We start from the raw sequence: 72,089 nt of genomic DNA, 5'->3' as shown, positions 1-72,089 counted from the left end.
CGCTGCAAATTGCAGTCCGCAGCCGCCCCATAAAATGGCGCGTTCATAGAAGCGCCATCTTCTGGCGCTGTACCCAACTCATCCAGGGCCCTGATGCGGTGGCTCACTGGGTAATAAAGGGGTTAAGGTCAGCTTGGCATTATCAGCTGGCCCTAAGCCCGAAATTCATGGGGTCACGCCAATATTAGACATGACCACCATGAATTTCTAGTAAAGTATTTAAAAAAACACAACACCCAGAATAAAGTCCTTTAATTGAAATAAACACACAATTCTTTATTGTTCTAAATTAAACCATACTTACCGTCACGCCCATTCCAGCTGAAGCCAATGTCTTCTGCAATAAAAGTAAAATAATTAAGCAACCTCATCCTTACCTTTCCATGGTTCCCACGACAGCTTCAGCTCTGCTACATCGAGATGACAGGCTGGACCGCAGCAGAAAGCTGCCATCCAGCCTGTCATCCCGCGGACACTCAGAAGCGCAGGCATGCTTGCGCTCCTCAGTGTCTGGCTGTGACGGCATAAAGATGAGACAAGCTCATGTCCAATGAACTCGGCGCACCTCATGCACGTCACTGACAGCGTGGGAGAATTCTCCTGCACTCAGCACTTCAGCGTGAAAATTCTCCCACGCTGTCAGTGACGTACATGAGGTCAGCTGAGTTCATTGGACATGAATGAGCTCACCTCATGCACGTCACTGACAGCGTGGGAAAATTCTCACGCTGAAGCGCTGAGTGCAGGAGAATTGTCCCACGCTGTCAGTGACGTGCATGAGGTGAGCTCATTCATGTCCAATGATCTCAGCTCACCTCATGCACTTCACTGACAGCGTGGGAAAATTCTCCTGCACTCAGCGCTACAGCGTGAGAATTCTCCCACGCTGTCAGTGACGTGCATGAGGTGAGCTCATTCATGTCCAATGAACTCAGCTGACCTCATGTACGTCACTGACAGCGTGGGAGAATTCTCACGCTGAAGTGCTGAGTGCAGGAGAATTCTCCCACGCTGTCAGTGACGTGCATGAGGTGCGCCGAGTTCATTGGACATGAACTCGTCTCATCTTTATGCCGTCATAGCCAGACACTGCAGAGCGCAAGCATGCCTGCGCTTCTCAGTGTCTGCGGGATGACAGGCTGGATGGCAGCGTTCTGCTGCGGTCCAGCCTGTTATCTCGATGTAGCAGAGCTGAAGCTGTCGTGGGAACCATGGAAAGGTAAGGATGAGGTTGCTTTATTATTTTTCTTTTATTGCAGGAGATCGTTGGCTTCAGTTGGAATGGGCGTGACGGTAAGTATGGTTTAATTTAGAACAATAAAGAATTGTGTGTTTATTTCAATTAAAGGACTTTATTCTGGGTGTTTGTGTTTTCTTTTAACTTTGACTATGGGGTTAGTAATGGGGGTGTCTTATAGACGCCTCTCCATTACTAACCTGGGCTTGATGTCAGCTGGCATTATAAGCTGACATCAACCCCAACCCTATTACCCCCTGCCACCGCACCAGGGCAGCGTGGAAGAGCGAGGCTAAGTGCCAGAATTGGCGCATCCTATGGATGCGCCATTTCTGGGGCGGCTGACGGCTGGTGTTTCTAGCCTGGGAGGGGGCCAATATTCATGGCTCCCTTCCTGGGCTATTAATATCAGCCCCCAGCTGTCTGCCTAGCCTTTGCTAGCTATTAAATTAGGGGGGACCCCACGTCATTTTTTTGGGGGGGGGTCCTCCATTTTAATAGCTAGTAAAGGCTAGGTATTCAGCTGGGGGCTGATATTAGTAGCCTGGGAAGCTCCGTGGGTATTACCCCCTTCCCAGGCTTCAAACATCTGCCCCAGCTGTCTGCTTAACCTCCGCTAGAGACTAAAATTACGGGGAACCCCACGCCAATTTTTTTTAATAATAAATCCTTTATTTTAATACTAAATGACAAGTACAGTAACCAACACTGTCACTGTACTTCATATATATGTGACTGACATGTTTCTATCTATCTAATCTATGTGTGAAGCTCTATTCTGTCTGTTATAAATTGTCGGGTACAGATGCTGAATTGCCGGCCGGCTTTTTTAAAGAGACGGTGCATGAAAACACTATTATTTTTTTTAATAAATCCTTTGCAGTAAATGACAAGTACAGTAAGCAACACTGTCACAGTACTTCATATATATGTGACTGACATGTTTCTATCTATCTAATCTATGTGTGAAGCTCTATTCTGTCTGTTATAAATTGTCGGGTACCGCTGCTGAATTGCCGGCCGGCTTTTTTAAAGAGACGGTGCATGAAAACACTATTATTTTTTTTGATAAATCCTTTACACTAAATGACAAGTACAGTAAGCAACACTGTCACTGTACTTCTTATATGTGTGACTGACATGTTTCTATGTATCTAATCTATGTGTGAAGCTCTATTCTTTCGGTTCTAAATTGTCGGGTACCGGTGTATGCCGCTGCTGAATTGCCGGTTTTTCATGTTTCACTGTGAGCACTGTTCCCATCGATTTGGGCAATCACTGTAATGCCACAACCACCATGGCTGTGGCATTACAGTGAGTGGCAGACAATCCCTGCATGATTGGTGCTCTAAATAGCGCCAGACATGCAGGACACGCTTTTGGTGCACGAACAGTTATCGAACATAACCTCGAACAGCCGAATTTTTTGCAAATCGTTCGGGTTCGTCGAACAACTCGAACACCACCCAAAACAGCTCGAATTTGAGATTGGCGAACAGTTCTAGTCGAACACCGCTCATCTCTACTGAACAGTCAAGGAGACACTATTACTATTTTTTTTTACGGAAAAAATGCAAAAAGCAGGATAATACACAGATTTGACCCGTGGAACTGCAAAACCACGTTCTAGTTATCTGGCCTACACCAGACTCTTTTAAACTGATATATTTGTGTCTGAACAGTCAGGGAGACACTATTACTGTTTTTTTTACGGAAAAAATGCCAAAAGCAGGAAAATACAGAGATTTGAACCGTGGTACTGCAAAATCACCTTCTAGTTATCTGGCCTACACCAGACTCTTTTAAACAGATATATTTGTGTCTGAACAGTCAAGGAGACACTATTACTTTTTTTTTACGGAAAAAATGCCAAAAGCAGGATAATACAGAGATTTGAACCGTGGAACTGCAAAACCACAGTTCTAGTTATCTGGCCTACACCAGACTCTTTTAAACAGATATTTTTGTGTCTTAACAGTCAGGGAGACACTATTACTGTTTTTTTTTATGGAAAAAATGCCAAAAGCAGGATAAAACAGAGATTTGACCCATGGTACTGCAAAACCACAGCTCTAGTTATATGGCCTACACCAGACTCTTTTAAACAGATATGTTTGTGTCTGAACAGTCAGGGAGACAATATTACTGTTTTTTTAAGGAAAAAATGCCAAAAGCAGGATAATAGAGAGATTTGAACCGTTGTACTGCAAAATCACGTTCTAGTTATCTGGCCTACACCAGACTCTTTTAAACAGATATATTTGTGTCTGAACAGTCAGGGAGACACTATTACTGTTTTTTTTTACGGAAAAAATGCCAAAAGCAGGATAATACAGAAATTTGAACCGTGGAACTGCAAAACCACAGTTCTAGTTATCTGGCCTACACCAGACTCTTTTAAACAGATATATTTGTGTCTGAACAGTCAGGGAGACACTATTACTGTTTTTTTTATGGAAAACATGCCAAAGCAGAATAATACAGAGATTTGACCCGTTGTACTGCAAAACCACAGTTCTAGTTATCTGGCCTACACCAGACTCTTTTAAACAGATATATTGGTGTTTGTACAGTCAGGGAGACACCTTTACAGGGTTTTTTTTATGGAAAATATGCCAAAAGCAGGATAATACACAGATTTGAACCATGGAACTGCAAAATCACAGTTCTAGCTAACTGGCTTACACCAGACTCTTTTAAACAGATATATTTGTGTCTGAACAGTCAGAGAGACAGTATTACTGTTTTTTTTTACGGAAAAAATGCCAAAAGCAGGATAATATCGAGATTTGACCCGTGGTACTGCAACACCACAGTTCTAGCTAACTGGCCTACACCAGACTCTTTTAAACAGATATATTTGTGTCTGAACAGTCAAGGAGACACCATTACTGATCTTTTTTACGGAAAAAATGCCAAAAGCAGGATAATACAGCGATTTGAACCCGGGAACTGCAAAACCACAGTTCTAGTTATCTGGCCGACACCAGACTCTTTTAAATAGATACATTTATGTCTGAACAGTCAGGGAGACACTATTACCGTTTTTTTTATGGAAAAAATACCAAAAGCAGAATAATACAGAGATTTGACCCGTGGTACTGCAAAACCACAGTTCTAGTTATCTGGCCTACACCAGACTCTTTTAAACAGATATATTGGTGTTTGAACAGTCAGGGAGACAACTTTACATGGTTTTATTTACGGAAAAAATGCCAAAAGCAGGATAATACAGAGATTTGAACCATGCAACTGCAAAACCACAGTTCTAGCTAACTGGCCTATACCAGACTGTTTTAAACAGATATATTTGTGTCTGAACAGTCAGGGAGACACTATTACTGTTTTTTTTTACGGAAAAAATGCCAAAAGCAGAATAATACAGAGATTTGACCCGTGGAACTGCAAAAACACAGTTCTAGCTAACTGGCCTACACCAGACTCTTTTAAACAGATATATTTGTGTCTGAACAGTCAGGGAGACACTATTACTGCTTTTTTTATGGAAAAAATGCCAAAGCAGAATAATACAGAGATTTGACCCGTGGCACTGCAAAACCACAGTTCTAGTTATCTGGCCTACACCAGACTCTTTTAAACAGATATATTTGTGTCTGAACAGTCAGGGAGACAATATTACTGTTTTTTTTACGAAAAAAATGCCAAAAGCAGGATAATACAGAGATTAGACCCGTGGAACTGCAAAACCACAGTTCTAGTTATCTGGCCTACACCAGACTCTTTGAAACAGATATATTTGTGTCTGAACAGTCAGGGAGACACTATTACTGTTTTTTTTATGGAAAAAATGCCAAAAGCAGGATAATACAGAGATTTGACCTGTGGAAATGCAAAACCACAATTCTAGTTATCTGGCCTACACCAGACTCTTTGAAACAGATATATTTGTGTCTGAACAGTCAGGTAGACACCTTTACAGTTTTTTTTTACGGAAAAAATGTCAAAAGCAGGATAATACAGAGCTTTGAACCATGGAACTGCAACACCACAGTTCTAGCAAACTGGCCTACACCAGACTCTTTTAAACAGATATATTTGTGTCTGAACAGTCAAGGAGACACCATTACTGATCTTTTTTACAGAAAAAATGCCAAAAGCAGGATAATACAGTGATTTGAACCCGGGAACTGCAAAACCACAGTTCTAGTTATCTGGCCGACACCAGACTCTTTTAAATAGATACATTTGTGTCTGAACAGTCAGGGAGACACTATTACTGTTTTTTTTATGGAAAAAATGCCAAAAGCAGAATAATACAGAGATTTGACCCGTGGTACTGCAAAACCACAGTTCTAGTTATCTGGCCTACACCAGACTCTTTTAAACAGATATATTGGTGTTTGAACAGTCAGGGAGACACCTTTACATGGTTTTATTTACGGAAAAAATGCCAAAAGCAGGATAATACAGAGATTTGAACCATGCAACTGCAAAACCACAGTTCTAGCTAACTGGCCTACACCAGACTCTTTTAAACAGATATATTTGTGTCTGAACAGTCAGGGAGACACTATTACTGTTTTTTTTTACGGAAAAAATTGCGAAAGCAGGATAATACAGAGATTTTACCCCTGGAACTGCAAAACCACAGTTCTGGTTATCTGGCCTACACCAGACTCTTTTAAACAGATATATTTGTGTCTGAACAGTCAGTGAGACACTATAACTGTTTTTTTTTACGGAAAAAATGCCAAAAGCAGGATAATACAGAGATTTGACCCTTGGAACTGCAAAACCACAGTTCTAGTTATCTGGCCTACACCAGACTCTTTTAAACAGATATATTTGTGTCTGAACAGTCAGGGAGACACTATTACTGTTTTATTTTACGGAAAAAATGCCAAAAGCAGGATAATAGAGAGATTTGAGCCGTGGTACTGCAAAATCACGTTCTAGTTATCTGGCCTACACCAGACTCTTTTAAACAGATATATTTGTGTCTGAACAGTCAGGGAGACCCTATTACTGTTTTTTTTTATGGAAAAAATGCCAAAAGCAGGATAATACAGAAATTTGAACCATGGAATTGCAAAACCACAGTTCTAATTAACTGGCCTACACCAGACTCTTTTAAACAGATATATTTGTGTCTGAACTTTCAGGGAGACACTATTACTGTTTTTTTATGTAAAACATGCCAAAGCAGAATAATACAGAGATTTGACCCGTGGTACTGCAAAACCACAGTTCTAGTTATCTGGCCCACACCAGACTCTTTTAAACAGATATATTGGTGTTTGAACAGTCAGGGAGACACCATTATAGGGTTTTTTTATGGAAAAAATGCCAAAAGCAGGATAATACAGAGATTTGACCCGTGGTACTACAAAACTACAGTTCTAGTTATCTGGCCTACACTAGACTCTTTTAAACAGATATATTTGTGTCTGAACGGTCAGGGAGACACCTTTACAGTTTTTTTTTTATGGAAAAAATGTCAAAAGCAGGATACTACAGAGATTTGAACCATGGAACTGCAACACCACAGTTCTAGCTAAATGGCCTACACCAGACTCTTTTAAACAGATATATTTGTGTCTGAACAGTCAAGGAGACCCTATTACTGTTCTTTTTTACGGAAAAAATGCCAAATGCAGGATAATACAGAGATTTGACCCGTGGAACTGCAAAACCACAGTTCTAGTTATCTGGCCTACACCAGACTCCTTTAAACAGATATATTTGTGTCTGACCAGTCAGGGAGACACTATTACTATTTTTTTTACGGAAAAAATGCCAAAAGCAGGATAATACAGAGATTTGACCCGTGGTACTGCAAAACCACAGTTCTAGTTATCTGGCCTACACCAGACTCTTTTAAACAGATATATTTGTTTCTGAACAGTCAGGGAGACACCTTTACAGTTTTTTTTTATGGAAAAAATGTCAAAAGCAGGATAATACAGAAATTTGAACCATGGAACTGCAACACCACAGTTCTAGCTAACTGGCCTACACCAGACTCTTTTAAACAGATATATTTGTGTCTGAACAGTCAGGGAGACACTATTACTGTTTTTTTTTACGGAAAAAAAGCCAAAAGCAGAATAATACAGAGATTTGACCCGTTTAACTGCAAAAACACAGTTCTAGTTATCTGGCCTACAACAGACTCTTTTAAACAGATATATTTGCGTCTGAAAAGTCAGGGAGACACTATTACTGTATTTTTTATGGAAAAAATGCCAAAGCAGAATAATACAGAGATTTGACCTGTGGTACTGTAAAACCACAGTTCTAGTTATCTGGCCTACACCAGACTCTTTTAAACAGATATATTGGTGTTTGAACAGTCAGGGAGACAATATTACTGTTTTTTTTACGAAAAAAATGCCAAAAGCAGGATAATACAGAGATTAGACCCGTGGAACTGCAAAACCACAGTTCTAGTTACCTGGCCTACACCAGACTCTTTGAAACAGATATATTTGTGTCTGAACAGTCAGGGAGACACTATTACTGTTTTTTTTATGGAAAAAATGCCAAAAGCAGGATAATACAGAGATTTGACCCGTGGAAATGCAAAACCACAATTCTAGTTATCTGGCCTACACCAGACTCTTTGAAACAGATATATTTGTGTCTGAACAGTCAGGTAGACACTTTTACAGTTTTTTTTTATGGAAAAAATGTCAAAAGCAGGATAATACAGAGATTTGAACCATGGAACTGCAACACCACAGTTCTAGCTAACTGGCCTACACCAGACTCTTTTAAACAGATATATTTGTGTCTGAACAGTCAGGGAGACACTATTACTGTTTTTTATTACGGAAAAAATGCCAAAAGCAGGATAATAGAGAGATTTGAGCCGTGGTACTGCAAAATCACGTTCTAGTTATCTGGCCTACACCAGACTCTTTTAAACAGATATATTTGTGTCTGAACAGTCACGGAGACACTATTACTGTTTTTTTATGTAAAACATGCCAAAGCAGAATAATACAGAGATTTGACCCGTGGTACTGCAAAACCACAGTTCTAGTTATCTGGCCCACACCAGACTCTTTTAAACAGATATATTGGTGTTTGAACAGTCAGGGAGACACCATTATAGGGTTTTTTATGTAAAAAATGCCAAAAGCAGGATAATACAGAGATTTGACCCGTGGTACTACAAAACCACAGTTCTAGTTATCTGACCTACACTAGACTCTTTTAAACAGATATATTTGTGTCTGAACGGTCAGGGAGACACCTCTACAGTTTTTTTTTTATGGAAAAAATGTCAAAAGCAGGATACTACAGAGATTTGAACCATGGAACTGCAAAACCACAGTTCTAGCTAACTGGCCTACACCAGACTCTTTTAAACAGATATATTTGTGTCTGAACAGTCAAGTAGACACTATTACTGTTCTTTTTTACGGAAAAAATGCCAAATGCAGGATAATACAGAGATTTGACCCGTGGAACTGCAAAACCACAGTTCTAGTTATCTGGCCTACACCAGACTCCTTTAAACAGATATATTTGTGTCTGAACAGTCAGGGAGACACTATTACTGTTTTTTTTACGGAAAAAATGCCAAAAGCAGGATAATACAGAGATTTGACCCGTGGTACTGCAAAACCACAGTTCTAGTTATCTAGCCTACACCAGACTCTTTTAAACAGATATATTTGTTTCTGAACAGTCAGGTAGACACTTTTACAGTTTTTTTTTATGGAAAAAATGTCAAAAGCAGGATAATACAGAGATTTGAACCATGGAACTGCAACACCACAGTTCTAGCTAACTGGCCTACACCAGACTCTTTTAAACAGATATATTTGTGTCTGAACAGTCAAGGAGACACCATTACTGATATTTTTTACGGAAAAAATGCCAAAAGCAGGATAATACAGTGATTTGAACCCGGGAACTGCAAAACCACAGTTCTAGTTATCTGGCCGACACCAGACTCTTTTAAATAGATACATTTGTGTCTGAACAGTCAGGGAGACACTATTACTGTTTTTTTAATGGAAAAAATGCCAAAAGCAGAATAATACAGAGATTTGACCCGTGGTACTGCAAAACCACAGTTCTAGTAATCTGGCCTACACCAGACTCTTTTAAACAGATATATTGGTGTTTGATCAGTCAGGGAGACACCTTTACATGGTTTTATTTACGGAAAAAATGCCAAAAGCAGGATAATACAGAGATTTGAACCATGCAACTGCAAAACCACAGTTCTAGCTAACTGGCCTATACCAGACTCTTTTAAACAGATATATTTGTGTCTGAACAGTCAGGGAGACACTATTACTGTTTTTTTTTACGGAAAAAATGCCAAAAGCAGAATAATACAGAGATTTGACCCATGGAACTGCAAAAACACAGTTCTAGTTATCTGGCCTACACCAGACTCTTTTAAACAGATATATTTGCGTCTGAAAAGTCAGGGAGACACTATTACTGTTTTTTTTTATGGAAAAAATGCCAAAGCAGAATAATACAGAGATTTGACCCGTGGTACTGCAAAACCACAGTTCTAGTTATCTGGCCTACACCAGACTCTTTTAAACAGATATATTGGTGTTTGAACAGTCAGGGAGACACCTTTACAGTTTTTTTTTATGGAAAAAATGCCAAAAGCAGGATAATACAGAGATTTGAACCATGGAACTGCAAATTCACAGTCCTAGCTAACTGGCCTACACCAGACTCTTTTACACAGATATATTTGTGTCTGAACAGTCAGGGAGACACTATTACTGTTTTTTTTTACGGAAAAAATGCCAAAAGCAGGATAATACAGAGATTTGACCCGTGGTACTGCAAAACCACAGTTCTAGTTATCTGGCCTACACCAGACTCTTTTAAACAGATATATTTGTTTCTGAACAGTCAGGGAGACACCTTTACAGTTTTTTTTTATGGAAAAAATGTCAAAAGCAGGATAATACAGAAATTTGAACCATGGAACTGCAACACCACAGTTCTAGCTAACTGGCCTACACCAGACTCTTTTAAACAGATATATTTGTGTCTGAACAGTCAGGGAGACACTATTACTGTTTTTTTTTACGGAAAAAAAGCCAAAAGCAGAATAATACAGAGATTTGACCCGTTTAACTGCAAAAACACAGTTCTAGTTATCTGGCCTACAACAGACTCTTTTAAACAGATATATTTGCGTCTGAAAAGTCAGGGAGACACTATTACTGTATTTTTTATGGAAAAAATGCCAAAGCAGAATAATACAGAGATTTGACCTGTGGTACTGTAAAACCACAGTTCTAGTTATCTGGCCTACACCAGACTCTTTTAAACAGATATATTGGTGTTTGAACAGTCAGGGAGACAATATTACTGTTTTTTTTACGAAAAAAATGCCAAAAGCAGGATAATACAGAGATTAGACCCGTGGAACTGCAAAACCACAGTTCTAGTTATCTGGCCTACACCAGACTCTTTGAAACAGATATATTTGTGTCTGAACAGTCAGGGAGACACTATTACTGTTTTTTTTATGGAAAAAATGCCAAAAGCAGGATAATACAGAGATTTGACCCGTGGAAATGCAAAACCACAATTCTAGTTATCTGGCCTACACCAGACTCTTTGAAACAGATATATTTGTGTCTGAACAGTCAGGTAGACACTTTTACAGTTTTTTTTTATGGAAAAAATGTCAAAAGCAGGATAATACAGAGATTTGAACCATGGAACTGCAACACCACAGTTCTAGCTAACTGGCCTACACCAGACTCTTTTAAACAGATATATTTGTGTCTGAACAGTCAGGGAGACACTATTACTGTTTTTTATTACGGAAAAAATGCCAAAAGCAGGATAATAGAGAGATTTGAGCCGTGGTACTGCAAAATCACGTTCTAGTTATCTGGCCTACACCAGACTCTTTTAAACAGATATATTTGTGTCTGAACAGTCACGGAGACACTATTACTGTTTTTTTATGTAAAACATGCCAAAGCAGAATAATACAGAGATTTGACCCGTGGTACTGCAAAACCACAGTTCTAGTTATCTGGCCCACACCAGACTCTTTTAAACAGATATATTGGTGTTTGAACAGTCAGGGAGACACCATTATAGGGTTTTTTATGTAAAAAATGCCAAAAGCAGGATAATACAGAGATTTGACCCGTGGTACTACAAAACCACAGTTCTAGTTATCTGACCTACACTAGACTCTTTTAAACAGATATATTTGTGTCTGAACGGTCAGGGAGACACCTCTACAGTTTTTTTTTTATGGAAAAAATGTCAAAAGCAGGATACTACAGAGATTTGAACCATGGAACTGCAAAACCACAGTTCTAGCTAACTGGCCTACACCAGACTCTTTTAAACAGATATATTTGTGTCTGAACAGTCAAGTAGACACTATTACTGTTCTTTTTTACGGAAAAAATGCCAAATGCAGGATAATACAGAGATTTGACCCGTGGAACTGCAAAACCACAGTTCTAGTTATCTGGCCTACACCAGACTCCTTTAAACAGATATATTTGTGTCTGAACAGTCAGGGAGACACTATTACTGTTTTTTTTACGGAAAAAATGCCAAAAGCAGGATAATACAGAGATTTGACCCGTGGTACTGCAAAACCACAGTTCTAGTTATCTAGCCTACACCAGACTCTTTTAAACAGATATATTTGTTTCTGAACAGTCAGGTAGACACTTTTACAGTTTTTTTTTATGGAAAAAATGTCAAAAGCAGGATAATACAGAGATTTGAACCATGGAACTGCAACACCACAGTTCTAGCTAACTGGCCTACACCAGACTCTTTTAAACAGATATATTTGTGTCTGAACAGTCAAGGAGACACCATTACTGATATTTTTTACGGAAAAAATGCCAAAAGCAGGATAATACAGTGATTTGAACCCGGGAACTGCAAAACCACAGTTCTAGTTATCTGGCCGACACCAGACTCTTTTAAATAGATACATTTGTGTCTGAACAGTCAGGGAGACACTATTACTGTTTTTTTAATGGAAAAAATGCCAAAAGCAGAATAATACAGAGATTTGACCCGTGGTACTGCAAAACCACAGTTCTAGTAATCTGGCCTACACCAGACTCTTTTAAACAGATATATTGGTGTTTGATCAGTCAGGGAGACACCTTTACATGGTTTTATTTACGGAAAAAATGCCAAAAGCAGGATAATACAGAGATTTGAACCATGCAACTGCAAAACCACAGTTCTAGCTAACTGGCCTATACCAGACTCTTTTAAACAGATATATTTGTGTCTGAACAGTCAGGGAGACACTATTACTGTTTTTTTTTACGGAAAAAATGCCAAAAGCAGAATAATACAGAGATTTGACCCATGGAACTGCAAAAACACAGTTCTAGTTATCTGGCCTACACCAGACTCTTTTAAACAGATATATTTGCGTCTGAAAAGTCAGGGAGACACTATTACTGTTTTTTTTTATGGAAAAAATGCCAAAGCAGAATAATACAGAGATTTGACCCGTGGTACTGCAAAACCACAGTTCTAGTTATCTGGCCTACACCAGACTCTTTTAAACAGATATATTGGTGTTTGAACAGTCAGGGAGACACCTTTACAGTTTTTTTTTATGGAAAAAATGCCAAAAGCAGGATAATACAGAGATTTGAACCATGGAACTGCAAATTCACAGTCCTAGCTAACTGGCCTACACCAGACTCTTTTACACAGATATATTTGTGTCTGAACAGTCAGGGAGACACTATTACTGTTTTTTTTTACGGAAAAAATGCCAAAAGCAGGATAATACAGAGATTTGACCCCTGGAACTGCAAAACCACAGTTCTGGTTATCTGGCCTACACCAGACTCTTTTAAACAGATATATTGGTGTTTGAACGGTCAGGGAGACACCTTTACAGGTTTTTTTTTACCGAAAAAATGCCAAAAGCAGGATAATACAGAGATTTGATCCATGGAACTGCAAAACCACAGTTCTAGCTAACTGGCCTTCACCAGACTCTTTTAAACAGATATATTTGTGTCTGAACAGTCAGTGAGACACTATTACTGTTTTTTTTTACGGAAAAAATGCCAAAAGCAGGATAATACAGAGATTTGACCCTTGGAACTGCAAAACCACAGTTCTAGTTATCTGGCCTACACCAGACTCTTTTAAACAGATATATTTGTGTCTGAACAGTCAGGGAGACACTATTACTGTTTTTTTTACGGAAAAAATGCCAAAAGCAGGATAATAGAGAGATTTGAGCCGTGGTACTGCAAAATCACGTTCTAGTTATCTGGCCTACACCAGACTCTTTTAAACAGATATATTTGTGTCTGAACAGTCACGGAGACACTATTACTGTTTTTTTTTACGAAAAAAATGCCAGAAGCAGGATAATACAGAAATTTGAACCATGGAATTGCAAAACCACAGTTCTAGTTATCTGGCCTACACCAGACTCTTTTAAACAGATATATTTGTGTCTGAACAGTCAGGGAGACACTATTACTGTTTTTTTATGTAAAACGTGCCAAAGCAGAATAATACAGAGATTTGACCCGTGGTACTACAAAACCACAGTTCTAGTTATCTGGCCTACACTAGACTCTTTTAAACAGATATATTTGTGTCTGAACGGTCAGGGAGACACCTCTACAGTTTTTTTTTTATGGAAAAAATGTCAAAAGCAGGATACTACAGAGATTTGAACCATGGAACTGCAAAACCACAGTTCTAGCTAACTGGCCTACACCAGACTCTTTTAAACAGATATATTTGTGTCTGAACAGTCAAGTAGACACTATTACTGTTCTTTTTTACGGAAAAAATGCCAAATGCAGGATAATACAGAGATTTGACCCGTGGAAGTGCAAAACCACAGTTCTAGTTATCTGGCCTACACCAGACTCCTTTAAACAGATATATTTGTGTCTGAACAGTCAGGGAGACACTATTACTGTTTTTTTTACGGAAAAAATGCCAAAAGCAGGATAATACAGAGATTTGACCCGTGGTACTGCAAAACCACAGTTCTAGTTATCTGGCCTACACCAGACTCTTTTAAACAGATATATTTGTTTCTGAACAGTCAGGGAGACACCTTTACAGTTTTTTTTTATGGAAAAAATGTCAAAAGCAGGATAATACAGAGATTTGAACCATGGAACTGCAACACCACAGTTCTAGCTAACTGGCCTACACCAGACTCTTTTAAACAGATATATTTGTGTCTGAACAGTCAAGGAGACACTATTACTGATCTTTTTTATGGAAAAAATGCCAAAAGCAGGATAATACAGCGATTTGACCTGTGGAACTGCAAAACCACAGTTCTAGTTATCTGGCCTACACCAGACTCTTTTAAACAGATATATTTGTGTCTGAACAGTCAGGGAGACACTATTACTGTTTTTTTTCCGGAAAAAATGCCAAAAGCAGGATAATACAGAGATTTACCCGTGGTACTGCAAAACCACAGTTCTAGTTATCTGGCCTACACCAGACTCTTTTAAACAGATATATTTGTTTCTGAACAGTCAGGGAGACACCTTTACAGTTTTTTTATATGGAAAAAATGTCAAAAGCAGGATAAAACAGAGATTTGAACCATGGAACTGCAACACCACAGTTCTAGCTAACTGGTCTACACCAGACTCTTTTAAACAGATATATTTGTGTCTGAACAGTCAAGGAGACACTATTACTGTTTTTTTTACGTAAAAAATGACAAAAGCAGGATAATAGAGAGATTTGACCCATGGAACTGCTAAAACACAGTTCTAGTTATCTGGCCTACACCAGACTCTTTTAAACAGATATATTGGTGTTTGAACAGTCAGGGAGACACCTTTACATGGTTTTATTTACGGAAAAAATGCCAAAAGCAGGATAATACAGAGATTTGAACCATGCAACTGCAAAACCACAGTTCTAGCTAACTGGCCTATACCAGACTCTTTTAAACAGATATATTTGTGTCTGAACAGTCAGGGAGACACTATTACTGTTTTTTTTTACGGAAAAAATGCCAAAAGCAGAATAATACAAAGATTTGACCCATGGAACTGCAAAGACACAGTTCTAGTTATCTGGCCTACACCAGACACTTTTAAACAGATATATTTGCGTCTGAAAAGTCAGGGAGACACTATTACTGTTTTTTTTATGGAAAAAATGCCAAAGCAGAATAATACAGAGATTTGACCCGTGGTACTCCAAAACCACAGTTCTAGTTATCTGGCCTACACCAGACTCTTTTAAACAGATATATTGGTGTTTGAACAGTCAGGGAGACACCTTTACAGGTTTTTTTTATGGAAAAAATGCCAAAAGCAGGATAATACAGAGATTTGAACCATGGAACTGCAAAACCACAGTTCTAGCTAACTGGCCTACACCAGACTCTTTTAAACAGATATATTTGTGTCTGAACAGTCAGGGAGACACTATTACTGTTTTTTTTATGGAAAAAATGCCAAAAGCAGGATAATACAGAGATTTGAACCCTGGAACTGCAAAACCACAGTTCTGGTTATCTGGCCTACACCAGACTCTTTTAAACAGATATATTGGTGTTTGAACAGTCAGGGAGACACCTTTACAGGTTTTTTTTTACGGAAAAAATGCCAAAAGCAGGATAATACAGAGATTTGAACCATGGAACTGCAAAACCACAGTTCTAGCTAACTGGCCTACACCAGACTCTTTTAAACAGATATATTTGTGTCTGAACAGTCAGTGAGACACTATTACTGTTTTTTTTTACGGAAAAAATGCCAGAAGCAGGATAATACAGAGATTTGACCCTTGGAACTGCAAAATCACGTTCTAGTTATCTGGCCTACACCAGACTCTTTTAAACAGATATATTTGTGTCTGAACAGTCAGGGAGACACTATTACTGTTTTTTTTTACGGAAAAATTGCCAAAAGCAGGATAATACAGAAATTTGTACCATGGAATTGCAAAACCACAGTTCTAGTTATCTGGCCTACACCAGACTCTTTTAAACAGATATATTTGTGTCTGAACAGTCAGGGAGGCACTATTACTGTTTTTTTATGTAAAACATGCCAAAGCAGAATAATACAGAGATTTGACCCGTGGTACTGCAAAACCACAGTTCTAGTTATCTGGCCCACACCAGACTCTTTTAAACAGATATATTGGTGTTTGAACAGTCAGGGAGACACCATTATAGGGTTTTTTTATGGAAAAAATGCCAAAAGCAGGATAATACAGAGATTTGACCCGTGGTACTACAAAACCACAGTTCTAGTTATCTGGCCTACACTAGACTCTTTTAAACAGATATATTTGTGTCTGAACGGTCAGGGAGACACCATTACAGTTTTTTTTTTATGGAAAAAATGTCAAAAGCAGGATACTACAGAGATTTGAACCATGGAACTGCAACACCACAGTTCTAGCTAACTGGCCTACACCAGACTCTTTTAAACTGATATATTTGTGTCTGAACAGTCAAGGAGACACTATTACTGTTCTTTTTTACGGAAAAAATGCCAAATGCAGGATAATACAGAGATTTGACCCGTGGAACTGCAAAACCACAGTTCTAGTTATCTGGCCTACACCAGACTCTTTTAAACAGATATATTTGCGTCTGAAAAGTCAGGGAGACACTATTACTGTTTTTTTTATGGAAAAAATGCCAAAGCAGAATAATACAGAGATTTGACCCGTGGTACTGCAAAACCACAGTTCTAGTTATCTGGCCTACACCAGACTCTTTTAAACAGATATATTGGTTTTTGAACAGTCAGGGAGACACTTTTACAGGTTTTTTTTATGGAAAAAAGTGCCAAAAGCAGGATAATACAGAGATTTGAACCATGGAACTGCAAAACCACAGTTCTAGCTAACTGGCCTACACCAGACTCTTTTAAACAGATATATTTGTGTCTGAACAGTCAGGGAGACACTATTACTGTTTTTTTTTACGGAAAAAATGCCAAAAGCAGGATAATACAGAGATTTGACCCCTGGAACTGCAAAACCACAGTTCTGGTTATCTGGCCTACACCAGACTCTTTTAAACAGATATATTGGTGTTTGAACAGTCAGGGAGACACCTTTACAGGTTTTTTTTTACGGAAAAAATGCCAAAAGCAGGATAATACAGAGATTTGAACCATGGAACTACAAAACCACAGTTCTAGCTAACTGGCCTACACCAGAATCTTTTAAACAGATATATTTGTGTCTGAACAGTCAGTGAGACACTATTACTGTTTTTTTTTACGGAAAAAATGCCAAAAGCAGGATAATACAGAGATTTGACCCTTGGAACTGCAAAACCACAGTTCTAGTTATCTGGCCTACACCAGACTCTTTTAAACAGATATATTTGTGTCTGAACAGTCAGGGAGACACCTTTACAGTTTTTTTTTTATGGAAAAAATGTCAAAAGCAGGATACTACAGAGATTTGAACCATGGAACTGGAACACCACAGTTCTAACTAACTGGCCTACACCAGACTCTTTTAAACAGATATATTTGTGTCTGAACGGTCAGGGAGACACCTTTACAGTTTTTTTTTTATGGAAAAAATGTCAAAAGCAGGATACTACAGAGATTTGAACCATGGAACTGGAACACCACAGTTCTAACTAACTGGCCTACACCAGACTCTTTTAAACAGATATATTTGTGTCTGAACAGTCAAGGAGACACTATTACTGTTCTTTTTTACGGAAAAATTGCCAAATGCAGGATAATACAGAGATTTGACCCGTGGAACTGCAAAACCACAGTTCTAGTTATCTGGCCTACACCAGACTCCTTTAAACAGATATATTTGTGTCTGAACAGTCAGGGAGACACTATTACTGTTTTTTTTACGGAAAAAATGCCAAAAGCTGGATAATACAGAGATTTGACCCGTGGTACTGCAAAACCACAGTTCTAGTTATCTGGCCTACACCAGACTCTTTTAAACAGATATATTTGTTTCTGAACAGTCAGGGAGACACCTTTACAGTTTTTTTTTATGGAAAAAATGTCAAAAGCAGGATAATACAGAGATTTGACCCTTGGAACTGCAAAACCACAGTTCTAGTTATCTGGCCTACACCAGACTCTTTTAAACAGATATATTTGTGTCTGAACAGTCAGGGAGACACTATTACTTTTTTTTTTTACGGAAAAAATGCCAAAAGCAGGATAATAGAGATTTGAGCCGTGGTACTGCAAAATCACGTTCTAGTTATCTGGCCTACACCAGACTCTTTTAAACAGATATATTTGTGTCTGAACTGTCAGGGAGACACTATTACTGTTTTTTTTACGGAAAAAATGCCAAAAGCAGGATAATACAGAAATTTGAACCATGGAATTGCAAAACCACAGTTCTAGTTATCTGGCCTACACCAGACTCTTTTAAACAGATATATTTGCGTCTGAAAAGTCAGGGAGACACTATTACTGTTTTTTTTATGGAAAAAATGCCAAAGCAGAATAATACAGAGATTTGACCCGTGGTACTGCAAAACCACAGTTCTAGTTATCTGGCCTACACCAGACTCTTTTAAACAGATATATTGGTTTTTGAACAGTCAGGGAGACACCTTTACAGGTTTTTTTTATGGAAAAAAGTGCCAAAAGCAGGATAATACAGAGATTTGAACCATGGAACTGCAAAACCACAGTTCTAGCTAACTGGCCTACACCAGACTCTTTTAAACAGATATATTTGTGTCTGAACAGTCAAGGAGACACTATTACTGATCTTTTTCATGGAAAAAATGCCAAAAGCAGGATAATACAGCGATTTGACCTGTGGAACTGCAAAACCACAGTTCTAGTTATCTGGCCTACAATAGACTCTTTTAAACAGATATATTTGTGTCTGAACAGTCAAGGAGACACTATTACTGATCTTTTTTACGGAAAAAATGCCAAAAGCAGGATAATACAGCGATTTGAACCCGGGAACTGCAAAACCACAGTTCTAGTTATCTGGCCTACACCAGACTCTTTTAAATAGATATATTTGTTTCTGAACAGTCAGGGAGACACCTTTACAGTTTTTTTTTATGGAAAAAATGTCAAAAGCAGGATAATACAGAGATTTGAACCATGGAACTGCAACACCACAGTTCTAGCTAACTGGCCTACACCAGACTCTTTTAAACAGATATATTTGTGTCTGAACAGTCAAGGAGACACTATTACTGATCTTTTTTACGGAAAAAATGCCAAAAGCAGGATAATACAGCAATTTGAACCCGGGAACTGCAAAACCACAGTTCTAGTTATCTGGCCTACACCAGACTCTTTTAAATAGATACATTTGTGTCTGAACAGTCAGGGAGACACTATTACTGTTTTTTTTACGTAAAAAATGACAAAAGCAGGATAATAGAGAGATTTGAACCGTGGTACTGCAAAATCACGTTCTAGTTATCTGGCCTACACCAGACTCTTTTAAACAGATATATTTGTGTCTGAACAGTCAGGGAGACACTATTACTGTTTTTTTTTACGGAAAAAAATGCCAAAAGCAGGATAATACAGAAATTTGAACCATGGAATTGCAAAACCACAGTTCTAGTTATCTGGCCTACACCAGACTCTTTTAAACAGATATATTTGTGTCTGAACAGTCAGGGAGACACTATTACTGTTTTTTTTATGGAAAACATGCCAAAGCAGAATAATACAGTGATTTGACACGCGGTACTGCAAAACCACAGTTCTATTTATCTGGCCTACACCAGACTCTTTTAAACAGATATATTGGTGTTTGAACAGTCAGGGAGACACCATTATAGGGTTTTTTATGGAAAAAATGCCAAAAGCAGGATAATACAGAGATTTGAACCATGGAACTGCAAAACCACAGTTCTAGCTAACTGGCCTACAGCAGACTCTTTTAAACAGATATATTTGTGTCTGAACAGTCAGGGAGACAGTATTAGATTTTTTTTACAGAAAAAATGCCAAAAGCAGGATAATACAGAGATTTGACCCATGGTACTGCAAAACCACAGTTCTAGTTATCTGGCCTACACTAGACTCTTTTAAACAGATATATTTGTGTCTGAACGGTCAGGGAGACACCTTTACAGTTTTTCTTATGGCAAAAATGTCAAAAGCAGGATAATACAGAGATTTGAACCATGGAACTGCAACACCACAGTTCTAGCTAACTGGCCTACACCAGACTCTTTTAAACAGATATATTTGTGTCTGAACAGTCAAGGAGACACTATTACTGCTCTTTTTTACGGAAAAAATGCCAAATGCAGGATAATACAGAGATTTGACCCATGGAACTGCAAAAACACAGTTCTAGTTATCTGGCCTACACCAGACTCTTTTAAACAGATATATTTGTGTCTGAACAGTCAAGGAGACACTATTACTGATCTTTTTCATGGAAAAAATGCCAAAAGCAGGATAATACAGCGATTTGACCTGTGGAACTGCAAAACCACAGTTCTAGTTATCTGGCCTACAATAGACTCTTTTAAACAGATATATTTGTGTCTGAACAGTCAAGGAGACACTATTACTGATCTTTTTTACGGAAAAAATGCCAAAAGCAGGATAATACAGCGATTTGAACCCGGGAACTGCAAAACCACAGTTCTAGTTATCTGGCCTACACCAGACTCTTTTAAATAGATATATTTGTTTCTGAACAGTCAGGGAGACACCTTTACAGTTTTTTTTTATGGAAAAAATGTCAAAAGCAGGATAATACAGAGATTTGAACCATGGAACTGCAACACCACAGTTCTAGCTAACTGGCCTACACCAGACTCTTTTAAACAGATATATTTGTGTCTGAACAGTCAAGGAGACACTATTACTGATCTTTTTTACGGAAAAAATGCCAAAAGCAGGATAATACAGCAATTTGAACCCGGGAACTGCAAAACCACAGTTCTAGTTATCTGGCCTACACCAGACTCTTTTAAATAGATACATTTGTGTCTGAACAGTCAGGGAGACACTATTACTGTTTTTTTTACGTAAAAAATGACAAAAGCAGGATAATAGAGAGATTTGAACCGTGGTACTGCAAAATCACGTTCTAGTTATCTGGCCTACACCAGACTCTTTTAAACAGATATATTTGTGTCTGAACAGTCAGGGAGACACTATTACTGTTTTTTTTTACGGAAAAAAATGCCAAAAGCAGGATAATACAGAAATTTGAACCATGGAATTGCAAAACCACAGTTCTAGTTATCTGGCCTACACCAGACTCTTTTAAACAGATATATTTGTGTCTGAACAGTCAGGGAGACACTATTACTGTTTTTTTTATGGAAAACATGCCAAAGCAGAATAATACAGTGATTTGACACGCGGTACTGCAAAACCACAGTTCTATTTATCTGGCCTACACCAGACTCTTTTAAACAGATATATTGGTGTTTGAACAGTCAGGGAGACACCATTATAGGGTTTTTTATGGAAAAAATGCCAAAAGCAGGATAATACAGAGATTTGAACCATGGAACTGCAAAACCACAGTTCTAGCTAACTGGCCTACAGCAGACTCTTTTAAACAGATATATTTGTGTCTGAACAGTCAGGGAGACAGTATTAGATTTTTTTTACAGAAAAAATGCCAAAAGCAGGATAATACAGAGATTTGACCCGTGGTACTGCAAAACCACAGTTCTAGTTATCTGGCCTACACTAGACTCTTTTAAACAGATATATTTGTGTCTGAACGGTCAGGGAGACACCTTTACAGTTTTTCTTATGGCAAAAATGTCAAAAGCAGGATAATACAGAGATTTGAACCATGGAACTGCAACACCACAGTTCTAGCTAACTGGCCTACACCAGACTCTTTTAAACAGATATATTTGTGTCTGAACAGTCAAGGAGACACTATTACTGCTCTTTTTTACGGAAAAAATGCCAAATGCAGGATAATACAGAGATTTGACCCATGGAACTGCAAAAACACAGTTCTAGTTATCTGGCCTACACCAGACTCTTTTAAACAGATATATTTGTGTCTGAACAGTCAAGGAGACACTATTACTGCTCTTTTTTACGGAAAAAATGCCAAATGCAGGATAATACAGAGATTTGACCCATGGAACTGCAAAAACACAGTTCTAGTTATCTGGCCTACACCAGACTCTTTTAAACAGATATATTTACGTCTGAAAAGTCAGGGAGACACTATTACTGTTTTTTTTATGGAAAAAATGCCAAAGCAGAATAATACAGAGATTTGACCCGTGGTACTGCAAAACCACAGTTCTAGTTATCTGGCCTACACCAGACTCTTTTAAACAGATATATTCGTGTTTGAACAGTCAGGGAGACACCTTTCCAGGTTTTTTTTTACGGAAAAAATGCCAAAAGCAGGATAATACAGAGATTTGAACCATGGAACTGCAAAACCACCGTTCTAGCTAACTGGCCTACACCAGACTCTTTTAAACAGATATATTTGTGTCTGAACAGTCAGGGAGACACTATTACTGTTTTTTTTTACGGAAAAAATGACAAAAGCAGGATAATACAGAGATTTGACCCGTGGAACTGCAAAACCACAGTTCTAGTAATCTGGCCTACACCAGACTCTTTTAAACAGATATATTTGTGCCTGAACAGTCAAGGAGACACTATTACTGATCTTTTTTTACGGAAAAAATGCCAAAACCAGGATCATACAGCGATTTGAACCCGGGAACTGCAAAACCACAGTTCTCGTTATCTGGCCTACACCAGACTCTTTTAAATAGATACATTTGTGTCTGAACAGTCAGGGAGACACTATTACTATTTTTTTTTACGGAAAAAATGCCAAAAGCAGGATAATACAGAAATTTTAATCGTGGAACTGGAAAACCACAGTTCTAGTTATCTCGCCTACACCAGACATATTTAAACAGATATATTTGTGTCTGTACAGTCAGGGGGACACTATTACTGTTTTTTTTATGGAAAAAATGCCAAAAGTAGAATAATACAGAGATTTGACCCGTGGTACTGCAAAACCACAGTTCTAGTTATCTGGCCTACACCAGACTCTTTTAAACAGATATATTGGTGTTTGAACAGTCAGGGAGACACCTTTACATGGTTTTATTTACGGAAAAAATGCCAAAAGCAGGATAATACAGAGATTTGAACCATGCAACTGTAAAATCACAGTTCTAGCTAACTGGCCTATACCAGACTCTTTTAAACAGATGTATTTGTGTCTGAACAGTCAGGGAGACACTATTACTGTTTTTTTTTACGGAAAAAATGCCAAAAGCAGGATAATACAGAGATTTGACCCGTGGAACTGCAAAAACACAGTTCTAGTTATCTGGCCTACACCAGACTCTTTTAAACAGATATATTTGCGTCTGAAAAGTCAGGGAGACACTATTACTGTTTTTTTTATGGAAAAAATGCCAAAGCAGAATAATACAGAGATTTGACCCGTGGTACTGCAAAACCACAGTTCTAGTTATCTGGCCTACACCAGACTCTTTTAAACAGATATATTGGTGTTTGAACAGTCAGGGAGACACTATTACTGTTTTTTTTTACGGAAAAAATGCCAAAAGCAGGATAATACAGAGATTTGACCCGTGGAACTGCAAAACCACAGTTCTAGTTATCTGGCCTACACCAGACTTTTTTAAACAGATATATTTGTGTCTGAACAGTCAGGGAGACACTATTACTCTTTTTTTTTACGGAAAAAATGCCAAAAGCAGGATAAAACAGATATTTGACCCATGGTACTGCAAAACCACAGTTCTAGTTATATGGCCTACACCAGACTCTTTTAAACAAATATATTTGTGTCTGAACAGTCAGGGAGACAATATTACTGTTTTTTTTACGGAAAAAATGCCAAAAGCAGGATAATACAGAGATTTGACCCGTGGTACTGAAAAACCACAGTTCTAGTTATCTGGCCTACACCAGATTCTTTTAAACAGATATATTTGTGTCTGAACAGTCAGGGAGACACCTTTACAGTTTTTTTTTATGGAAAAAATGTCAAAAGCAGGATAATACAGAGATTTGAACCATGGAACTGCAACACCACAGTTCTAGCTAACTGGCCTACACCAGACTCTTTTAAACAGATATATTTGTGTCTGAACAGTCAAGGAGACACTATTACTGCTCTTTTTTACGGAAAAAATGCCAAATGCAGGATAATACAGAGATTTGACCCATGGAACTGCAAAAACACAGTTCTAGTTATCTGGCCTACACCAGACTCTTTTAAATAGATATATTTACGTCTGAAAAGTCAGGGAGACACTATTACTGTTTTTTTTATGGAAAAAATGCCAAAGCAGAATAATACAGAGATTTGACCCGTGGTACTGCAAAACCACAGTTCTAGTTATCTGGTCTACACCAGACTCTTTTAAACAGATATATTGGTGTTTGAACAGTCAGGGAGACACCTTTCCAGGTTTTTTTTTACGGAAAAAATGCCAAAAGCAGGATAATACAGAGATTTGAACCATGGAACTGCAAAACCACCGTTCTAGCTAACTGGCCTACACCAGACTCTTTTAAACAGATATATTTGTGTCTGAACAGTCAGGGAGACACTATTACTGTTTTTTTTTACGGAAAAAATGCCAAAAGCAGGATAATACAGAGATTTGACCCGTGGAACTGCAAAACCACAGTTCTAGTTATCTGGCCTACACCAGACTCTTTTAAACAAATATATTTGTGTCTGAACAGTCAGGGAGACAATATTACTGTTTTTTTACGTAAAAAATGCCAAAAGCAGGATAATAGAGAGATTTGAACCGTGGTACTGCAAAATCACGTTCTAGTTATCTGGCCTACACCAGACTATTTTAAACAGATATATTGGTGTTTGAACAGTCAGGGAGACACCATTATAGGGTTTTTTTATGGAAAAAATGCCAAAAGCAGGATAATACAGACATTTGAACAATGGAACTGCAAAACCACAGTTCTAGCTACCTGGCCTACACCAGACTCTTTTAAACAGATATATTTGTGTATGAGCAGTCAGGGAGACCGTATTACTGTTTTTTTTTGCGGAAAAAATGGCAAAAGCAGGATAATACAGAGATTTGACCCGTGGTACTGCAAAACAACAGTTCTAGTTAACTGGCCTACACTAGACTCTTTTAAACAGATATATTTGTGTCTGAACGGTCAGGGAGACACCTTTACAGTTTTTTTTTATGGAAAAAATGTCAAAAGCAGGATAATACAGAGATTTGAACCATGGAACTGCAACACCACAGTTCAAGCTAACTGGCCTTGACCAGACTCTTTTAAACAGATATATTTGTGTCTGAACAGTCAAGGAGACACTATTACTGTTCTTTTTTACGGAAAAATGCCAAAAGCAGGATAATACAGCGATTTGAACCTGGGAACTGCAAGACCACAGTTCTAGTTATCTGGCCTACACCAGACTCTTTTAAACAGATATATTTGTGTCTGATCAGTCAGGGAGACACTATTACTGTTTTTTTTTACGGAAAAAATGCCAAAAGCAGGATAATACAGAAATTTTAACTGTGGAACTGCAAAACCACAGTTCTAGTTATCTCACCTACACCAGACACATTTAAACAGATATATTTGTGTCTGAACAGTCAGGGAGACACTATTACTGTTTTTTTATGGAAAAAATGCCAAAAGCAGAATAATACAGAGATTTGACCCGTGGTACTGCAAAACCACAGTTCTAGTTATCTGGCCTACACCAGACTCTTTTAAACAGATACATTGGTGTTTGAACAGTCAGGGAGACACCTTTACATGGTTTTATTTACAGAAAAAATGCCAAAAGCAGGATAATACAGAGATTTGAACCATGCAACTGCAAAATCACAGTTCTAGCTAACTGGCCTATACCAGACTCTTTTAAACAGATATATTTGTGTCTGAACAGTCAGGGAGACACTATTACTGTTTTTTTTTATGGAAAAAATGCCAAAAGCAGGATAATACAGAGATTTGACTCGTGGAACTGCAAAAACACAGTTCTAGTTATCTGGCCTACACCAGACTCTTTTAAACAGATATATTTGCGTCTGAAAAGTCAGGTAGACACTATTACTGGTTTTTTTATGGAAAAAATGCCAAAGCAGAATAATACAGAGATTTGACCCGTGGTACTGCAAAACCAGAGTTCTAGTTATCTGGCCTACACCAGACTCTTTTAAACAGATATATTGGTGTTTGAACAGTCAGGGAGACATCATTATAGGGTTTTTTTATGGAAAAAATGCCAAAAGCAGGATAATACAGAGATTTGAACCATGGAACTGCAAAACCACAGTTCTAGCTAACTGGCCTACACCAGACTCTTTTAAACAGATATATTTGTGTATGAGCAGTCAGGGAGACCGTATTACTGTTTTTTTTTGCGGAAAAAATGGCAAAAGCAGGATAATACAGAGATTTGACCCGTGGTACTGCAAAACAACAGTTCTAGTTAACTGGCCTACACTAGACTCTTTTAAACAGATATATTTGTGTCTGAACGGTCAGGGAGACACCTTTACAGTTTTTTTTTATGGAAAAAATGTCAAAAGCAGGATAATACAGAGATTTGAACCATGGAACTGCAACACCACAGTTCAAGCTAACTGGCCTTGACCAGACTCTTTTAAACAGATATATTTGTGTCTGAACAGTCAAGGAGACACTATTACTGTTCTTTTTTACGGAAAAATGCCAAAAGCAGGATAATACAGCGATTTGAACCTGGGAACTGCAAGACCACAGTTCTAGTTATCTGGCCTACACCAGACTCTTTTAAACAGATATATTTGTGTCTGATCAGTCAGGGAGACACTATTACTGTTTTTTTTTACGGAAAAAATGCCAAAAGCAGGATAATACAGAAATTTTAACTGTGGAACTGCAAAACCACAGTTCTAGTTATCTCACCTACACCAGACACATTTAAACAGATATATTTGTGTCTGAACAGTCAGGGAGACACTATTACTGTTTTTTTATGGAAAAAATGCCAAAAGCAGAATAATACAGAGATTTGACCCGTGGTACTGCAAAACCACAGTTCTAGTTATCTGGCCTACACCAGACTCTTTTAAACAGATACATTGGTGTTTGAACAGTCAGGGAGACACCTTTACATGGTTTTATTTACAGAAAAAATGCCAAAAGCAGGATAATACAGAGATTTGAACCATGCAACTGCAAAATCACAGTTCTAGCTAACTGGCCTATACCAGACTCTTTTAAACAGATATATTTGTGTCTGAACAGTCAGGGAGACACTATTACTGTTTTTTTTTATGGAAAAAATGCCAAAAGCAGGATAATACAGAGATTTGACTCGTGGAACTGCAAAAACACAGTTCTAGTTATCTGGCCTACACCAGACTCTTTTAAACAGATATATTTGCGTCTGAAAAGTCAGGTAGACACTATTACTGGTTTTTTTATGGAAAAAATGCCAAAGCAGAATAATACAGAGATTTGACCCGTGGTACTGCAAAACCAGAGTTCTAGTTATCTGGCCTACACCAGACTCTTTTAAACAGATATATTGGTGTTTGAACAGTCAGGGAGACATCATTATAGGGTTTTTTTATGGAAAAAATGCCAAAAGCAGGATAATACAGAGATTTGAACCATGGAACTGCAAAACCACAGTTCTAGCTAACTGGCCTACACCAGACTCTTTTAAACAGATATATTTGTGTCTGAGCAGTCAGGGAGACAGTATTACTGTTTTTTTTTACGGAAAAAATGCCAAAAGCAGGATAATACAGAGATTTGACCCGTGGTACTGCAAAACCACAGTTCTAGTAATCTGGCCTACACTAGACTCTTTTAAACAGATATATTTGTGTCTGAACGGTCAGGGAGAAACCTTTACAGTTTTTTTTTATGGAAAAAATGTCAAAAGCAGGATAATACAGAGATTTGAACCATGGAACTGCAACACCACAGTTCTAGCTAACTGGCCTACACCAGACTCTTTTAAACAGATATATTTGTGTCTGAACAGTCAAGGAGACACTATTACTGTTCTTTTTTACGGAAAAAATGCCAAATGCAGGATAATACAGCGATTTGAACCCGGGAACTGCAAAACCACAGTTCTAGTTATCTGGCCTACACCAGACTCTTTTAAACAGATATATTTGTGTCTGAACAGTCAGGGAGACACTATTACTGTTTTTTTTTATGAAAAAAATGCCAAAAGCAGGATAATACAGAAATTTTAACTGTGGAACTGCAAAACCACAGTTCTAGTTATCTCACCTACACCAGACACATTTAAACAGATATATTTGTGTCTGAACAGTCAGGGAGACACTATTACTGTTTTTTTATGGAAAAAATGCCAAAAGCAGGATAATACAGAGATTTGAACCATGGAACTGCAAAACCACAGTTCTAGCTAACTGGTCTACACCAGACTCTTTTAAACAGATATATTTGTGTCTGAGCAGTCAGGGAGACACTATTCCTGTTTTTTTTTACGGAAAAAATGCCAAAAGCAGGATTATACAGAAATTTTAACTGTGGAACTGCAAAACCACAGTTCTAGTTATCTCACCTACACCAGACACATTTAAACAGATATGTTTGTGTCTGAACAGTCAGGGAGACACTATTACTGTTTTTCTATGGAAAAAATGCCAAAAGCAGAATAATACAGAGATTTGAACTATGGAACTGCAAAACCACAGTTCTAGCTAACTGGCCTACACCAGACTCTTTTAAACAGATATATTTGTGTCTGAACAGTCAGGGAGACACTATTACTGTTTTTTTTTACGGAAAAAATGCCAAAAGCAGGATAATGCAGAAATTTGACCTGTGGAACTGCAAAACCACAGTTCTAGTTATCTGGCCTACACCAGACTCTTTTAAACAGATATATTTGTGTCTGAACAGTCAGGGAGACACTATTACTGCTTTTTTTATGGAAAAAATGCCAAACCAGAATAATAAAGAGATTTGACCCGTGGTACTGCAAAACCACAGTTCTAGTTATCTGGCCTACACCAGACTCTTTTAAACAGATATATTGGTGTTTGAACAGTCAGGGAGACACCTTTACAGGTTTTTTTTTACGGAAAATTTGCCAAAAGCAGGATAATACATAGATTTGAACCATGGAACTGCAAAACCACAGTTCTAGCTAACTGGCCTACACCAGACTCTTTTAAACAGATATATTTGTGTCTGAACAGTCAGGGAGACACTATTACTTTTTTTTTTTACGGAAAAAATGCCAAAAGCAGGATAATACAGAGATCAGACCCGTGGAACTGCAAAACCACAGTTCTAGCTAACTGGCCTACACCAGACTCTTTTAAACAGATATATTTGTGCCTGAACAGTCAAGGAGACACTATTACTGATCTTTTTTACGGAAAAAATGCCAAAACCAGGATCATACAGCGATTTGAACCCGGGAACTGCAAAACCACAGTTCTCGTTATCTGGCCTACACCAGACTCTTTTAAATAGATACATTTGTGTCTGAACAGTCAGGGAGACACTATTACTATTTTTTTTTACGGAAAAAATGCCAAAAGCAGGATAATACAGAAATTTTAATCGTGGAACTGGAAAACCACAGTTCTAGTTATCTCGCCTACACCAGACATATTTAAACAGATATATTTGTGTCTGTACAGTCAGGGAGACACTATTACTGTTTTTTTTATGGAAAAAATACCAAAAGTAGAATAATACAGAGATTTGACCCGTGGTACTGCAAAACCAGAGTTCTAGTTATCTGGCCTACACCAGACTCTTTTAAACAGATATATTGGTGTTTGAACAGTCAGGGAGACATCATTATAGGGTTTTTTTATGGAAAAAATGCCAAAAGCAGGATAATACAGAGATTTGAACCATGGAACTGCAAAACCACAGTTCTAGCTAACTGGCCTACACCAGACTCTTTTAAACAGATATATTTGTGTCTGAGCAGTCAGGGAGACAGTATTACTGTTTTTTTTTACGGAAAAAATGCCAAAAGCAGGATAATACAGAGATTTGACCCGTGGTACTGCAAAACCACAGTTCTAGTAATCTGGCCTACACTAGACTCTTTTAAACAGATATATTTGTGTCTGAACGGTCAGGGAGAAACCTTTACAGTTTTTTTTTATGGAAAAAATGTCAAAAGCAGGATAATACAGAGATTTGAACCATGGAACTGCAACACCACAGTTCTAGCTAACTGGCCTACACCAGACTCTTTTAAACAGATATATTTGTGTCTGAACAGTCAAGGAGACACTATTACTGTTCTTTTTTACGGAAAAAATGCCAAATGCAGGATAATACAGCGATTTGAACCCGGGAACTGCAAAACCACAGTTCTAGTTATCTGGCCTACACCAGACTCTTTTAAACAGATATATTTGTGTCTGAACAGTCAGGGAGACACCTTTACATGGTTTTATTTACGGAAAAAATGCCAAAAGCAGGATAATACAGAGATTTGAACCATGCAACTGTAAAATCACAGTTCTAGCTAACTGGCCTATACCAGACTCTTTTAAACAGATATATTTGTGTCTGAACAGTCAGGGAGACACTATTACTGTTTTTTTTTACGGAAAAAATGCCAAAAGCAGGATAATACAGAGATTTGACCCGTGGAACTGCAAAAACACAGTTCTAGTTATCTGGCCTACACCAGACTCTTTTAAACAGATATATTTGCGTCTGAAAAGTCAGGGAGACACTATTACTGTTTTTTTTATGGAAAAAATGCCAAAGCAGAATAATACAGAGATTTGACCCGTGGTACTGCAAAACCACAGTTCTAGTTATCTGGCCTACACCAGACTCTTTTAAACAGATATATTGGTGTTTGAACAGTCAGGGAGACACTATTACTGTTTTTTTTTATGGAAAAAATGCCAAAAGCAGGATAATACAGAGATTTGACCCGTGGAACTGCAAAACCACAGTTCTAGTTATATGGCCTACACCAGACTCTTTTAAACAAATATATTTGTGTCTGAACAGTCAGGGAGACAATATTACTGTTTTTTTTACGGAAAAAATGCCAAAAGCAGGATAATACAGAGATTTGACCCGTGGTACTGAAAAACCACAGTTCTAGTTATCTGGCCTACACCAGATTCTTTTAAACAGATATATTTGTGTCTGAACAGTCAGGGAGACACCTTTACAGTTTTTTTTTATGGAAAAAATGTCAAAAGCAGGATAATACAGAGATTTGAACCATGGAACTGCAACACCACAGTTCTAGCCAACTGGCCTAGACCAGACTCTTTTAAACAAATATATTTGTGTCTGAACAGTCAAGGAGACACTATTACTGTTCTTTTTTACGGAAAAATGCCAAAAGCAGGATAATACAGCGATTTGAACCTGGGAACTGCAAGAACACAGTTCTAGTTATCTGGCCTACACCAGACTCTTTTAAACAGATATATTTGTGTCTGATCAGTCAGGGAGACACTATTACTGTTTTTTTTTACGGAAAAAATGCCAAAAGCAGGATAATACAGAAATTTTAACTGTGGAACTGCAAAACCACAGTTCTAGTTATCTCACCTACACCAGACACATTTAAACAGATATATTTGTGTCTGAACAGTCAGGGAGACACTATTACTGTTTTTTTATGGAAAAAATGCCAAAAGCAGAATAATACAGAGATTTGACCCGTGGTACTGCAAAACCACAGTTCTAGTTATCTGGCCTTCACCAGACTCTTTTAAACAGATATATTGCTGTTTGAACAGTCAGGGAGACACCTTTACAGGTTTTTTTTTACGGAAAAAATGCCAAAAGCAGAATAATACAGAGATTTGAACTATGGAACTGCAAAACCACAGTTCTAGCTAACTGGCCTACACCAGACTCTTTTAAACAGATATATTTGTGTCTGAACAGTCCGGGAGACACTATTACTGTTTTTTTTTATGGAAAAAATGTCAAAAGCAGGATAATACAGAGATTTGAACTATGGAACTGCAACACCACAGTTCTAGCTAACTGGCCTACACCAGACTCTTTTAAACAAATATATTTGTGTCTGAACAGTCAAGGAGACACTATTACTGATCTTTTTTACGGAAAAAATGCCAAAAGCAGGATCATACAGCGATTTGTACCCGGGAACTGCAAAACCAGAGTTCTAGTTATCTGGCCTACACCAGACTCTTTTAAACAGATATATTGGTGTTTGAACAGTCAGGGAGACACCTTTACATGGTTTTAATAACGGAAAAAATGCCAAAAGCAGGATAATACAGAGATTTGAACCATGCAACTGCAAAATCACAGTTCTAGCTAACTGGCCTATACCAGACTCTTTTAAACAGATATATTTGTGTCTGAACAGTCAGGGAGACACTATTACTGTTTTTTTTTACGAAAAAAATGCCAAAAGCAGGATAATACAGAAATTTTAACTGTGGAACTGCAAAACCACAGTTCTAGTTATCTCACCTACACCAGACACATTTAAACAGATATATTTGTGTCTGAACAGTCAGGGAGACACTATTACTGTTTTTTTATGGAAAAAATGCCAAAAGCAGGATAATACAGAGATTTGAACCATGGAACTGCAAAACCACAGTTCTAGCTAACTGGTCTACACCAGACTCTTTTAAACAGATATATTTGTGTCTGAACAGTCAGGGAGACACTATTACTTTTTTTTTTTACGGAAAAAATGCCAAAAGCAGGATAATACAGAGATTAGACCCGTGGAACTGCAAAACCACAGTTCTAGCTAACTGGCCTACACAAGACTCTTTTAAACAGATATATTTGTGCCTGAACAGTCAAGGAGACACTATTACTGATCTTTTTTACGGAAAAAATGCCAAAAGCAGGATCATACAGCGATTTGAACCCGGGAACTGCAAAACCACAGTTCTAGTTATCTGGCCTACACCAGACTCTTTTAAATAGATACATTTGTGTCTGAACAGTCAGGGAGACACTATTACTATTTTTTTTTACGGAAAAAATGCCAAAAGCAGGATAATACAGAAATTTTAATCGTGGAACTGGAAAACCACAGTTCTAGTTATCTCGCCTACACCAGACATATTTAAAAAGATATATTTGTGTCTGTACAGTCAGGGAGACACTATTACTGTTTTTTTTATGGAAAAAATGCCAAAAGTAGAATAATACAGAGATTTGACCCGTGGTACTGCAAAACCACAGTTCTAGTTATGTGGCCTACACCAGACTCTTTTAAACAGATATATTGGTGTTTGAACAGTCAGGGAGACACCTTTACATGGTTTTATTTACGGAAAAAATGCCAAAAGCAGGATAATACAGAGATTTGAACCATGCAACTGCAAAATCACAGTTCTAGCTAACTGGCCTATACCAGACTCTTTTAAACAGATATATTTGTGTCTGAACAGTCAGGGAGACACTATTACTGTTTTTTTTTACGGAAAGAATGCCAAAAGCAGGATAATACAGAGATTTGACCCGTGGAACTGCAAAAACACAGTTCTAGTTATCTGGCCTACACCAGACTCTTTTAAACAGATATATTTGCGTCTGAAAAGTCAGGGAGACACTATTACTGTTTTTTTTATGGAAAAAATGCCAAAGCAGAATAATACAGAGATTTGACCCGTGGTACTGCAAAACCACAGTTCTAGTTATCTGGCCTACACCAGACTCTTTTAAACAGATATATTGGTGTTTGAACAGTCAGGGAGACACCTTTACAGGGTTTTTTTTACGGAATAAATGCCAAAAGCAGGATAATACAGAGATTTGTACCATGGAACTGCAAAACCACAGATCTAGCTAACTGGCCTACACCAGACTCTTTTAAACAGATATATTTGTGTCTGAACAGTCAGGGAGACACTATTACTGTTTTTTTTTACGGAAAAAATGCCAAAAGCAGGATAATACAGAGATTTGACCCGTGGAACTGCAAAACCACAGTTCTAGTTATCTGGCCTACACCAGACTCTTTTAAACAGATATATTTGTGTCTGAACAGTCAGGGAGACACTATTACTGTTTTTTTTTACGGAAAAAATGCCAAAAGCAGGATAAAACAGATATTTGACCCATGGTACTGCAAAACCACAGTTCTAGTTATATGGCCTACACCAGACTCTTTTAAACAAATATATTTGTGTCTGAACAGTCAGGGAGACAATATTACTGTTTTTTTTACGGAAAAAATGCCAAAAGCAGGATAATACAGAGATTTGAACCGTGGTACTGCAAAACCACAATTCTAGTTATCTGGCCTACACCAGACTCTTTTAAACAGATATATTGGTGTTTGAACAGTCAGGGAGACATCATTATAGGGTTTTTTTATGGAAAAAATGCCAAAAGCAGGATAATACAGAGATTTGACCCGTGGTACTGCAAAACCACAGTTCTAGTTATCTGGCCTACACCAGATTCTTTTAAACAGATATATTTGTGTCTGAACAGTCAGGGAGACACATTTACAGTTTTTTTTTATGGAAAAAATGTCAAAAGCAGGATAATACAGAGATTTGAACCATGGAACTGCAACACCACAGTTCTAGCTAACTGGCCTAGACCAGACTCTTTTAAACAGATATATTTGTGTCTGAACAGTCAAGGAGACACTATTACTGTTCTTTTTTACGGAAAAATGCCAAAAGCAGGATAATACAGCGATTTGAATCTGGGAACTGCAAGACCACAGTTCTAGTTATCTGGCCTACACCAGACTCTTTTAAACAGATATATTTGTGTCTGATCAGTCAGGGAGACACTATTACTGTTTTTTTTTACGGAAAAAATGCCAAAAGCAGGATAATACAGAAATTTTAACTGTGGAACTGCAAAACCACAGTTCTAGTTGTCTCACCTACAACAGACACATTTAAACAGATATATTTGTGTCTGAACAGTCAGGGAGACACTATTACTGTTTTTTTATGGAAAAAATGCCAAAAGCAGAATAATACAGAGATTTGACCCGTGGTACTGCAAAACCACAGTTCTAGTTATCTGGCCTTCACCAGACTCTTTTAAACAGATATATTGCTGTTTGAACAGTCAGGGAGACACCTTTACAGGTTTTTTTTTACGGAAAAAATGCCAAAAGCAGAATAATACAGAGATTTGAACTATGGAACTGCAAAACCACAGTTCTAGCTAACTGGCCTACACCAGACTCTTTTAAACAGATATATTTGTGTCTGAACAGTCAGGGAGACACTATTACAGTTTTTTTTTATGGAAAAAATGTCAAAAGCATTATAATACAGAGATATGAACTATGGAACTGCAACACCACAGTTCTAGCTAACTGGCCTACACCAGACTCTTTTAAACAGATATATTTGTGTCTGAACAGTCAAGGAGACACTATTACTGATCTTTTTTACGGAAAAAATGCCAAAAGCAGGATCATACAGCGATTTGTACCCGGGAACTGCAAAACCACAGTTCTAGTTATCTGGCCAACACCAGACTCTTTTAAACAGATATATTGGTGTTTGAACAGTCAGGGAGACACCTTTACATGGTTTTATTTACGGAAAAAATGCCAAAAGCAGGATAATACAGAGATTTGAACCATGCAACTGCAAATTCACAGTTCTAGCTAACTGGCCTATACCAGACTCTTTTAGACAGATATATTTGTGTCTGAACAGTCAGGGAGACACTATTACTGTTTTTTTTTACGAAAAAAATGCCAAAAGCAGGATAATACAGAAATTTTAACTGTGGAACTGCAAAACCACAGTTCTAGTTATCTCACCTACACCAGACACATTTAAACAGATATATTTGTGTCTGAACAGTCAGGGAGACACTATTACTGTTTTTTATGGAAAAAATGCCAAAAGCAGGATAATACAGAGATTTGAACCATGGAACTGCAAAACCACAGTTCTAGCTAACTGGTCTACACCAGACTCTTTTAAACAGATATATTTGTGTCTGAACAGTCAGGGAGACACTATTACTGTTTTTTTTTACGGAAAAAATGCCAAAAGCAGGATAATACAGAAATTTTAACTGTGGAACTGCAAAACCACAGTTGTAGTTATCTCACCTACACCAGACACATTTAAACAGATATATTTGTGTCTGAACAGTCAGGGAGACACTATTACTGTTTTTTTATGGAAAAAATGCCAAAAGCAGAATAATACAGAGATTTGAACTATGGAACTGCAAAACCACAGTTCTAGCTAACTGGCCTACACCAGACTCTTTTAAACAGATATATTTGTGTCTGAACAGTCAGGGAGACACTATTACTGTTTTTTTTTACGGAAAAAATGCCAAAAGCAGGATAATACAGAAATTTGACCCGTGGAACTGCCAAACCACAGTTCTAGTTATCTGGCCTACACCAGACTCTTTTAAACAGATATATTTGTGTCTGAACAGTCAGGGAGACACTATTACTGCTTTTTTTATGGAAAAAAATGCCAAACCAGAATAATACAGAGATTTGACCCGTGGTACTGCAAAACCACAGTTCTAGTTATCTGGCCTACACCAGACTCTTTTAAACAGATATATTGGTGTTTGAACAGTCAGGGAGACACCTTTACAGGTTTTTTTTTTACGGAAAATTTGCCAAAAGCAGGATAATACAGAGATTTGAACCATGGAACTGCAAAACCACAGTTCTAGCTAACTGGCCTACACCAGACTCTTTTAAACAGATATATTTGTGTCTGAACAGTCAGGGAGACACTATTACTTTTTTTTTTTACGGAAAAAATGCCAAAAGCAGGATAATACAGAGATTAGACACATGGAACTGTAAAACCACAGTTCTAGCTAACTGGCCTACACCAGACTCTTTTAAACAGATATATTTGTGTCTGAACAGTCAAGGAGACACTATTACTGATCTTTTTTACGGAAAAAATGCCAAAAGCAGGATCATACAGCGATTTGAACCCGGGAACTGCAAAACCACAGTTCTAGTTATCTGGCCAACGCCAGACTCTTTTAAATAGATACATTTGTGTCTGAACAGTCAGGGAGACACTATTACTGTTTTTTTTTACGGAAAAAATGCCAAAAGCAGGATAATACAGAAATTTTAATTGTGGAACTGCAACACCACAGTTCTAGTTATCTCGCCTACACCAGACATATTTAAACAGATATATTTGTGTCTGTACAGTCAGGGAGACACTATTACTGTTTTTTTTATGGAAAAAATGCCAAAAGTAGAATAATACAGAGATTTGACCCGTGGTACTGCAAAACCACAGTTCTAGTTATCTGGCCTACACCAGACTCTTTTAAACAGATATATTGGTGTTTGAACAGTCAGGGAGACACCTTTACATGGTTTTATTTACGGAAAAAATGCCAAAAGCAGGATAATACAGAGATTTGAACCATGCAACTGCAAAATCACAGTTCTAGCTAACTGGCCTATACCAGACTCTTTTAAACAGATATATTTGTGTCTGAACAGTCAGGGAGACACTATTACTGTTTTTTTTGTGGAAAAAATGCCAAAGCAGAATAATACAGAGATTTGACCCGTGGTACTGCAAAACCACAGTTCTAGTTATCTGGCCTTCACCAGACTTTTTTAAACAGATATATTGCTGTTTGAACAGTCAGGGAGACACCTTTACAGGTTTTTTTTTACGGAAAAAATGCCAAAAGCAGAATAATACAGAGATTTGAACTATGGAACTGCAAAACCACAGTTCTAGCTAACTGGCCTACACCAGACTCTTTTAAACAGATATATTTGTGTCTGAACAGTCAGGGAGACACTATTACTGTTTTTTTTTATGGAAAAAATGTCAAAAGCAGGATAATACAGAGATTTGAACTATGGAACTGCAAAACCACAGTTCTAGCTAACTGGCCTACACCAGACTCTTTTAAACAGATATATTTGTGTCTGAACAGTCAAGGAGACACTATTACTGATCTTTTTTACGGAAAAAATGCCAAAAGCAGGATCATACAGCGATTTGTACCCGGGAACTGCAAAACCACAGTTCTAGTTATCTGGCCTACACCAGACTCTTTTAAACAGATATATTGGTGTTTGAACAGTCAGGGAGACACCTTTACATGGTTTTATTTACGGAAAAAATGCCAAAAGCAGGATAATACAGAGATTTGAACCATGCAACTGCAAAATCACAGTTCTAGCTAACTGGCCTATACCAGACTCTTTTAAACAGATATATTTGTGTCTGAACAGTCAGGGAGACACTATTACTGTTTTTTTTTACGAAAAAAATGCCAAAAGCAGGATAATACAGAAATTTTAACTGTGGAACTGCAAAACCACAGTTCTAGTTATCTCACCTACACCAGACACATTTAAACAGATATATTTGTGTCTGAACAGTCAGGAAGACACTATTACTGTTTTTTTATGGAAAAAATGCCAAAAGCAGGATAATACAGAGATTTGAACCATGGAACTGCAAAACCACAGTTCTAGCTAACTGGTCTACACCAGACTCTTTTAAACAGATATATTTGTGTCTGAACAGTCAGGGAGACACTATTACTGTTTTTTTTTACGGAAAAAATGCCAAAAGCAGGATAATACAGAAATTTTAACTGTGGAACTGCAAAACCACAGTTGTAGTTATCTCACCTACACCAGACACATTTAAACAGATATGTTTGTGTCTGAACAGTCAGGGAGACACTATTACTGTTTTTTTATGGAAAAAATGCCAAAAGCAGAATAATACAGAGATTTGAACTATGGAACTGCAAAACCACAGTTCTAGCTAACTGGCCTACACCAGACTCTTTTAAACAGATATATTTGTGTCTGAACAGTCAGGGAGACACTATTACTGTTTTTTTTTATGGAAAAAATGCCAAAAGCAGGATAATACAGAAATTTGACCCGTGGAACTGCAAAACCACAGTTCTAGTTATCTGGCCTACACCAGACTCTTTTAAACAGATATATTTGTGTCTGAACAGTCAGGGAGACACTATTACTGCTTTTTTTATGGAAAAAATGCCAAACCAGAATAATACAGAGATTTGACCCGTGGTACTGCAAAACCACAGTTCTAGTTATCTGGCCTACACCAGACTCTTTTAAACAGATATATTTGTGTCTGAACAGTCAGGGAGACACTATTACTTTTTTTTTTTACGGAAAAAATGCCAAAAGCAGGATAATACAGAGATTAGACCCGTGGAACTGCAAAACCACAGTTCTAGCTAACTGGCCTACACCAGACTCTTTTAAACAGATATATTTGTGTCTGAACAGTCAAGGAGACACTATTACTGATCTTTTTTACGGAAAAAATGCCAAAAGCAGGATCATACAGCGATTTGAACCCGGGAACTGCAAAACCACAGTTCTAGTTATCTGGCCTACACCAGACTCTTTTAAATAGATACATTTGTGTCTGAACAGTCAGGGAGACACTATTACTGTTTTTTTTTATGGAAAAAATGCCAAAAGCAGGATAATACAGAAATTTGACCCGTGGAACTGCAAAACCACAGTTCTAGTTATCTGGCCTACACCAGACTCTTTTAAACAGATATATTGGTGTTTGAACAGTCAGGGAGACACCTTTACAGGTTTTTTTTTACGGAAAATTTGCCAAAAGCAGGATAATACAGAGATTTGAACCATGGAACTGCAAAACCACAGTTCTAGCTAACTGGCCTACACCAGACTCTTTTAAACAGATATATTTGTGTCTGAACAGTCAGGGAGACACTATTACTTTTTTTTTTTACGGAAAAAATGCCAAAAGCAGGATAATACAGAGATTAGACCCGTGGAACTGCAAAACCACAGTTCTAGCTAACTGGCCTACACCAGACTCTTTTAAACAGATATATTTGTGTCTGAACAGTCAAGGAGACACTATTACTGATCTTTTTTACGGAAAAAATGCCAAAAGCAGGATCATACAGCGATTTGAACCCGGGAACTGCAAAACCACAGTTCTAGTTATCTGGCCTACACCAGACTCTTTTAAATAGATACATTTGTGTCTGAACAGTCAGGGAGACACTATTACTGTTTTTTTTTACGGAAAAAATGCCAAAAGCAGGATAATACAGAAATTTTAATTGTGGAACTGCAAAACCACAGTACTAGTTATCTCGCCTACACCAGACATATTTAAACAGATATATTTGTGTCTGTACAGTCAGGGAGACACTATTACTGTTTTTTTTATGGAAAAAATGCCAAAAGTAGAATAATACAGAGATTTGACCCATGGTACTGCAAAACCACAGTTCTAGTTATCTGGCCTACACCAGACTCTTTTAAACAGATATATTGGTGTTTGAACAGTCAGGGAGACACCTTTACATGGTTTTATTTACGGAAAAAATGCCAAAAGCAGGATAATACAGAGATTTGAACCATGCAACTGCAAAATCACAGTTCTAGCTAACTGGCCTATACCAGACTCTTTTAAACAGATATATTTGTGTCTGAACAGTCAGGGAGACACTATTACTGTTTTTTTTTACGGAAAAAATGCCAAAAGCAGGATAATACAGAGATTTGACCCGTGGAACTGCAAAAACACAGTTCTAGTTATCTGGCCTACACCAGACTCTTTTAAACAGATATATTTGCGTCTGAAAAGTCAGGGAGACACTATTACTGTTTTTTTTATGGAAAAAATGCCAAAGCAAAATAATACAGAGATTTGACCCATGGTACTGCAAAACCACAGTTCTAGTTATCTGGCCTACACCAGACTCTTTTAAACAGATATATTGGTGTTTGAACAGTCAGGGCGACACCTTTACAGGTTTTTTTTTACGGAAAAAATGCCAAAAGCAGGATAATACAGAGATTTGAACCATGGAACTGCAAAACCACAGATCTAGCTAACTGGCCTACACCAGACTCTTTTTAACAGATATATTTGTGTCTGAACAGTCAGGGAGACACTATTACTGTTTTTTTTTACGGAAAAAATGCCAAAAGCAGGATAATACAGAGATTTGACCCGTGGTACTGCAAAGCCACAGTTCTAGTTATCTGGCCTACACTAGACTCTTTTAAACAGATATATTTGTGTCTGAACGGTCAGGGAGACACCTTTACAGTTTTTTTTTATGGAAAAAATGTCAAAAACAGAATAATACAGAGATTTGAACCATGGAACTGCAACACCACAGTTCTAGCTAACTGGCCTACACCAGATTCTTTTAAACAGATATATTTGTGTCTGAACAGTCAAGGAGACACTATTACTGCTCTTTTTTACGGAAAAAATGCCAAATGCAGGATAATACAGCGATTTGAACCCGGGAACTGCAAAACCACAGTTCTAGTTATCTGGCCTACACCAGACTCTTTTAAACAGATATATTTGTGTCTGAACAGTCAGGGAGACACTATTACTGTTTTTTTTTACGGAAAAAATGCCAAAAGCAGGATAATACAGAAATTTTAACTGTGGAACTGCAAAACCACAGTTCTAGTTATCTCACCTACACCAGACACATTTAAACAGATATATTTGTGTCTGAACAGTCAGGGAGACACTATTACTGCTTTTTTTATGGAAAAAATGCCAAAAGCAGGATAATACAGAGATTTGAACCATGGAACTGCAAAACCACAGTTCTAGCTAACTGGTCTACACCAGACTCTTTTAAACAGATATATTTGTGTCTGAACAGTCAGGGAGACACTATTACTGTTTATTTTTGCGGAAAAAATGCCAAAAGCAGGATAATACAGAAATTTTAACTGTGGAACTGCAAAACCACAGATCTAGCTAACTGGCCTACACCAGACTCTTTTTAACAGATATATTTGTGTCTGAACAGTCAGGGAGACACTATTACTGTTTTTTTATGGAAAAAATGCCAAAAGCAGAATAATACAGAGATTTGACCCGTGGTACTGCAAAACCACAGTTCTAGTTATCTGGCCTACACCAGACTCTTTTAAACAGATATATTGGTGTTTGAACAGTCAGGGAGACACCTTTACAGGTTTTTTTTTACGGAAAAAATGCCAAAAGCAGAATAATACAGAGATTTGAACTATGGAACTGCAAAACCACAGTTCTAGCTAACTGGCCTACACCAGACTCTTTTAAACAGATATATTTGTGTCTGAACAGTCAGGGAGACACTATTACTGTTTTTTTTACGGAAAAAATGCTAAAAGCAGGATAATACAGAGATTTGACCAGTGGAACTGCAACACCACAGTTCTAGTTACCTGGCCTACACCAGACTCTTTTAAACAGATATATTTGCGTCTGAAGGATAATACAGAGATTTGAACCATGGAACTGCAACACCACAGTTCTAGCTAACTGGCCTACACCAGACTCTTTTAAACAGATATACTTGTGTCGGAACAGTCAAGGAGACACTATTACTGTTCTATTTTACGGAAAAAATGCCAAAAGCAGGATAATACAGTGATTTGAACCTGGGAACTGCAAAACCACAGTTCTAGTTATCTGGCCTACACCAGACACATTTAAACAGATATATTTGTGTCTGAACAGTCAGGGAGACAGTATTACTGTTTTTTTTTATGAAAAAAATGCAAAAAGCAGGATAATACAAAGATTTGACCCGTGGAACTGCAAAACCACAGTTCTAGTTATCTGGCCTACACAAGACTCTTTTAAACAGATATATTGGTGTGTGAACAGTTAGGGAGACACCTTTACATGGTTTTATTTACGGAAAAAATGTCAAAAGCAGGATAATACAGAGATTTGAACCATGGAACTGCAACACCACAGTTCTAGCTAACTGGCCTACACCAGACTCTTTTAAACAGATATATTTGTGTCTGAACAGTCAAGGAGACATTATTACTGTTTTTTTTTTAAGGAAAAAATGCAAAAAGCAGGATAATACAGAGATTTGACCCGTGGTACTGCAAAACCACAGTTCTAGTTATCTGGTCTACACCAGACTCTTTTAAACAGATATATTTGTGTCTGAACAGTCAGGGAGACACTATTACTATTTTTTTTTACGGAAAAAAAGCCAAAAGCAGGATAATACAGAGATTTGACCTGTGGAAATGCAAAACCACGTTCTAGTTATCTGGCCTACACCAGACTCTTTTAAACAGATATATTTGTGTCTGAACAGTCAGGGAGACACTATTACTGTTTTTTTACGGAAAAAATACCAAAAGCAGGATAAAACAGGGATTTGACCCGTGGTACTGCAAAACCACAGTTCTAGTTATATGGCCTACACCAGACTCTTTTAAACAGATATTTTTGTGTCTGAACAGTCAGGGAGACACTATTACTGCTTTTTTTACAGAAAAAATGCCAAAAGCAGGATAATAGAGAGATTTGAACCGTGGTACTGCAAAATCACATTCTAGTTATCTGGCCTACACCAGACTCTTTTAAACAGATATATTTGTGTCTGAACAGTCAGGGAGACAATATTACTGTTTTTTTTATGGAAAAAATGCCAAAATAAGAATAATACAGAGATTTGACCCGTGGTACTGCAAAACTACAGTTCTAGTTATCGGGCCTACACCAGACTCTTTTAAATAGATATATTGGTGTCTGAATAGCCAGGGAGACACCTTTACAGGGATTTTTTTTACGGAAATAATGCCAAAAGCAGGATAATACAGAGATTTGAACCATGGAACTGCAAAACCACAGTTCTAGTTATCTGGCCTACACAAGACTCTTTTAAACAAATATATTTGTGTCTGAACAGTCAGGGAGACACTATTAATGTTTTTTTTAACGGAAAAAAATGCCAAAAGAAGGATAATAAAGAGATTTGACCCTTGAAACTGCAAAACCACAGTTGTAGTTATCTGGCCTACACCAGACTCTTTTAAACAGATATATTTGTGTCTGAACACTCAGCAAGACACTATTACTGTTTTTTTTATGGAAAAAATGCCAAAAGCAGGATAATACAGAGATTTGACCCGTGGTACTGCAAAACCAAAGTTCTAGTTATCTGGCCTACACCAGACTCTTTTAAACAGATATGTTTGTGTCTGAACAGTCAGGGAGACACTATTACTGTTTTTTTTTTATGGAAAAAAATGCCAAAAGAAGGATAATAAAGAGATTTGACCCGTGGAACTGCAAAACCACAGTTGTAGTTATCTGGCCTACACCAGACTCTTTGAAACAGAAATATTTGTGTCTGAACAGTCAGGGAGACACTATTACTGTTTTTTTTTACGGAAAAAATGCCAAAAGCAGGATAATACAGAGATTTGACCCGTGGAACTGCAAAACCACAGTTCTAGTTATCTGGCCTACACCAGACTCTTTTAAACAGATATATTTGTGTCTGAACAGTCAGGGAGACACTATTACTGTTTTTTTTTTACAGAAAAAAATGTCAAAAGAAGGATAATAAAGAGATTTGACCCGTGGAACTGCAAAACCACAGTTGTAGTTATCTGGCCTACACCAGACTCTTTGAAACAGATATATTTGTGTCTGAACAGTCAGGGAGACACTATTACTGTTTTTTTTACGGAAAAAATGCCAAAAGCAGGATAATACAGAGATTTGACCCGTGGTACTGCAAAACCACAGTTCTAGTTATCTGGCCTATACCAGACTCTTTTAAACAGATATATTTGTGTCTGAACAGTCAGGGAGACACTATTACTGTTTTTTTTACGGAAAAAATGCCAAAAGCAGGATAATGCAGAAATTTGAACCATGGAACTGCAAAACTACAGTTCTAGTTATCTGGCCTACACCAGACTCTTTTATACAGATATATCGGTGTCTGAACAGTCAGGAAGACACCTTTACCGTTTTTTTTTACAGAAAAAATGCCAAAAGTAGGATAATACAGAAATTTGAACCATGGAACTGCAAAACCACAGTTCTAGCTAACTGGCCTACACCAGACTCTTTTAAACAGATATATTTGTGTCTGAACAGTCAGGGAGACACTATTACTGTTTTTTTTTACGGAACAAAATGCCAAAAGCAGGATAATACAGAGATTTGACCCGTGGAACTGCAAAACCACAGTTCTAGTTATCTGGCCTACACCAGACTCTTTTAAACAGATATATTTGAGTCTGAACAGTCAGGGAGACATTATTACTGTTTTTTTTTACGGAAAAAATGCAAAAAGCAGGATAATACAGAGATTTGAAACGTGGAACTGCAAAACCACAGTTCTAGTTATCTGGCCTACACCAGACTCTTTTAAATAGATATATTTGTGTCTGAACAGTCAGGGAAACACTATTACTGGGGTTTTTTTTCGTAAAAAATGCCAAAAGCAGAATAATACAGAGACTTGAACCGTGGAACTGCAAAACTACATTTCTAGTTTTCTGGCCTACGCCAGACTCTTTTAAACAGATATATTGCTGTCTGAACTGTCACAGACACACTCAATTTTTTTTTTGGGGGGGGAGGAAATACTAAATGTTAATAAGACGTGTATTTGTACAGTCTGACTGAAGAAAAAAAATACAGGATTTAGATGAAAAAAAAGGATTTTTCCTGGCCCCTGAGACCGGGGGTTAAGTCTAGCAATTTGACCAACAGGAGCACACAGGACTGTAATGCAGCGTTTGCTGGTATAACCACTGCATCTTCTATACAGCCTGCCTGCCTGCCTACCTGATATCTGGGATGGATATTAGTCCTGAGAAGGATTGTTTGTTTGATTTGGCAAGCTTTAGAGACCCTACACTAACTATTTTGCAGTATAAATCTCTCCCTAGCTCTGCAGCACTGACCCTACACTGTCTGATCCGGAGCGACTGTGTTCAAGATGGCGGCGCCCGGTTTTAAATACTCGAGGTGACGCAGTGCGGCCAGCCAATCACTGTAATTCCCACGACCAACATGGCTGCGTCATTACAATGACTGGATGGCAATCCCTGCATGTTCATTGGCTCTGTACAGAGCGCCAAACGTGCAGGGCGGAGACCCGAGCTCCCGCCCGAGTAACCCGGAAATGCTCGGTGCTCGCCGAACATCCCGAGTAGTGAGATGCTCGGGCGAGTAACGAGCAGTGTCGAGCATGCTCACTCAACACTAGAAATTACCAACTGTTCAACTAGTTTTATATTAACTAGCACTTATTGTATTCCCATTGTGGGTAATGATATTCCTGTTGCCCACTCTTCTCATCCAAAATAATAAAAGCTATTCAAGTAGGTGAATTAACTAGAATAGAAGGTAATTGTTCCACAGAGGAAAAAGCAATGTGTAATGTTAGAATGGGCAGGTAGGGTTACCCTAGTTATACATTAAAAGAAAAGGATGTATTATTATGAGATACGCCCAATACATCAAAATATTTTTCTCATATTCCTGTATTCATATCAACTTATAGTGTTGGATTTCCAGCCATTAAGCGCATCATTCATATGAGGATATTTACCTACAATATGCTCTATCAAGATGATGTTTTGGAAAAAGTACTTAGCAAAGGTTTCACATTTTGTACGCGCAAGCCACTTACTTTGTCTAGTGTATCGTCTCCCATTTTGTGTCAAGGGGGCAGCACCGACGAGGGTTCAGTCACCGCTCTGTGTGCTTATGCTGATTTGGCTGTCAGTCAGTGCCGAGGGTGTGATTACAGCTGCTGCTCCCTATGCATGGAGCGGTGACTGAACCCACACTGGCAGCGCCCCCGTAGCTGAAACCCAAACGCTGCTATGGGGAATGAAGTTCATTTCCTCCTGGCAGTGGGACTCTGCAGGTGTCAGGCAGCTTGAAAATGCTATTAACCTGCAGATTAACTCCATATCTGCAGATTAAAAGCACATCCACTTTAAGTACATGCAGTGCGCTATCTCCACTGTCAGTCTTTAACTGACAGTTAGCTCTTGTCTTTGACTTGTATTTAATGAAGCACTCCCATCAAATTTTTTATCTCCTTAATATATTGCAGTCATTATATTATATAGCACTGTGTTCCTACAATTGCTCATTTTGCCTTTCTACTCATTTAAGTCTGCTGTTTTCCATTAGGTCTATGTCATCACGTGAATAAGAACTGACTAGCTGAATCCATCTAATCTCTATGTAGAAGCAGGAGGTCAATTTTCCCTGTATAAGTCATGAGAGACTGCAAAAGTCCCTGGCTGGGGGGAGGAGGGAGCAGCTGGGTCAGGAGTTGAAGAGATGGATGATAAATGCAGGGACTAGAGACTTCCTGTTTCTACAATAGAACAGAGAAAAGAAAAGAATAAGCTGGGTGAAAAGGCAAAATGAGCAATTGTAAGTACACAGTACTGTATAATATGATGACTGCAATATGTCAGTTAATGCCGGGGGCACGGTTACAGCCTGTGCACACTATGCACTAAAGGGTGACTGAAGCCGCGTCGGCCCATCGTCTCATCAGCGGGGCTCTCAGTGCAGGCACTGGGTAGCTTCAGAACACTATTAACCTGCTGATTAATCCCATATCTGCAGGTTCCCTTTAAATGTAATGATTTTTAATGTTTATTGGGAAACAAATTTGTAAAACTGCAATATTACCATTTGGTGTTACAGTATATTTAATTAATAATAGGAGGCTTTATTATTGGTGTTCTTAATTTGCATAGCTGCAGGGAGGAATTAGTGAGGAGTTTGTGAAGATTAACATGATATAATCTGTGAATAATCCATAGTTTCTTCGGGCTATTAGAATTCTATATGCATTAAATGGATATATGTACAGTAAGTGTTCACTGTGGGGTTCTATCATGAGGACCAAAATTAAAGGGGTTATCTGGGACTATTTAATTATTTTTACAATGTGCCTAAGAACTAACAGGCAGTTAGTTGCCAACTACCTGCCTGTTGTGCCCGATGCAAATTTCTACACACAGAGCAGTCATTAACCGCTCCTGCCAGCAATTCAGCTCCTTATGCTGATGTCACATCAACAGAGCAACTGTTTCTCTTCTGCTCTGCTCTGCTGATGTGGTGTGACTGCCAATATCATACTGTTTGACAGTTGGCTCCCTGTTGCCTAACTGCAGGGAGCCGGCTTCCAATCAGCATGACATCAGCAGTCACGCCCCGCTGACAGAGCTGCCCAAAAGAGGACCAGCTGAACTGTTGACATGGAGAGGTGACCATTCTGAGCTGGTGCTGGATAGAACAGGCAGCTAGTTTACAACTACCTGCCTGTTAGTTTTTAGTAACATAGTAAAAAATTAGTTCTAGACAGCCCCTTTCCCTGGGGGAGGGAACAACCCTACGGATAGGTGCACACAATGTCTTTTTTAGGTGGATTCTGCCTGGAACACAACTGAAAAAGAGATAAAAAAAAATCGACCCGAACAACGAACCGAATGTAAGTCTATGGGAAACTCGAGCATTTTTCAGGCGGCTCCTCGTGGCGGTTTGCAGAGGGCCTAAAAATTGCCAAAATCGATGGGATCAGTGCTTAAATGACATGGGAACAGCATGGGGAAGACACCTGGAAGCATTTCTGACTCCCAGGTCACTTCTGTCAACAACGTTGTCAGAGGTATTACGCCACTTTTACGGACTCACAATTAGTGTTGAGCCACCCCCGTAGTGTTCGGGTTCGGTTCGGTTCGTCGAACACCGGGATGTTCGAGGAACTGTTCGTCGAACACCTTAGAACACCGTCGAACACCGTTAAAACCAATGGCAGGCAAACAAAAACACATAGAAACACATAGAAAACACCTGCAAAGGTGTCCAAAAGCTGACAAACTGCTCAGAAGACACTCTCTTTAAAAAAGCCGGCCGGCAAATTCAGCAGCGGCATACACCGGTACCCGACAATTTAGACAAGAAGGAATAGAGCATCACACATAGATTAGATAGATAGAAACATGTCAGTCACACATATAAGAAGCACAGTGACAGTGTTGGTTACTGCACTTGTCATTTAGTGTAAAGGATTTATTAAAAAAAATATTAGTGTTTTCATGCACCGTCTCTTTAAAAAAGCCGGCCGGCAATTCAGCATCTGTACCCGACAATTTAGAACAGAAAGAATAGAGCTTCACACATAGATTAGATAGATAGAAACATGTCAGTCACATATATAATAAGTACAGTGATAGTGTTGCTTACTGTACTTGTCATTTAGTGTAAAGGATTTATTTAAAAAAATAATAGTGTTTTCATGCACTGTCTCTTTAAAAAAGCCGGCCGGCAATTCAGCAGCGGTACCCGACAATTTAGAACAGAAAGATAGAGCATCACACATAGATTAGATAGATAGAAACATGTCAGTCACATATATATGAAGTACAGTGATAGTGTTGGTTACTGTACTTGTCATTTAGTATTAAAATAAAGGATTTATTATTAAAAAAATTGGCGTGGGGTTCCCCTTAATTTTAGGCTCTAGCGGAGGTTAAGCAGACGGCTGGGGCAGATGTTTGAAGCCTGGGAAGGGGGTAATACCCACGGAGCTTCCCAGGCTACTAATATCAGCCCCCAGCTGAATACATAGCCTTTACTAGCTATTAAAATGGGGGACCCCCCAAAAAAAATGACGTGGGGTCCCCCCTAATTTAATAGCTAGCAAAGGCTAGGCAGACAGCTGGGGGCTGATATTAATAGCCCAGGAAGGGAGCCATGAATATTGGCCCCCTCCCAGGCTAGAAACACCAGCCGTCAGCCGCCCCAGAAATGGCGCATTCATAGGATGCGCCAATTCTGGCACTTAGCCTCGCTCTTCCACGCTGCCCTGGTGCGGTGGCAGGGGGTAATAGGGTTGGGGTTGATGTCAGCTTATAATGCCAGCTGACATCAAGCCCAGGTTAGTAATGGAGAGGCGTCTATAAGACACCCCCATTACTAACCCCATAGTCAAAGTTAAAAAAAACACAAACACCCAGAATAAAGTCCTTTAATTGAAATAAAGACACAATCCTTTATTGTTCTAAATTAAACCATACTTACCATCACGCCCATTCCAGCTGAAGCCAACGATCTCCTGCAATAAAAGAAAAATAATAAAGCAACCTCATCCTTACCTTTCCATGGTTCCCACGACAGCTTCAGCTCTGCTACATCGAGATGACAGGCTGGACCGCAGCAGAACGCTGCCATCCAGCCTCTCATCCCGCAGACACTGAGAAGCGCAGGCTTGCTTGCGCTGCTCAGCGTCTCTCTGTGACGACATCCAGATGAGCCGAGTTCATGTCCAATGAACTCGGCTCACCTCATGCACGTCACTGACAGCGTGGGAAAATTCTCACGCTGAAGCGCTGATTGCAGGAGAATTTTCCCACGCTGTCAGTGACGTGCAGGAGGTGAGCTGAGTTCATTGGACATGAGCTCACCTCATGCACATCACTGACAGCGTGGGAGAATTCTCCTGCACTCAGCACTTCAGCGTGAGAATTTTCCCACGCTGTCAGTGACGTACATGAGGTGAGCCGAGTTCATTGGACATGACCTCGGCTCATCTGGATGCTGTCACAGCGAGACAGTGAGGAGCGCAAGCATGCCTGCGCTTCTCAGTGTCTGCGGGATGACAGACTGGATGGCAGCGTTCTGCTGCGGTCCAGCCAGTCATCTCGATGTAGCAGAGCTGAAGCTGTCGTGGGAACCATGGAAAGGTAAGGATGAGGTTGGTTTATTATTTTTCTTTTATTGCAGGAGATCGTTGGCTTCAGCTGGAATGGGTGTGATGGTAAGTATGGTTTAATTTAGAACAATAAAGAATTGTGTCTTTATTTCAATTAAAGGACTTTATTCTGGGTGTTGTGTTTTTTTTAAATACTTTACTAGAAATTCATGGCGGTCATGTCTAATACTGGCGTGACCCCATGAATTTTGGGCTTGGGGCCAGCTGATAATACCAAGCTGGCCCTAACCCCTTTATTACCCAGTGAGCCACCGCACCAGGGCCCTGGATGAGTTGGGTACAGCGCCAGAAGATGGCGCTTCTATGAACGCGCCATTTTCCGGGGTGGCTGCGGACTGCAATTTGTAGCGGGGGGGGGGCCCAGAAAGCTTGGGCCTCCCTGCGCTGCAGATTCCAGCCCCCAGCTGCCTAGTTGTACCTGGCTGGACACAAAAATAGGGCGAAGCCCCACGTACATTTTTTTTAATTATTTCATGAAATTCATGAAATAATTAAGAAAAAAAGGCCTTCCCTATATTGTTGTGTCCGGCCAGGTACAAATAGGCAGCTGGTGGTTGGGGGCAGCCCGTTCCTGCCTGCTGTACCTGGCTGGACACAAATATAGTGCGAAGCCCCACTTCAATTTTTTTTAATTATTTCATGAAATTCATGAAATAATTAAGAAAAAAAGGGCTTCCCTATATTGTTGTGTCCGGCCAGGTACAAATAGGCAGCTGGTGGATGGGGGCAGCCCGTTCCTGCCTGCTGTACCTGGCTGGACACAAATATAGTGCGAAGCCCCACTTCAATTTTTTTAAATTATTTCAGGAAATTCATGAAATAATTTAAAAAAAATTGACGTGGGGCTTCGCACTATATTTGTGTCCAGCCAGGTACAGCAGGCAGGAACGGGCTGCCCCCAACCACCAGCTGCCTATTTGTACCTGGCCGGACACAACAATATAGGGAAGCCCTTTTTTTCTTAATTATTTCATGAAATAATTTAAAGAAAATTGACGTGGGGCTTCGCCCTGTTTTTGTGTCCAGCCAGGTACAACTAGGCAGCTGGGGGCTGGAATCTGCAGCGCAGGGAGGCCCAAGCTTTCTGGGCCACCCCCGCTGCAAATTGCAGTCCGCAGCCACCCCGGAAAATGGCGCGTTCATAGAAGCGCCATCTTCTGGCGCTGTACCCAACTCATCCAGGGCCCTGATGCGGTGGCTCACTGGGTAATAAAGGGGTTAGGGCCAGCTTGGCATTATCAGCTGGCCCTAAGCCCGAAATTCATGGGGTCACGCCAATATTAGACATGACCACCATGAATTTCTAGTAAAGTATTTAAAAAAAACACAACACCCAGAAAAAAGTCCTTTAATTGAAATAAACACACAATTCTTTATTGTTCTAAATTAAACCATACTTACCATCACGCCCATTCCAGCTGAAGCCAACGATCTCCTGAAATAAAAGAAAAATAATAAAGCAACATCATCCTTACCTTTCCATGGTTCCCATGACAGCTTCAGCTCTGCTACATCGAGATGACAGGCTGGACCGCAGCAGAACGCTGCCATCCAGCCTGTCATCCCGCAGACACTGAGAAGCGCAGGCTTGCTTGCGCTCCACAGTGTCTCTCAGTGAGGGCATCCAGATGAGCCGAGTTAATGTCCAATGAACTCGGCTCACCTCATGCACGTCACTGACAGCGTGGGAAAATTCTCCTGCACTCAGCGCTTCAGCGTGGGAGAATTCTCACACTGAAGCGCTGAGTGCAGGAGAATTCTCCCACGCTGTCAGTGACGTGCAGGAGGTGAGCTGAGTTCATTGGACATGAGCTCACCTTATGCACGTCACTGACAGCGTGGGAAAATTCTCCTGCACTCAGCGCTTCAGCGTGGGAGAATTCTCACGCTGAAGCGCTGAGTGCAGGAGAATTCTCCCACGCTGTCAGTGACGTGCAGGAGGTGAGCTGAGTTCATTGGACATGAGCTCACCTTATGCACGTCACTGACAGCGTGGGAGAATTCTCCTGCACTCACCGCTTCAGCGTGAGAATTTTCCCACGCTGTCAGTGACGTGCATGAGGTGAGCCGAGTTCATTGGACATGAACTCGGCTCATCTGGATGTCGTCACAGAGAGACGCTGAGCAGCGCAAGCAAGCCTGCGCTTCTCAGTGTCTGCGGGATGAGAGGCTGGATGGCAGCGTTCTGCTGCGGTCCAGCCTGTCATCTCGATGTAGCAGAGCTGAAGCTGTCGTGGGAACCATGGAAAGGTAAGGATGAGGTTGCTTTATTATTTTTCTTTTATTGCAGGAGATCGTTGGCTTCAGCTGGAATGGGCGTGACGGTAAGTATGGTTTAATTTAGAACAATAAAGGATTGTGTCTTTATTTCAATTAAAGGACTTTATTCTGGGTGTTTGTGTTTTTTTTAACTTTGACTATGGGGTTAGTAATGGGGGTGTCTTATAGACGCCTCTCCATTACTAATCTGGGCTTGATGTCAGCTGGCATTATAAGCTGACATCAACCCCAACCCTATTACCCCCTGCCACCGCACCAGGGCAGGTTGGAAGAGCGAGGCTAATTGCCAGAATTGGCGCATCCTATGAATGCGCCATTTCTGGGGCGGCTGACGGCTGGTGTTTCTAGCCTGGGAGGGGGCCAATATTCATGGCTCCCTTCCTGGGCTATTAATATCAGCCCCTAGCTGTCTGCCTAGCCTTTGCTAGCTATTAAATTAGGGGGGACCCCACGTCATTTTTTTTGGGTGGTCCCCCATTTTAATAGCTAGTAAAGGCTATGTATTCAGCTGGGGGCTGATATTAGTAGCCTGGGAAGCTCCGTGGGTATTACCCCCTTCCCAGGCTTCAAACATCTGCCCCAGCCGTCTGCTTAACCTCCGCTAGAGCCTAAAATTAAGGGGAACCCCACGCCAATTTTTTTAATAATAAATCCTTTATTTTAATACTAAATGACAAGTACAGTAACCAACACTATCACTGTACTTCATATATATGTGACTGACATGTTTCTATCTATCTAATCTATGTGTGAAGCTCTATTCTGTCTGTTATAAATTGTCGGGTACCGCTGCTGAATTGCCGGCCGGCTTTTTTAAAGAGACGGTGCATGAAAACACTATTATTTTTTTTGATAAATCCTTTACGCTAAATGACAAGTACAGTAAGCAACACTGTCACTGTGCTTCATATATATGTGACTGACATGTTTCTATCTATCTAATCTATGTGTGATTCTCTATTCTTTCTATTCTAAATTGTCGGGTACCGCTGCTGAATTGCCGGCCGGCTTTTTTAAAGAGACGGTGCATGAAAACACTATTATTTTTTTTGATAAATCCTTTACGCTAAATGACAAGTACAGTAAGCAGCACTTTCACTGTACTTCGTATATATGTGGCTGACATGTTTATATCTATCTAATCTATGTGTGAAGCTCTATTCTTTCGGTTCTAAATTGTCGGGTACCGGTGTATGCCGCTGCTGAATTGCCGGCTTTTCATGTTTCACTGTTGGCACTGTTCCCATCGATTTGGGCAATCACTGTAATGCCACAACCACCATGGCTGTGGCATTACAGTGAGTGGCAGACAATCCCTGCATGATTGGTGCTCTAAATAGCGCCAGACATGCAGGACACGCTTTTGGTGCACGAACAGTTATCGAACATAACCTCGAACAGCCGAATTTTTTGCAAATCGTTCGGGTTCGTCGAACAACTCGAACACCGCCCAAAACAGCTCGAATTTGAGATTGGCGAACAGTTCTAGTCGAACACCGCTCATCTCTACTCACAATAAAACATACAAAAACGAAACCAAAATGGATTTTCCTGGGAAATATGTTAAGGAACATCCTTTCCAGGGTAATGACTTGTATATAAAGCAAAATAAATAACCAAAAACAAAAATACTCCTCCACACCTTAGGCTATGTTCACACCTTGCATTTTTGATGTGTTTTTGCACTTTTGCATTGCTTTCAACCGTGACAAATGTATTCACCAGGAAATGTCATTTTAACATTTTACAACCTTATCTGGCCATGTGGTGTGTGAGATATCATCAGACACATCGTGTTTCATTTATGAAGGAAGGACTCTGAAAGTCACAAAGCCTATTTTTATAGGGCCATCAGGCGGCCTTTATTATTCTTAAAGGGCCAGCAGTCGGCCCTCACTATTCTTAGAGAGACATCAGCCGGCTATGTTTTATTGTTCTCATTACTAAAGAGTGGGTCTCCTATACTGTTATTATGTATGCAGTGAGTGGCAGGGCTGCCCAAAATTTGGACGCACCCCAATATCCCTTTGAAGAGACTTAGAGGAGGGCCTCCTGTAAACAATGCTCCCATTATTAGGAAGTGGGTCTCCCATTGTGTTTGTCTTTGCAGTGAATGCAAGGGTTGCCAAAAATTGGGAGGCACTCCAATGCCCCTTGGAAGAGACGTGGAGGAGGGCCTTATAAAAAATGTTCCCATTAGTAAGGAGCGGGTCTCCTATACTTGTAATGCCCATGCACTAAGTGTATGGGCTGACAAACATTTACCCCTGTCGGGTATACATGAACATACTGTATAACATTTTTTTTTTACGGGCATCATAAACACCCTTTAAAAAAATTATGTGGGTGTTGCATCACGGACCACGGTCACCCTGGTGATATGGTGGTGGAGGATGAGGAGAAGGAGGAGGACAAGAGCAAATAGTCAAAATCAGGAAACGTATACCCATGTGTGGGTGTGAAAAGGTGCATGGGAATATACCTCCCAAGAAAAGACACTGGATTTGAGTTTATGTTACGCTGCTATCATTCGGTGGTGTTGAGAAGTCTGGCCCAATCCAGCCCTTGTTCATTTTTATAAGAGTCAGCCTGTCAGCATTTTCAGTTGATAGGCGGATGCGCTTATCAGCTATAATTCCACCAGCGGCACTAAAAACCCGCTCTGATAAAATGCTAGCGGCAGGGCAGGCCAGGACCTCCAAGGCGTAGAGAGCCAGTTCATTCCACGAATCCAGCTTGGATACCCAATAATTATAAGGCACAGAGGAATCACGGAGGACGTTGGTACAGTCGGCAAGGTACTCCCTCAGCATCTTCCCAAACTTTGCACTCCTTGTGAGAGTACCCCGCGCCTTAGGGCCTGTGGGATGGGAGGGGCTGAGAAAATTCTCTCAGAACTTTGACAGTGTTCCACTGCCTCTGCTGGATTGACGTTGTGTCTCTCTCGCCTGTACTTCTTGGTTGTCCAACGAAGTGTGCCCTCTGCCGCCAGCATTTTCAGATGGGAATTCTTCTAATAGTTCCGCAACAAGGGCCTTCTGGTACTGCCCCATTTTTGTAGACCTGTCCGCCTCAGGAATAAGAGATATAAGAGATATAAAGTTCTCTTTGTTACGAGGGTCTAGAAGTGTCTCCAACCTGTCACCCAAAATTTTGAGAACGCGACGGTCATGGGAAAGGCAGCGTAACATAAACTCAGCCATACGTGCCAGACTGCTAACAGGCAAGACTTCCGTGTACTCACCGAGGATGACTGACCATGCTCTCCTCCTCATCCTCATCCTCCTCTCTGTCCTCTGGCCATCCATGCTGAACAGATGGTATGACAGTTGTGCTGGTAGTATCGTCTTCAAGTGGAGCGGGTGAGAGGCCCGAATCTATAAATGGAAAAGTGAACAGCACTTTAGAGTGTCCAAGTGTGGGATCAGTTGTTTCCAGGCACTCGGCATGGTGGGAGGAAGGAGGATTAGGGTGAGGAATATGTTGTCCAGACTCACGGCTACTGACACTTGACAATGTGGAAGACAGGGTGGTGGTTCTGGTGATGGCTAATGACTGGAAGCATTATCCGCTATCCAACCAACAACCTTTTGACACTGCTCTGGGTTCAATAGTGGTGTGCTGCAGTCCACTAGGAAATGGAACAGAAAGGTCAGATGTGGGTGTTTGTTGTGGCACAATTTCAGCTCACCCGCTGCCTCAGCCTCGGCCTCTGCATGCACCATCACCATCACGTCCAGTTCCCCGTCCCTTGCCACGCGCCTTGCCCATTTTAAATGGAGGACAATATCTTCCACACTCACTATAAATGACTGAATTTGGAGCGAACTTATATGTGATCCGTGTGACAGACAAACCACAGTTTTAAATACCTGGCCCATAGGTAACTATTTTGATCAGCAAACTGGTGTCAATTGCTTCACTGACACATTGAAAAAAAATTTGAATGGAGGCCAGAAATTGCAGAATTTTCAGAAAACGTATATGTGATCCGTGTGACGGACAAACCACAGTTTTAAATTGCTGGATTTCTAGCGCTGTAATATGGAAAGGACCTGGCTGTATTCTGCAGTGCCAACAAGCAAATGGCACAGAAAAACGGTGTTCTCTGGATTGCCTTTTAAGCAAATAATGAGGAATAAGATCCAAAAAAATTATTCCTGGCCCCTGAGACCTGGACCTTTTTCTAGAAATGTCTAACAGCAGCAGAAGGCAGAACTGGAATGGAGCCTCTTGTGCTATATGCACTGCAGTCTGCTATATACACTGCCTGCCTATATACACTGCCTGCCTGATATCTCTGCAGATGGATTAGTCCTCAGAAGGACTGTTTGTTGAGAAGGATATGTGTAATGTACTTGTTTTCTCCCTACACTACCTAATACACAGTCAAATCTCTCCCTAGCTCAGCAGCACCTCTCCCTACACTGTCTGATTTCGGAGTAGACTGATGAGCACAGCGGCGCCAGGTCTGATATAGAGCTGATGATGCTGTGCGGCCAGCCAATCACTGTAATGCCACAACCAACATGGCTGCGGCATTACAGTGAGTGGCAGGCAATCCCTGCATGTCTAAAGAGCGCCAAACATGCAGGGAGGAGCGAGTACCAAGTACTTGTGAGTATGCTCGCTCATCACTATGATTACTTATCCTAAGGATAGGCATAGGCAGCCAAAGTCTATGTTTTGGGGATCCCCTATAAAAGAATCAATGTTATTGTTTGATAAAGTAGCAAGTACTGTGTGAGACAGGACCTAATTAATTCAGTGCAGGATGTGGATTGTTTTGATCTTTTTGCAAATTATATAATGGGGCATAGTAATTTGCAAATAAATTGTCTATGTCTTAAGGGTCTTGAATTGTTATATTATTGTACAGTAATTACAGATATAATGTATCTACTGTTTGTATAATCTGGTTTTCAGCTTGCCTTAGATCTCTACACTGATAATGAATTGATTGAGTAGGATTACTGTTATGTTGATTTTCCAGGGAGGTTATTTTAGCAGTAAGATTTGGAGTTTTGCTTGTGAATCCATTTATTTTGCATCATAAATGAACAGAGTAAAACAAAGATAGCAAAATGAAGGAGAACATTAAATCAAAATATGTAATCTGTGTAATCTGAGGGTTTAAGGGAATAAAAATAAGAACAAGTTATCTAAATGAACAAACTGGAAAAGACAAAATTGTCCAACCCTCTCTGAGCTGCATCTAAGGGTATGTGCACAGGATCCTTTCTGGCAGCGCTTTGAACGCAGTATACTTTATGCTGCGTCCAAAGCGCTGCACGCAGGTGAATCCGCATGTGTTCATTAAACACATGGGGATTCACCACATCCTATACATTACACTGATATAATTTCTTTTGCGGAGACTACCGTGTCTGCAAAAGAAATTGACATGCTGCGGTCTGTGAAGATGCACGGCATGTGCATCTCCGCAGGTGAGCTGCAGCACGGAGATGCATAGTGGACATGGGATTTCTTGAATTCTCATCCACTATGCTCTAACATCTGACCTCTGCGGATTGCACGCAGCGCAAGTGTGCTCCGTCCAATCCGCAGCCATTCCTGACCATGTGCACATACCTGAGGCATCTCACTCCAGTACCCTGCTCTGTACTGAGAGTGGCATAGTTAGGTGCAGGACAAGGCTCCAGTTACCCTGTGTGCCAAATTCTTCATTGGAGCAAATTTCAGGTTCAAGCCCCTCCTCCATTGCCACACAAATTATCTCAGATCAGACCGTCGCTGGGTCTGTCACTGCCTGGTTAGGGAAACTTTGCTCTCATTGAGCACCACTTCTTCAAGGTGTAAGCTGCCACTGAGATTGTTGCTTGAAGTAATCAGACTTATAATTGTAAGTGGTATAATAAAGGTGGTCTCAGTGTGTTTATTATCAGGGCATTATTAATCATGCTCTGCTCCATGCCTTTGTCATCTTTATCCAATTATTATTCATGTGCTGCTCAGCACCTTTGTCATCTCAGTCCATTTCTGCCTATTGGAAAGTGCAGCAGCCGACATGACTGTCATTCGCTACTGCACTCTGCATAGGCCGGCAGTGAAAGAGATAAGAATGACTATGAGGAGCTCATGAACAAAAACTTAACCAAGATTAGGTTAGGAACGGGAGGGAGCTCTAGTATGTAAAAATATATGCAAGAGTGGCAGGCACCATACTAAATAAGGAGGGTGACTGACTGCAGTGCCCCTCCCCCGTTGTTATTATTATTATTTATTATTATAGCGCCATTTATTCCATGGCGCTTTACATGTGAAAAAGGGGTATCCATACAAGAACAATTACAATAATCTTGATCAAAACGTTACGTTGACTGGTAGAGGAGGAGCGAGGACCCTGCCCGCAAGGGCTCACAGTCTACAAAGAATGGGTGAGGATACAGTAGGTGAGGGCAGAGCTGGTCGCGCAGGGGTATGGTGGAGTGAGGGTAACTGCATGTTGTACGCTTGTCGGAAGAGGTGGGTCTTCAGGCTCCTTTTGAAGGTTTCTATGGTAGGCGAGAGTCTGATATGTTGGGGTAGAGAGTTGCAGAGTATGGGGGATGCATGGGAGAAATCTTGTATGCAATTGTGGGAAGAGGGGATAAGAGGGGAGTAGAAAAAGAGATCGTGTGAGGATCGGAGGTTGCATGCAGGTATGTATTGGGAGACTAGGTCACAGATATATGGAGGAGACAGGTTGTGGATGGCTTTGTATGCCATGGTTAGGGTTTGGGAGCCAGTGAAGGGATTGACAGAGAGGAGAGGCTGGGGAATAGCGGGGGGACAGGTGGATTAGTTGGGCAGCAGAGTTTAGGAGAGATTGGAAGGGTGCAAGCGTGTTGGAAGGGAGGCCACAGAGCAGGATGTTGCAGTAGTTGAAGCTGGAGATGATGAGGGCGTGCACTAGTGTTTTTGCAGATTCATGGTTGAGGAATGTGCGGATGCGGGAGATATTTTTGAGTTGGAGTCGGCAGGACATGGAAAGGGCTTGGATATGTGGTTTGAAGGAGAGATCAGAGTCCAGGGTTACCCCAAGGCACCGAGCTTGCGGGACTGGGGAGAGTGAACAGGCATTGACGTTGATAGATAGGTCAGTTGGGGGGGTGAATGAGATGGTGGAAAGATGATGAATTCTGTTTTGTCCATGTTAGGTTTTAGAGATCTAGAGGAGAAGAAGGATGAAATAGGGGACAGACATTGTGGGATTTTGGTTAGTAGGGAGGAGGAGTCGGGTCCAGAGGGGTAGATCTGTGTGTCATCAGCATAGAGGTGATACTGAAAGCCGTGGGACTCTATGAGCTGTCCCAGGCCAAAGGTGTAAATGGAGAAGAGCAGGGGTCCTAGAACTGAACCTTGGGAGACACCACCAGATAGGGAGGGAGATGAGGAGGTGGTGAGTGGGAGACACTGAAAAAAGGAAGGAGCTCCAGCCACAGGTAAGTCCCAAAAAGTCTTCTTTATTAGATTAAAATACAGATGCTACAGCACATGTCCAAAAAAGCTCGTAAGAGCAACGCGTTTCGAACGCCAATAGTGCGTTCTTTGTCCAAGCTTGGACAAAGAACGCACTATTGGCGTTCGAAACGCGTTGCTCCAACTGGCTTTTTTGGACATGTGCTGTAGCATCTGTATTTTAATCTAATAAAGAAGACTTTTTGGGACTTACCTGTGGCTGGAGCTCCTTCCTTTTTTCATTTGCACAATTTCCGAGGTGGTTCTTTGCACTCCATGCCCCAGGACGCTTATACTCAGGTGAGCTGGTGTTTCTTTTCCCTTTTCACAGTGGGAGACACTGAATGTCCTATCTGTTAGGTATGAAGAGATCCAAGACAGGGCCAAGTCTGTGATGCCGAGAGATGAGAGAGTTTGTAGTAAGAGGGAATGTTCTACTGTGCCAAAGACAGATGACAGGTCGAGAAGGAGAAGGACAGAGTAGTGTTGCTTGGATTTGGCAGTTAGTAGGTCGTTGGTTTCAGTGAAATGGTGAGGTAGCAAGACAGTTCAAAGTGGACATGTTGTTCCAGTAGTTTTGTTATTGTTCAGGTATCCCATTGGTGCCTTCCTGCCCACTCCTATTGTCTGGGTGGTGATAGCAGGTCTCCTCTTGGGGCCAATGAAAACTCGGAATGGCTAGTACAGCCCCTTCCTGGTGGTTAAAGAGCACCATTGTGCCAGTCTCCTCCTCTTCCCCCTGTTTGGGTCCTGGAGGTGCTCATCCCATCCTCCCTCCCCTTTTATACAATTGTTAATAAATTTGTGATTACTCCTAGATTTGCAAGTCACAGCAGCATTTAAATGAAAAGAAAGGACACATTGATAGGTTACGGCTTGTTGGAAGACTTGCCTGTGAATATGCAAAAGAGCATTTGGCGATGAGCGTGGTTATAATAGTTAAGTGCCTTTCTGATGATTAAGTAAAACTAATAAAGCTGTGACCGATCTTCACCCATCAAATTGTGTCTTTGCATTATTTATTGTTATACAGTAGTTGTGGGGTTGAAGGCGCCCCGATGCGGTACCCGGGGTCTCTACAGTCTGGTGTAGGGAGCTACTGAACACAACTAAAGGTTGCATAGAGACATGGAGGAAAAATGAATGCAGCATTTACACACAGGACTCTTAACTGTAAGTCATGAAGGCTGAGCATGCAAACTCTGCTCCATGCAAGATGGGGCTCTGCAGAGCCCAGTTCCTCAAATCAAGAGCCTTGCTCATGGGTACATGTGTGGTTCAGATCTATGGCATTCAGTACAGCAATGTTTCCCAACTCCAGTCCTCAAGCCTCATTACTAGATCGTGTTAACAAGATTACCTTAGTATTGCACAGGTGATGGAGTTATCACCTGGGAAATATTAACAAAATCATGAAATCATCTGTTGGTGACTCTTAAGGACTAGAGTTGGGGAACACTGCAGTAAGCTATTTTCTCTCCGTAGAATAGGTTGGGTGGTTGTAACCATATTACACAGATCAGGACTAGTGTTGAGCCACCCCCGTAGTGTTCGAGTTTGGTTCGGTTCGTCGAACACCCGTGTGTTCGCCGAACTGTTCGTCGAACTGTTCATCGAACACCTTCGAACACAGTTAAAACCAATGGCAGGCAAACAAAAACACATTGAAACACATAGAAAACACTTTCAAAGGTGTCCAAAAGCTGACAAACTGCTCAGAAGACACAACTAACACATGGAAAAGTGACAAGTACATATAGTCATGCGAAAAGAAAAGAGGTGGAGGAGTAAAAGGAGGGGGAGACACAGATATAGGCATGTCATGCCCTTCTAAAATCCAAAAAGTGAGAAGCCGACACGTTCAGTCCGCTTCTGCCCGTGCCACCTCCGTGTCGCCGGGTTTGTGCCAGAGCCGCGGTGAACCCTGACGGCCAGCCCCCCTCTCCCAATACTGGTGCCTGTCCGCTGGTGGGTCGAGCGAGCCCCCCTGTGGTGGAGGCAGCTCTAAGCTTTTTAATTTAAATTGTCTCTCTAATTTGAATGAATACACTTTAAATCCATTTACAAGGATCTATTGGAGGGCAAGTCTCATGCCAGCAGCCGCGTAATTCCAGCTCCAGTAGCGTCCACTAAAGCTGCTGCAGTTAAAAAGCTTTTATAAGGATCGAGCTCGGCTGTCCACCGCAAGGCATCCTACTGCCAGTCCCAGCCCCTATGCCTTGGGGTGCCTCCTGATGCTCTTCACTGAGTATCCCGTGGTCCCGAAGCATTTCCTTTGAAAAAATTAAGTGTCCAAACTACAGGTGGTGTAGCTTGCTTAACAGCCGGGATAATCCGCTGACTAGCAGACACTGCTACTAGGCACAAAGTATTTCCTGGGCTAGATGCAGTTAAAAATTTGTAATTAGATACTCTCGTTGGATGCTGAGAAAGCATTCCGTAGAGTCTCCTGGCACGCCATATATGATTCTCTTAAAAAGCTTGGGGTAGGGGTCTAGGGGACCCTTTTATAGCCAAAATCACGGCCCTGTATCACAATACGTCACCTAGGCTGAAGATAAATGGAACTGTAGCACCCTGAGGGCTCGGTTGCTACAGAGGTATTGCACCTCACCCAGAGGTGTGATATCTCACTCTCAGGTAAGGATGGAGTGTGGATCAGGACCCGACACCTGCATGCATTACACCACATTGTCGTGGGGCAGGTCGACCAATATGCCTCTGAGATGGGCACGACAGTCCCTGTCCCTGGCTGGAGTGGGGGGAGGGAACACTGAGGAAGGGGAACCCTGTAGTGCAGGAGCAGGGAGGAAGCAGTTCCTGGGTGCATTGAGAAGGGAGTATAAAAGGTGGGCACCATCTTAGTTCAGTGCAGAGAAGTCTGAGCAGAAGTGGCAGGGAGCAGGGGCTCTGCATGAGCTCTGCTCCGGAGGCGGGCCTAGTAACAGAGGCCCAGGCCTGGAAGAGGGAGAAGGAAGGAAGAGGAGCGGAGAAGGCTCCAGGAACGAGGAATGAAGGGATCCCAGGAGTGCGGACCGGCGAGTCGCCACCGCACGCCCGAATCCACCTGCGTGGAGGGGTCAGGCCAAAGGGGGAGACCGGTCCCCGAAACTAGTGGAGGCAGGAAACGACCCTCAGCTAGAAACCGGAGGCTGTGACATTTTATGTGGCGCAGCCCCTCGCTACACCCGCTAGGAAGGCACCACATAGGGTCAGGGAAACTGGCGCCAAGTTTACCAAGAGGAGGCCCGAGGCAGCCGGACAGAAGGGTTGGTAAGAAAGGCCAGACAAAGGACACACAAAGGGGGTCCTGTGAAGCGCTCCAAAGTTATCTGGGAGTTGTCTGAGCCCCTCACCTGGTGAGCACAGTACGACGTGGGCAGCCGTTACCTGCAGACGTGGTCTGGATAATAAGAACTGTGAGTAAAGGCCCTGGACTGCATCACTGACTCCGTGTCGTTACTGCTGCTGCCCTGCACCATCACCCCCATCCTCCGCATACACTGCCCTGAGGCTATACTCCTCCCGTGGGGAGTTATGCTACGCTCTGCTGCACCCACAACACCAGCCTCAGCGGTCTGCCCTGCAGCGGCGGTTCACTCTGACCGCAATCCACGGGTGGCGTAGTCGGACATTTAAACATCAAAACCACATAAATAGTTCCGCCACTGGTTTGACCACCCTGAGCCATGGAACCGGGTCGCTGCCACGAAGACTACAACCACCAGCATCCACCAAAAAGGGTCCGGCTCCGGGTGTCCCAAGGCCCAGGGGGTGCATCAGAACATTTTCATCACCTTTCACAATCACCAATGGGACAAGGCAGGGATGTCCTCTGTCCCCTCTCTTATACATCCTAGTGATGGAGCACGTGCTCTCATCAATTCGCCATAACCCCAATATTAGGTGGATTGAGGTGGGAGGCACCGAGTACAAGTGCTCTCTATTTGCTGATGATGTCCTAGTATATATCACTCAATCACATATATCCATCCATGCTGTTATGGCTCAAATAGATCACTTTGTTACATGGTCAAATTTTAAAATCAATGCAGCGAAGTCTGAGGCCCTCGATGTCTCCCTCCCCAAATCCATATAGGATTCCATCCAGTCCAACTTTCCCTTTGCCTGGCCCTCACAGGGTATCAAATACTTAGGAATTCCTATTCATAGAGACCTCTCCCATCTATGTTATCTTAATTTTGGGCCCTTTATTGAACAACTCCATACAGACCACGGTTGGCAAGTTAGAACTGTAAGATTCACTACGTGAACCACTGGTGTTTTGTGGAAAAGCACATGTACACTGTGTTCCAAATTATTATGCAAAAAGTGTTTAGGAGTGATAAGGGAAGAATTTGTTTGTTTGTCAGTTAAACTCATTGATGGTGATGTGTGTCAGGGCTCTTTATATCACTGTAAGCAATTGCAGACACCTGTGCTAATTAGTTTGGCAGGTGTGTCCAATGAAAGGCAAGACTACTTAAGAAGGCTGTCTCACATTATTAAGCAGCCTACATTTTCTGCCAAAATGGGAAAGAAAAAGGATGTGTCGGCTGCTGAGAAGCAACAAATTGTGGAGTGTTTAGGTCAAGGCATGACTACAATCAACATTGTGCGATGATCAGGATGAACTGTCTTGGCAATCAAGAAGTATGTAGCTGATTCACAGTACACACGTGTGCGTGCTGATAAGGGCAAATTGAGGACTCTTTCCTACAGGCAATTACGTCAGGTTAAAAGAGCAGCGGCAAAAAAGCCTTGTCATAGCAGCAGACAAGTTTTTGAAGCTGCTGGTGCCTCCAACGTCCCCCGAACAACAAGATGCAGGGTCCTTCAGAGGTTTGCAGCTGTGCATATGCCATCCTGTTGACCTCCTCTATTCACTTCACACAAGCAGAAACGGCTCCAGTGGGCCAAACATTACATGAAGACTGATTTCAAAACTGTTTTGTTCACGGATGAGTGCCGTGCAGCGCTCGATGGTCCAGATGGATGGAGTGGAGGATGGCTGGTTGATGGACACCCCACGCAAACACGGCTACAGTGCCAACAAGGAGGAGGTGGAGTAATGTTTTGGGCTGGAATCATGGGGAGAGAGATTGTCGGCCCCTTTAGGATCCCTGAAGGCGCTAAAGATGAACTCCATAATGTATGTGGATTTTCTCAAACAGCACTTCCTGCCATGGTTCAAGAAGAAGAACCGTGTATTTCACAGCAAGATCATTTTTTTGCATGATAATGCACTATCTCATGCTGCACATAAAACATCTGCATCTCTGGCTGATATGGGCATAAAAGGGGACAAACTTATGGTGTGACCCCCATGCTCCCCTGACCTCTACCCCATTCAGAACCTCTGGAGCATCATCAAAAGGAGTGTCTATGATGGCGGGAGGCAGTTCACATCTAAGCAACAGCTCTGGGAGGGTATTCTGTCCTCATGCAAAACAATTGAAGCAGAAACCATCCAAAACCTGACAAATTCAATGGACGAGAGAGTTCAGAAGCTCCTTTCGAACAAGGGGTCCTATGTGAAAATGTAACATCACCTAGAATAAAGTTTTGAGTTGAAAACTGTTTGATTTCAGTTTCTAATAACCTGCTAATGCTTATAATTTCAAAAATGACCATTTTTTTGGTCTTTATTAAAATGAAAAGGTTGATCGAAAAGTTTGGGGGATCTACGAGTGTGGCAACCCAGTAGTCATGATTACTTCGAATTCTGACAATATGAGGGTCATGTTGCAGGTAGTGCAGCAAGAAGGCACTTATGTGTCTTGCGCATCTCGGAGCCCCAAAATTATTTTCCGGGCTAGATGCAGCTAAAAATTATTATTAATTTTCAATCTGGTGGAGCTTAGTATAGATGGCCTAATAGGATCAGTGCTGCACACTGCTACAAAGCCCAAATTATTTTCCAGTCAAGATACAGATAAACATGATTAGTAATTTTAAATCTGGTGGAGCTTATTATAGATGGCCTAATAGAATCAGTGCTGCACACTGCTACAAAGCCCAAATTATTTTCCAGCCAAGATACAGATAAACATGATTAGTAATTTGAAAGCTTAAAACGGTTTGGAGGGTGATTTTAACCAATCATCAAGCTTTTACTCTCCCCAGGATGACACAGGGGTAGAAAAGTCGTTTCGGATCCATGATTTGTTCATCTTTATGAACGTGAGTCTGTCTACATTATCAGTGGAGAGCCGCGTGCGCTTATCTGTCAGCACACCACCAGCAGCGCTGAACACACGTTCAGACAGAACGCTGGCTGCGGGGCATGACAAGATCTCCAAGGCGTAAGTGGCTAGCTCCGGCCATTTATCCAGATTGGAAGCCCAAAAAGAGCAAGGGTCCAGTGACACAGTCATGGCTTCAATGTTTACTTGGAGATACTCCTGTACCATCGTCTCTAGGCGTTGACTATGTGTCAGACTTCTGGTCTCCTGTGGCCTTGCAAAGGATGGGCTAAAAAAGTGGTGAAATGATTCCGCAAAATTGATGTTACCAGCAGATACTGTGGTTCTGTTACGGTTTGAGTGCTGAACACTTGACGGTCCCACGGTTGGCAAGTTGGAACTGTGAGATTCACTACGTGCACCACTGGTGTTTTGTGGAAAAGCACATGTAAGATTCTGCAACAGTCTCTGCTGATACTCCTGCATGCGTGCATCCCTTTCTATGGCAGGAATAATTTCTGCAAATTTACTTTTGTACCGGGGATCTAACAGTGTGGCAACCCAGTAGTCAGGATTATTTCAAATTCTCACAATTCGAGGGTCATGTTGCAGGTAGTGCAGCAAGAAGGCACTCATGTGTGTTGCGCATCCAGGAGCACCAAGTCTCATAGTTTCATAGTTTATAAGGCCGAAAAAAGACAATCGTCCATCCAGTTCAGCCTATTTCTTGTGCACTGCAGCTATTCCGCAGCGTTGATCCAGGGGAAGGCAACAAAAAAACATGCGGTATAGGCCAATTTACATCATTGAGGAAAAATTCACTTCCCGACACCAATCTGGCAGTCAGATTAAATCCCTGGATTAATTAACTAAGCATAAGATGTAATTTTATTGTTCTCAAGAAAGGCGTCCAGGCCTCTCTTGAACTCGTTAAGTGAGTTGGACATCACCACTTCCTCTCCCAGAGAGTTCCAGAGTCTCACGGCTCTGAGCGTAAAGAATCCCCTTCTATGCTGGTGCAGGAACCTCCTTTCCTCCAGACGCATAGTGTGCCCTCTCGTCTTTGTCACCATCCTTGGTATAAACAGGTCATGGGAGAGATCTCTGTACTGCCCCCTGATGTATTTATACATGTTTATGAGGTCTCCCCTAAGCCTTCTCTTTTCCAACGTAAATAGGCCTAATTTTGACAACCTCTCTGGGTATTCTAGTCCCTCCATTCCCTTTATTACCTTAGTCGCCCTCCTTTGTACCCTCTCTAGCTCCAATATGTCTTTCCTGAGCACCGGAGCCCAGAACTGTGCACAATATTCTAAGTGCGGCCTTACCAGCGCTTTATACAGAGGAAGAACAATGTTCTCATCACATGCTCCTATTCCTCTTCTGATGCATGCCATGACTCTATTTGCCTTCGCAGCTGCTGCCTGACACTGGGCACTCCAATTTAATTTGCTATTAACCAAGACGCCCAGGTCCTTCTCCATGTCAGATTTCCCCAACGGTTTCCCATTTAATAGGTATGGGTGACTGCTGTTTTTCTTTCCCATGTGCATGACCTTACATTTATCGGCATTGAACCCCATTTGCCATTTTTTGGCCCAACTCCCTAATTTATCTAAATCCTCCTGTAGCTGTGCCCTATCCTCATCTGTATTAACTACTTTACAAAGTTTAGTATCATCTGCAAATATTGCTATTTTACTATGCAACCCTTCCACTAGATCATTAATAAATATATTAAATAATATAGGGCCCAAGACAGACCCTTGAGGCACCCCGCTAGTAAGTCCCTGTTGTGTTGGTGGCGAGGTAACAATCATGCTTCCTTCCTCTGTCCTCTCCCCCCAACCTCGCACAACAGAAATGTGATCAAGGTCTCCCTCATCTGATGAGTCTTCCATCAGTTCGTCCTCCACTTCTTCCTGGGCTCCTGCACCTTCCTCACTAGTTTGGCTGCTACCATGCGCCCTGGTAAAACCATCTCCCCCACCCTCACATGCCTGCCGCCTTGGTGCTGCCGACCGTCTGGACCTTGCAGATGTTAGCCCTTCCGCATACAACTCCTCCTCCTCTACTTCCTCCACCTCCTCTTGTGCCACCACCTGACTCCGAATTCCGATTAACATGTGCTCCAGCATGTAAATCACCGGAATAGTCATGCTGATAATGGCATCGTCAGCACTAAACATCTTCGTCGCCATTTCAAAACTGTGCAGAAGGGTGCATAGGTCCCTGATCTGAGACCACTCCTCCAGCGTGATTTGCCCCACCTCTGGATCTCGTTGGCCCAGGCTATACGTCAGAACGTATTGCACCAGGGCTTGTCGGTGCTGCCACAGTCGCTGCAACATGTTCAGAGTTGAATTCCACCGGGTAGGCACATCGCATTTTAGCCGGTGAAGTGGCAGGCCCAACGACTTCTGTAGAGATGTAAGTCGCTGAGCTGCGGGATGCGAACGGCGGAAGTGAGCACACAGCGACCGTGCCCTCTGCAGAAGGCAATCTAGTCTGGGATAGTGGGCTAAAAATTGCTGGACAACCAGGTTCAACACGTGAGCCATACAAGGCACGTGTGTGACATTGCCCCGGCGAAGGGCCGCACCCAGGTTTGCAGCATTGTCGCACATGGCCTTCCCAGGTTTCAGGTCCAGTGGAGACAACCATTCATGAAATTTGTTCTCCAGAGCTGACCACAACTCCTCAGCTGTGTGACTCACATTTCCCAGACATTTCAAAGTAAAAACCGCCTGATGACGTTGAGCCCTACTGCCAGCATAGTAAGGAGGTGTGCAGGATCCCTTCTGCGCAGTTAGAAAGCTTGTGGCATGACCAGACAGGCTTTGGGTGCAGGTGGAAGACCGAGAGGAGGTTGAGGAGGCAGAAGCAGTGGAGGAACTTTGACATAAAGAGGATTGACGCACAACTCGTGGGGACGGCAAGACTTGGACAGCAGCCCCTTGTCCTGCTGTCACCATAGTTACCCAGTGCCCAGTCAGCGACATGTAACGCCCCTGTCCATGCCTACTCGTCCAAGTGTCTGTGGTGAAATGCACCCTGTCACACACAGAGTTTCTCAAAGAAGCGGTGATGTTGTGTGCGACATGCTGGTGGAGCGCAAGCACACCTTTCTTTGAGAAGTAGTGCCGACTGGGCATCTGGTACTGGGGCACTGCGACGGACATAAGGTCTCAAAAATCCTCTGTGTCCACCAGGCGGAAAGGCAGCATTTCTGTAGCCAAGAGCTTGCAGATGGTGAAATTCAACCTGTTAGCTTTCTCATGGCTAGGAGGAAATGGTCTTTTACTTGTCCACATCTGAGGGACCGAGGGCTGGCTATTGTGCTTAGACGGGGTTGATAAGGGTGTCCCCGGCAAACTGCCGGTCTGTGAGGAAGATGCAGGCGGACATGTTAGGTTGCCTTGATCCAAAGGTGGTGCTATCGATGTCGGACAGCGCTCAACACCAGCTGGTGTTACCACCTCCAAAGAAAATGATGACCTGCCAATCACGCTGGCTGTTGCGGGTAAAGAGGTGGCAGGTCTGCGCCCCAAAACAGGTGTGACTGCTGTCCCCCCAGTCACAGAGGATGAAGAGGCCGCGGATGCACAAGATATGGCAGACGGTGGTTGGCCCGGCCGGCTAGGCCGCATTGTAGCACACTGAGCTTCCCACTGCAACTTATGCTTCATGTCCATGTGCCGGTTCATGCATGAAGTACTCAAACTAAGTATTTTTTGGCCTCTACTTAGCTTTTGCTGACAAATGTTACAGATAACACGAGTTGGGTCATCTTTATCGATCTGAAAAAATGCCCAGGCTATGCAAGGCTTAGCACCCATGCGACCTGAAGAGCCACCACGACTTGTGGTGAGAGGCAGAGTTGTGTTTGAGGATGCAGTTGTTGACGTGCTTCCAGTACTACGTCTCTGTCCAGGAAGGCGCAACCTGACCTCGTCGTCACTAGCATCTTCCTCCACCTCCTCTGCTGACCTCATCTCTTGGCTGACTGTGGGTTGACAGTAAGAGGGATCTCCAACCTCATCATCATCACCCTGTGCGTTATCACACCCGTCGTCCTCAGAGCCAACCTGTTCCTGCCCTGACAAAAAACTAAAGTTGTCGCTCCAATCAGGTATTTGAGTCTCATCATCGTCTTCCTCATTGTCTCCACCAACAGGAGTTACAGTTTGGGAATGAGGGTCTACATTATGGTCAGAACTTTCTGCGTCTGGTCCTGGATCTGACTCATAAAGATTCTGGGCATCAGTGCAGATCATTTCCTCGTCTGGATTCACAGAAGCGCTGGAGTCGACCTCTGATTCCCAGGCTATAGTATGAGTAAACAGCTCTGCAGACTCAACCATCTGTTCTACCTCATACTCAGACGGGCAGCTGGAGATTTGGGAGCTGTGAGGAAGCAAGTGCGATTGGGGTGACACCTTTGAGGACTGGAGTATTTGTGATGTTGAAGTTGATGTGGAGGAGAGCCCACTTAAAGGAGCACTTGATATCCGTTGAAGCACCTGCTGTTTTTGTGCCTCATCTGGAATTTGTAGCGATTGGCGTGGCCGTAAGAAAGGGATCTTATCACATTGTCCGCTAAAAGAAGTAGACATTTTAGTTTGGCTGGAAGATGGTCTTTCTTCTGCAGATGTTACTGTTGCTTTAACACCTACCCCACGGACACAACCTTTTTTCCCCTTCCCAACACGCCTATTCCCCTTTCCACCAGCAGCAGGCCTTTTTCCACTCATTTTGGTGGTTAACTAATTCACAACTCTGGAGTTGTTTGCACAAAAAAACAATGGATGGGAACCGAGCAGAGCTGAGTGGCCAAACTGTGGTATTAGGCCAAAACTATTGGCTGGGTTAGATGCAGAAAAAAATTATATTCAATTTGCAACCTGATGGAGGTCAGTATAGATGGACTAATAGAACAAGTCCCACACACAGCTAAGAACAAGTCCTACACACAGCTAGAATCCCAAATATTTTTTCAGAGGTAGATGCAGAAAAAAATTATATTCAGTTTGCAACCTGATGGAGGTCAGTATAGATGGACTAATAGAACAAGTCCCACACACAGCTAGAAGCCCAAATATTTTTTCAGAGGTAGATGCAGAAAAAAAATGTATTCAGTTTGCAACCTGATGGAGGTCAGTATAGATGGACTAATAGACCAAGTCCCACACACTGCTAGAAGGCCAAATATTTTTTCAGAGGTAGATGCAGATAAAAATTATTTTTAATTTGCAGCCTGATGAAGGTCAGTATAGATGGACTAATAGAGAAAGTCCCACACACTGCTAGAAGGCCAAATATTTTTTCAGAGCTAGATGCAGACAAAAAATTATTTTGAATTTGCAACCTGATGGAGGTCAGTATAGATGGACTAATAGAGAAAGTCCCACACACTGCTAGAAGGCCAAATATTTTTTCAGAGCT

Source organism: Phyllobates terribilis, unplaced genomic scaffold (genome assembly GCF_046119375.1).
Source record: "Phyllobates terribilis strain yellow unplaced genomic scaffold, ASM4611937v1 Scaffold_3__8_contigs__length_932513732, whole genome shotgun sequence".
NCBI lineage: Eukaryota > Metazoa > Chordata > Amphibia > Anura > Dendrobatidae > Phyllobates > Phyllobates terribilis.
The sequence above is the reverse complement of the archived record's forward strand: the minus strand, read 5'-3'. Positions refer to the sequence as shown.